Genomic DNA, 72,089 nt, shown 5'->3' on the forward strand with positions numbered 1-72,089 from the left:
TTGACTGACTGAGTGTCTACGTGTAGTTCAGAGCAGGCTATCTCCGCAGGTCACCAACACGGTTCACCTGAGATAAAAGCTAGTGCTGGTGATCAACTCCTACCGAACTTTGTCAAAAAGAGCGCGTATCCTCAACCATTGCGAGGTTATCCGGGGATCCAGGGAGTGTTCACAACATCTTCACTTATCTTTGGACTTGTGCTTTAGAAAAATAAGTGCGCGGTGGGGCACCTACAGCCAAACTTTGTTGCACTCCACACCAGGATCAAATGCGATTCAAATGCCGCAGGTTTTGCTAGTCTCAGTAAATACTTACTGTCAGAGTTTTTTTTTACATTATTTTTCCATTCGGCGTTATTTACCCTGTGTCAGTTCTTTCGCCCATCACCTCTCACCATTTCTTTTGTGCAGTACATGAATCGGAGTGCGAGTGGAGCCCCGAGCCAGCCCATGTTCTCCGATGTCATTGAGCAGATCTGATTATAGGGTGAGAGGAAAGATGTCCAAAGTGGATCAATACGAAGATGCCGACTGTGTGTGTTCCTACGGCATGAAAATCACTTGGGACATTAACGACCCCAAACTGCCTCAGGTAACCTTTGGGAAAGCTTCGCCCTGTAAAAGGACGGATTCAAATCTAGTATTTCTACACTGTAAGATGCATATTATCACCGGGTTATACATGTTAAAGTGCCTTCTTTTAATGTTCTTTAGCTCAATTTCAAAAGTTAAACTGGAACCGTTGAAATACAATGATTTATGCGGTGGGGAGAGAATCAGATTCGGTGTCAGTATATAAGCACGAGAAGCCCAGAGCCGGTTGCTTCAGACGGATAATCCTGTCCCGGAGTTTTAAAATCATTTGTTCGTGTTGCCGTTTACCGGCGAGTGGATATTTCAGTTCTCGAGTGAATACATTTGTCCTTTCCATCTGCTGCCAGGTTTTTATTTCAAATATTGTGCCGATTTTTTGAGTGTGTCAAAGGCAACAGTTTGAAAGTGATTGACTTGTGCTTATGGAGCATGTTTAATGTTTATAAATTGAGTTTCGCGCTTTGGCGAATTCGGCACTCTCACGCCAGTGGCCGGTTCCTATGAATTTACTAATTAAAATCAAATCGATTACAAACGTAATCATTTTAAAAAATGTCTCTAATTTGGGACTGGCTTTGAATGATCTTAATCGCTGTATTTGGATTTTAATCAAATCTGCTATGAATTTTACAGATCCGCTCAAAACGAACATGGGGCATGTAAATCTGTTTCAGTTTGACAATTTCGATTTATTTTAGAGACAGTTCACTGCGGATTTATAAATTTCTAAAATCTGGTCTAACACAGAATTCGGAGTAGACCAACCCATGTATGTTTTTTTTCATATGTTTCTTATCTGACAGCCTTGCATAATTAATCAATACTTTTGTGTGCAACTTTCAGGATGTGAAGCAGTTTGACTCGTTCCAGGAATGGACAGATGGCTATGTGCGATACATTTACTCTGCCGACGATAAAAATGCGCAGAGGCACCTGAGTGGCTGGGCTATGAGGAACACTAATAATCACAACTGCCAGATCCTGAAAAAGTCCTGCCTGGGAGTGCTGATCTGCGCCAGAAACTGCACCCTACCTAATGGCAGCAAAGTGCAGCTCAGACCGGCTATCTGTGACAAGGCTCGCCAAAAGCAGCAGAGTGAGTATCCCAGAGTCGGCAATGAACAGCATTGTATGTTGTTGGATTAATATCACTTTTCTTTACAGAGGAGCCTATATTTCTGTCTCAAATTGTGGTTTAAACGGATGAAGCAAGATTTATGTCAGGATGCAGGATGGGTGCTAGGATGTACTGCTCAAACTCTACGCTCACCAAAAAGAGCGGTATTGGAAGCAAAACAAAGGTTTTGGTGGGACGCGGGAGGCGCGAAGGGGATGGGAACTGGACATAACAAGAATGATGATAATACACCAGAAACACACAACTCTCTGCGTTTTGTTTAATGCATTCATAGGATGTGGGCTTCGCTGGTTAAGCCAGCATTTATTGCCCATCCCTAATTACCCTAATTGCGAAGCCGTAGGGTCTTCTGAGAAGGCTCTCAGTGCAAATTCTTAAATAATGTGTCCTATCTGTGCCTTAAAATTCTCTTTCCGGCGCATAGAGGAGTTATTTCTGTAGTTGGATTCCAGTGCTCTGTAATTTCAGGTGGTTTTTTTTTAAATTTTCCAATATCAATCCCTCTCACGGATTACAGTTGTCCTCAGGTCAGGACCACGGGTAAAAGTTATTGGCTTTTTTCCTTCTGGCCTAAGTTTCGGCCTAAGAAACGTTTATATAACAGTTAATATTATCCTCCCTTTCTACGTGTATTTCTGTGTGTAAATCTAACAAAATACGGAGTATGCCACAACCTTTCTAGGAACAATATTTAAAATTATAATCCGCCGTTTTCAACCCAATCTTGATTTTGTTTAAATTATTATCGCCACAATTAAATAATATGTTACAGCACGGAAAGGAATCTAAATGAACGCTGCTCGATCCCATGCCATTTACTATTTCTACTTTGCAAACAGCTATCCAATTCCATTTAATTCTAGTGATTTAATTACTTGTGATTAATTTAAGCTTGGTTCGTTACCCGAACCAGTTTCACTATTTATTCTATCACAACTCTTGATAACCTGGAAGAACTCTGCCAGTTTACACGTAATCTTTTCAGTTTCAGTAAAAGGAAGTCCTAATTTCTCAAGTCCCTTTTTCATAACTGTCACTCTCATCATTGAGAGTATAACAATATAGTAGAGCCAGAGATGCTAATGAAAAGTGGTTTGATAATTGCCAGGATGGCTAAAGAGGACAGGGATCCAAATTGCCTGACAAACATCGACAGCAATTTAATACTTAATGATAGTGACATTTTGTTCTAAGGATCCAGTGGTACTGCAGCTATTGTTATTTGTCGAGTGCAACTTGCAACTGGCTGATGCAGGTTATACTGTCCACCATATAGCTGCAGATTATTCTGGGAGCAAGGAATGTACTCTAGCAATGAACAATGTATGTTGTTGAATTAATATAATGCATATAATATATGCAGAATTCCAGGTCCTTGAAAGCTAGGTTTTAAAGTTAGGAGATTATTGATAAAAGCTAACATCAGAAATATTAAAAACTAAGTTTATGCAGTTCCAAGGACATCCAATGGACAAACTGGAGACTTCTATTATTTGGTTTTGCACTGAATCAGAGTTACATTGTATTCAATGTGAAATCAATGTCTGGGAAGGATCTTGCATCTTCTGGTTGTAGAGTGGTCAGAAGTCACACAAGAACTAGACACTTTACTGTCACTTTGTTTCTATGAGCATACAAAAACATTTTGCATTGATTCGAAAGTGGATGTTAAACTCTAAGCTTATTGAAATTTCCTACTGCAGCAAATATATAAAGACTTCTTTATATGAAAAAAAGGAATACAGTTGGTCAATTCACTGATCTTATGCTCTCAGAGGGGAGACACGTCAAAGTGGAATATCAATCAGAGTTAGGGCAATATCAGTAGCACTGATTCTCTGACCTGTAATCCTTTCAAGCATAGCTCCTTGCTGGGCATGTAGGATCAGTACATTTTTCATATTGCCTTGTCTCTCACGATTTGCAAAAAAAAACACTTGTGTAAAAAGTGTTTTCCTGTACTAGTAATTTGTTTAATTTTACAGTCACACAGTGGGGTTAAGTTCGATCAAACAGGACAGCCTGTTGACCTTTTGTCATTTCTGAAAATCTCCACCATCTTAGTTTTAAAAAGATTAAATAATTCATGCATCATTTGAAATACAAAAAAAAAACATTTTTTCTAAATAAAATGACAGGGATTAAAAAATTGTCCAGGAAGAAAGGAGTTGTAGAATGAATAGTACACAGAGGATATGCAGATATTATTATAAACAAAATCAGTGAAGCCCAAATGGTTTGTAGAATCTAGCATAACCCATCATGCCTGTACCAGCTCACTTAGTCCCATTCCCCTGCTCTTTTCCACACAATTTTACGTGTTCCCTTTTGAATATTGAACTATTTTATAAGCTATTATGGATTTATTTTCTCCCATGTTTCCTTCCATGTCCTATCAACCCCCTATATGAAATTAAATCTTCTTCTCTCATCCTCTCTCTTTGCACTTCTGATGATGATCTTAAACTCATATCCTCTAATTACTTTAATTGCCAACCAGTGGAAGTAGATTTTCTTGCTTTATTTCATCTAAACCTCTTATAGATTTGAATATATAAGAATCCCCAGAGATGTGTTGGAGCTGGGAATGCAATTTCAATCTGAATAATACATATAGTTGCCATTTATTCAGTTCTGGTTAATTTTATTCAATTTTATTTTCACAAATTGTGGGTGTTATGGTTTGCAGTAATGGATAAAAGGTCCTTCTGATTTTTAAAAATAGTTGTTGGGATATGGACGGCACCGGAAAGGTCACATTTATTGCCCGTGCTCAGTTGCTTTGAAAAGGTGCTGGCCCTTTGTCTTGAGCTGCTGCAGTGCTACCCGGATGGTGTTATGTGGATAGTAACACTTCAATACTGAAGAAATGGTAATATACATATATTCCAATTAGAGTGGAGCTGGTCGTGTTCTCATACCACTGTTGCTCTTGTCTTTCTTGGTCATAGAGATCATAGGATTTGGAAGTATAATTGAACAACCTTGATGAATTGCTACAGTGTATCCTGTCAACGGTGTGTTCTACTCTATGAGACACTGGCCTGTGGAATTGGTGATTATTGAGTCCAATAGTTGGACTCAAACAGATTGCTCTGTCCTAAATGGTTTTGAGCTTCTTGCATCTGGAGCATACACAGTGACTGGTGACTATTCCATCGCACTCTTGACATGTGCAAGGTAGACAGTGGAGAGGTGTTGAAGAGTCTGGAGATCGGTCAGTCATCACTGAGTAATCAACTTAAACCACACTCTTCTAGCCCTGATGTTTATTTGGCTGGTTAAATTAAAGATTCTGGTCTATGGTGACCCATCCAACAGGATATTGATGGTGGGGTCTTAGTGATGACAGTGCAGTTCAACATCAGGGAATGTGATTGAGCTTTTATTTGTTCTAGAAGATCATCACCTGGTACTTATATGGTGTAATTGTTACCTGCCATTTATGATTCTAGGTATGACTGAATGCTGCACAAGTGCTGCTGCAGGTTGGCATGGTTGGCTTCATTATCAGAACATTAAGATGAAGCTAAACATAATTTGTCAACAGACCCATGTCTGACTTTATGATGATTGGAAGGTCATTGATGAAGTAGCTAAATGTGGTTGGGCCAAGTATTCCTGAGGAGCTTTTACAGTGCCATCTGAGGCTCTGATGATTGGCTTCTGAGAAGTAAAGGTATGATTCCGACACTTGAAGGTTTCCCTTGATTGCCACTGACCCAGTTTTGTTGGCTTTCTTTTTGCCATAATTGGTTGAATGCTGCCTTGATTTTATTGTCACTCTGCCACTCACCTCTTCCTTGGCCAGTATGTTCTCAGTCCAACTGGGAAGGCAGCTTTGCTGGTTCTGGTGCTGGGGAATGAGGTGGACGAGGTGGAACAAGTGTCTATGTGGGAACACTTGGGTAAGAGTGATCGTCATTTCATAAGGTTAGGTTAGTAATGGAGAAGAGGAAGGAACAATCTAAAGCAGAACTTCTAAATTGGAAGAAGGCTCTAGCCAGAGTAAAATGGAACCAAAGGTTAGCAGGAAAAACTGTAACCGTGATCTTAAGGAGAAGATGTTTCAGATATATATTAGGTATATACCAACAGGGGTGAAAGGTAGTGGAACCAAAGGCAGGGATCCTCGGATGATGAGGGAAACAGAGAATATAATTGAAACAAATAAAGAAGGTGTATAATGCATGGATAAATTCTTCAAGCGAGAATCAAGGCAAATACAATAGGTTCAGAGGGGAAGTGAGGATGAAAATAAAACTGGCAAAGGCAGAATATGAGAATAGAATGGCAGTTAACATAAAAGGGAACCTAAGAATCTTCTACCAGCATTTAAATAGTAAGTGGGTAGTAAGAGGCAGGATGGTTCCTATTAGAGACAAAGAGGGTGATAAATGTTTAGGGGCATAGGCAAGCATCAAATACTAAATGAGTGTTTTGTATTAGGAAAGGTTGCCGATAAAATGTTGGTAGAAACATGGATGGTAGAGGTAATGGATAAAGTAAAATTGATAGGCAGGATATAATGGAAAGGCTGGCTATGTTTAGAGTGGATAATTTGGCTGCTCAGGATGGCTTTCATCCCAGGCTACTGAAGGAAGTGGTGGTGGAGATAACAGAAAAGCTTGCCATAATCTTCTAATTTTCCCTAGGTACAGGGATGGTGCCCAATAGAGTGGTAAATGTGACACCCTTATTCAAGAAAGAGTGTAAGGACATTCCTCATAACCACAAGCTTAACATCAGTGGCATGTAAGGTTTTAGAAACAATAATCAGAGAAAAACATCAACATGTACTTGGAGAGGTTTAAGTTAATTAAGGAGACCCAGCACAGATTTGTAAAAGACAGATTATGTTTGATTTATTTAATTGAATTTTTCTGTTGAATTAACAGCAAAGAATCATGAAAGGAATGCAGTTGATGCTGTCTATATGAATTTTAAGAAAGAATATGACAAAATAATGCAAAAGGCTGATTAACAAAATTAAAGCTCATGGAATATGAGGGTCAGTATCAGTTTGGATTAAAAAATTGACTTAAGGACAGAAATAGTGAGCTGTTAAGTGAGGAAAACCAGGGAAAGTGTAGGGCCCAATAGGGACCAAGGGGGCAATCTATGGGTGGAGCCAGAGGACATCGGTGGAGAGTTGAACAAATACTTCACATCCGTCTTCACCCAAGAGAATGAGGATGAAGGTATGAAACTCGGGGAGAGAGACTGCGAGGTTCTTGAGCAAATTGGTATAGGGAGTGGCAAGGTATTAGAGGTGTTGGCAGGCTTAAAAGTAGACAAATTCCAGGTCCGGATGATTTGTGTCCCAGACTGCTGAGGGAGGCAAGGGAGGAGATCGCAGGGGCTCCGACCCAAATTTTTAATTCCTCTCTGGCTACGGGTGAGGTACCAGACGACTGGAGAACCGCTAATGTGGTTCCGCTATTTAAGAAGGGTTGTAGAGATAAGCTAGAGAACTACAGGCCAGTGAGTTTCACTTCAGCAGTAGGGAAGCTATAGGAGAAAATTCTGAAGGAGAGAATCTATCTGCACTTGGAGAGGCAAGGTTTGATCAGGGATAGTCAGCATGGCTTTGTCAGAGGGAGGTCATGCCTAACAAATTTGATTGAATTTTTTGTGGAGGTGACCTGATGTGTAGATGATGGTAGTGCAGTTGATGTAGTTTATATGGATTTCAGCAAAGTCTTTGACAAGGTCCCACATGGGAGTCTTATAAAGAAGGCAAATGAACATGGGATACAGGGTAATTTGATAAAGTGGATTCAAAATTGGCTTAGTTGTAGGAGACAGAGGGTGATGACAGAAGGATGCTTTAGTGACTGGAAGCCAGTGTCCAGTGGCGTACCACTGGGATCTGTGCTCGATCCCCTATTATTTGTCATTTATATAAACGACATAGATGACTATGTGGGGGGGTAGGATTAATAAGTTTGCGGATGACACAAAGATTGGCTAGGTGTTTAATAGTAAGGTTGAGTGTCTTGAGCTATAGGAAGATATAGACAGGATGGTCAAATGGGCAGATAAGTGGCAGATGGAATTTAACCTTGAAAAGTGTGAGGTGATACACTTTGGAAGGAGTAATTTGACAAGTAAGTATTCAATGAACCGCATGACACTAGGAAGTTCTGAGGAACAAAGGGACATTGGGGTGTGTGTCCATAGATCTCTGAAGGTGGAGGGGCATGTTAGTGTGGTGGTGAAAAAGGCATATGGGATTTTATCAATCGAGGCATAGAGTACAAAAGTAGGAGGTCATGTTGGAGTTATATAGAACCTTGGTGAGGCCACATATGGAGTACTGTGTGCAGTTCTGGTCACCACATTATAGGAGAGGGTTCAGAGGAGATTCACCAGGACGTTGCCTGGGATGAAACATTTAAGTTATGAAGAGAGGTTGGATAGACTTGTGTTGTTTTCGTTGGAGCAGAGAAGACTGAGGGGTGACCTGATTGAGGTGTACAAGATTATGAAGGGCATGGACAGGGTGGATCAGGAGCAGCTGTTCCCTTTAGTTTGAATGATCAGTCACGAGGGGAGATAAGTTCAAGGTGAGGGGCATGAAGTTTAGGGGGTATGTGAGGAAAAACTTTTTTACCCAGAGGGTGGTGACGGTCTGGAATGCACTGCCTGGGAGGGTGGTGGAGGCAGGTTGCCTCAGACCCTTTAAGAAGTATCTGGATGAGCACTTGACACGTCATAACATTCAAGGCTAAGGGCCAAGTGCTGGTAAATGGGATTAGGTAGGTAGGTCAGGTGTTTCTCATGTGTCGGTGCAGACTCACTGGGCTGAACGGCCTCGTCTGCACTGTGTGATTCTGTGATTCTGTTGTTTTTCACTGGAGCATGGTAGACTGTCATGTTCCCCAAGGGTCAGTGTTAGCATCACTGATTTTTTTTGATATAAATGACTTGCATTGAAGATTCCAGAGTAAGATGTCAAAATTTACCAATGATACTTGCAGGTATAGCAAACAGTGAAGATGATGACCATCAGCTGCAACAGGACAAAGATAGCCTAGCAGAATAGGCAGACAATTGGGAGATGGAATTTAGTACGGAGAAGTGTGAGATGGAGCATTTTGGCAGAAAGAATAGTGAGAGGCAATGCAGACTTAATGGCACAGTTCTAAAAAGTGTGCAGGGATAGAGGAACCCGGGAGTTCATGTGCATAGACCTTTGAAGTTGGCAGGATATTTTGAGAGAACAGTTGGCAAAGGCTATAGGAATGAGTACAAAAGCAGGGAAGGTATACTGAATGTTTACAGAGCTTTGGTTAGACCACAACTAGAGTATTGTATGCATTTCTGGACACCATCATGTAAGTCTTTTGTTTTTTAGTACTATTTTCACTGAATTATTTGTTTAATCTGGGAGTTAAACTACGTTAAGTCATTTGTTTTGGAAACAACAGATTACAAGGTAATTTTCGTGAGTCACCCAGATATTATTAAAGTAGCTGGGGCTTTTCACAAAACCTACATTTTCATGAAATATTGCAGATAATAGTGATATCTGTGAACTGGAACATGTGTAGACTTTAATGTTGCATGAGTGAAATCTTATTACGTGTTACTACTGGCCTAGCTAGCAATGTCCACATCCCATGATCAAGTAAAAAAAAATTGCCATGCAACGCTATTGTTAAAATAGTGGACAAATTAAGTTCATAGAAACACAATACTAATAGGATTGCATAGCTCTGTTTCACTTATTTAACTGTGACTTATGATAACCATGGACAGAATTTTTTGGTCCTCTGCCAGTGGGTTTGAAGGCAGGGGTGCTTGTAAAATGCAGCACCTAGCCTGTCTGTTGCCTATCAGTCTGCCACCGACCTGTTTCTCATTTTACAGAGGGAGGTGGAGGTATTGGGCCTGCCCTTGGGCCTATTGAGTGCCAGAAAATAAGTGCCTCATCCCATACCCAACACTATTTTACCCACAGCAACAGATGCCAAGTGGGTACCCCACTGGACAGGCTGGTGTCAAGCAGAGGTGGTCCCCCGTGTCCATCATAGGCAAACCCTCCCAAGGTTATAGGCCACTTTAACCATCCCTCCGGCCTCTCAAGCCCAGCCCTCTAACCCCCTCACACCCCTCACTGGGGCCTGCCAGCCAGGCCCCAGAGATACACCAGAATTACCTTCAGTCCAACTTCCTTAAGCTCCTCTTTTTAAGGAATTGGCATTAGTCCCAGCAGTGACTGCCTCTCGAACCTGGCGCTGCTGGGAGCACAGAACTGCAACCTGTCCAACTGGCCAGCAACTCTCTAAGATAGGGCTTTCTCCCCAGATAAGGGTGGACTTTTCGCCCTTAGCCAGTTGACATCCTGCTGAGTGTTAAATGACTGCCGAGCAGCTAGTATCAGTGGGGATGCATTTCCCACTGACTCTTTGGGTGGCAGGACAGGAAATCCTGCCATCAAAAAACCCTGCCCATGTATATTTCATACACCTCTGCTTGACCTGAATTTTCTTTTCTTCTACTGCTGATCTTGATAACATAAGGAATCCAAAACCTGAAATATCCATACTGAAGAAGCACTTGCCTTATCATCACTTCCTTAAATAACACTAATCTACACTAATCCCAATTCCTTTTTCTTTTAAGAAAAACCTACATTTATATAGCACTTTTCATTACCTTGGGACACCTTGAAATATTTTACAATTTTTTTTAGTGTCATTATTGGCAAACATAGCAGTAGTCACTGATATTATGTTGCAAATTGGAAAGCAACTTCTGGAACCCTACCAGTTAAACACCAAATCTGGAACTTGCTGCCTGATTTACCTCTGCTCCTTCACAAGCTTCACTACACTTATACTTTTCCAGTTTGGAATTAAAATATATATGAAGAGTGTGAATTTTCTTTAATTACCCACTAGTTACCCATGAAACATGCCTTACAAACCTGGGGCACTCAGGTATAAGTAATTTTTCAGCAGTCTTTATTACTGCCAAGCACTCTTTCTGGCAATGAAAATGTAATTTTAAAAGATTATAGTCTCTCTTATTTATTGATGGAGATCTAAAAAGATTAAAACTGAAAATGCTGGAAAAACTCAGCAGGTCTGGTAGCATCTGTGGAGAGAGAATCAGAGTTAACATTTCAAATCCAATATGACTGTTCTTCGGAACTGAAGAGAGGTAGAAATGTGATGAGTTTTACGCTGCTGAGAAAGGGAAAAGTCAGGTGGAACAAAAGGGAAGGTCAAGGATAGGTTGGATGGCGGGAGAGAATAAATACCAAATATATCACGGAACAACAGGCAATGGGAGTGGTAATGGTTGTACTAAAGAAACAAAGCATAGATCCAGAGTAAGCATGCTAAAACAAGATACAGACTGGGACTTGGCAAAAGAATTCAAAATGGAGGACGGAGCTCATGGTCTGAAATTGTTGAACTCAATGTTGAGGCCAGAAGGCTATAAAGTGCCTAATCGGAAGATGAAGTGCTGTTCCTCCAGCTTGTGTTGGGCTTCACCTCAATGGAACATTGCAGCAGGCTGAGGACAGAAATGTAAGCATGTGAACTAAAATGGCAGGTGTCCGGAAGATCAGGACATGCTTGCAGACTGAGTGAAGGTGTTCCACAAAATGATCATCCAGTCTGCATTTGGTGTCCCAAACATAGAGGAGACTGAGTTGTGAACAATGAATATAGTAGACTAAATTGAAAGAAGTACAAGTAAATCGCTGCTTCACCTGGAAGGAATGTCTGGGGCCTTGGATGATAAGGCAAGAGGAGATAAAGGATAAAGGGCAGGTGTTACACCTCCTGTGATTGCATGGGAAGGTGCCATGAGAAGGGGATGAGATGTTAGGGTTGATAGAGGACCAGGGTGTCACAGAGGGAATAGCCCCTTTGGAATGCTAACAGAGGAGGAGAGGGGAAGATGTGTTTGGTGGTGGCATCGTTGCTGGAGGTGGCGGGAATGGTGGAAGATGGTACTTTGAATGTGGTGGCTGGTGGGGTGGTAGCTGAAGATAAGGGGAACTCTATCATAATTCTGGGAGGGAGGGGAAGGGGAGAGGGACAGATGTGCTGCACTGAAGTATCAGATCATCTGCTTAAATCGCTTGAGAGATACTTTAAGCCACCATCTTCTGATTCAGAGGTGAAGGTGCAATTACTGAGCCAAGACTGACATTTTTTCTGACCATTTTTCTGAAAGTTTTATCTTATTAGTTTCTTGATTCATCTTCACTCAGTCCCTGTGGTAATGCCTTTCATTCTCTAAAAGCACCTTGCATTAAAAAAAATCTTTCCAAATGCCTTCTGGAATTCTATATAAATAACATCCAGAGACAATCACCGTCCACGACTTTCTTCACCTCTTCAAAACATTCAATCAGATTCCTCAGGGATGGCCTACATCTTACAGGGTCATGCTGGACTGCCTGAAAGTTTTCAAGGTGTTAATTAACATTTAATTATTATCACAATGGGGGGCTGTTAGCTCAGTTGGCTGGACAGCTGGTTTATGGCACAAAGTGACATCAACAGCATGGGTTCAATTCCCATACCAGCTGAGGTCATCCATGAACCTCACCCCTTGCCTGAGGTGTGATGACTCCCAGGTTAAACTCACCACTAGTCATCTGTCTCTATTGTGAGAGCAAGCTATGGTCCTCTGGGACTATCCTTAATTAAAGACTGTAGTAATTTCCTGACAACCAATGTTAGCCAACTGATATACAATTACCTGGTTTTCCTTTCTCACCTTCCTTAAGTTGAGAAGTAACAAGCAATTTTCCAATCTAAAAGAACAGCTCCCAAATTAAGCACACTTTGGAAGATTATAGTTAGGACAACTTCAATGTTCTCACTTACTTCATTTAAAACCCAGGGATGGACACCATCTGCTTCTGGAGATCTGTCAATATTTAATGCCATTATTTTCTTCCTTTCTGTTACTTTGCCTATGTTAATTTTGATATATTCCTGTCCCTGATTCAATATTAGTTTCTAGCATGATGATCTCTTCTGCTACTGTAAATACTAGCACAAAGTAATTATTCAACATGTTCACTATTTCTTTATTTTCATTGACAATATCACCATTATCAAGGGTTCCACATTGATCCTGGCTAGTCTCTGTTAACTATTCATTGTAAAATGTTTTTGTGTTGATTTTGTTATCTATTGCATGTTAATTTTCATACTCTATTTTCATAGCTTTTACTAATTGTTCTGTCTCACGAGATCATAAGAAATAGGAGCAGGAGTAGGCCATTTAGCTCATTGCTGATCTGATTGAGGCCTTAACTCCACTTTCTTGCCTGTCCCCCATAAACTTGACTCCCTGTCGATCAAAAATCTATCTAGCTCAGCCTTGGATACATTCAATGACCCAGCCCCCACTGCTCTCTGTGGAAGATAATTCCAAAGATTAATCGCCCTCTGAGAGAAGAAATTCCTCCTCACCTCTGTCTTAAATGGGAGATCCTTATTTACAGACTGTGAACTCCTAATTCTAGATTCCCCAGTGAAAGGAAACATCCTGTAAGCACCCACCCTGTCAAGCACCCTCAGAATCTTATATGTTTCAATAATATCATAGAATTATAGAAGGTTTATGGCACAGAAAGAGGCCACTTGGCCCATCATGTATGCACCAGCTAAAAAACGAGCCACACAGCCTAATCCCACTTTCAAGCATTTGGTCCATAGCCCTGCAGTTACAGCACTTGAGGTACATATCCAGACACTTTTTAAATGAGTGTTTCTGCCTCTACAACACTTTCAGGCAGTGAGTTCCAGATCCCCACAGCCCTCTGGGTAAAAAAATATTTCCCCATCTCCCCTCTAATTCTTTTACCAATCACTTTAAATCCATGCCCCATAGTAATTGACCTCTCTGGTGTAAATAGACCCTTCACATCCACTCTATCCAGGCCCTTCACAATGCTGTACATCTCCATGAGATCCCTCCTCAGCCTTCTCTGTTCCAAGGAGAACCACCCCAGCCTAGCCAATCTCTCCTTGTAGCAGCAATTTTCCAGTCCAGGCAACATCCTCATAAATCTCCTCTATACCCTCTCTGGTGCTATTACAACCTTTCTGTAATGAGGTGGCAGAACTGCACACTGTACTCAAGTTGTGGTCTAGCTAATGTTTTACATCGTTCCAGTATAACATTACATTCTATGCCTCAGCTAATAAATACACCTTCTTAACCACCTTATCAACCTGCCCTGTTGCCTTCAGGGATTCACTCCTAGGTCTCTCACTTTCTGTGCTCCCATATATTGTGTATTTCTTTGCCAAATACATCACCTCTCACTTCTCTGGGTTGAATTTCGTTTGCCATTTTTCTGTCCGCAGATCAGTCTATTGACATTTTCAGATCACCTCTCTTTCTTCTAAACTCCAATGAGTATAGGACCTATCTGTTCAATGTTTCCTTATAAGGCAACCCCTTCAATGCAGGAATCAGCCTAGTGAAACTTCTCTGAACTGCTTCCATTGCAGGTTTATCATTCCTTAAGTGAGGAGACCAAAACTGTACACACTCTAGGTCCAGTACAGTTGGAGCAGGAGTTCCCTATTTCATATGCCATCCCCCCTAAGGCTAACATTAAGGACACCAAAATCCCTATGTACTGCAGAATTCTGCAGTCTCTCTCCATTTAAATAATATTCTGCTTTTCTATGGACAACCTCATTTTCCCACAATTATACACGATCTGCTGAATTTTTGTCCACTCACTTGACCTATTAATATCCCTTTTCAGACTCTTTGGCTGGGATTTCCTGGCCCTGCCCGTGGCGGGCATCATCACAGGCAGACGGGAAAATATGGAGAATGGCCTTGACTTTTGACCGCTCTTCAAATTTTCCTGTTCTGCCCATGATGATGCCTGCTGCTGATGGGGCAAGAAAAGCCCACTCTTTGTTTCCTCCTCACAACTTACAAAATAGGTAGGAAAGTATTATCAGTAAATCTAGCTACAATACAGTAAGTCCCTTTACCCAAGTGATTAATATAGATTGCAAATATTTGAGCCCCAGCATTGATCCCTGTGGTACACCACTAGTTGCAGTTTGCCGAACTGAAAGAAACCAATTTTATTCCAACTCTGTTTCCTGTTAGTTAGGCAATCCTCTATCCATGCTAATAGGTCACCCCAATACCATAAACTCATATCTTCTGCATTAAGCTTTTATGTGGCACCTTATTGAATGCCTTTTGGAAATCCAAATACAATACATCTACTGGTTCCCCTTTATCCACCCTGCTTATTACATCCACAAAGAGCTCTAATAAATTAGTCAAACGTAAATTTCCCTTTTGCAGAATTATGTTGACTCAGCCTGATTGTATTATGATTTCATAAATGTCTCGCTATTGCCTCTTTAATAATGTATTCTAGCATTTTTCAATGACAGATGTTAGATGAACTGGCCTAGCTTCCTGCTTTCCATGTGCCTCCTTTCTTGAACAGCGGTTTTATATTTGTGGCTTTACAATCGCTGGTACCCTTCCAGAAACTAGGGAATTTTGGAAGATTCAGTCAACCATGGCTAACAAAGGGAGTTGACGATTGCGTAAGATTAAAAGAAAAGGTTGCCAGAAATAGTTGTAAACCTGAGGATTGGGAGGATTTTAGAATACAGCAAAGGATGACCAAACAACTGATAAAGAAAGGGAGAATAGAATATGAATGTAAAACTAGCAAAAAATAGAGGGCAGAATTTTTACCTCAGGTGGGCATGGCAGGCGAGCCTGTGAGCGGCCACGAAGCTGACCACCACCCGCAACCAGGCCCCGATCGTGATTTCATGCTGGCCGGCCAGCATGAGAAGTGCACTCAGAGCCTCAGCGCTGCCAGGGTGGGGGCGGGAAGAGCGCGAGCGCTGAGGTGTGTGAGGGTGTGCTCAGTGAAAGCTCCCTGAAGGCACAGAGCTGCCTCAGGAAGCTGAAGATCTTTAACGTTAAAAATAAAGAATGGAGAAATAAGCAAAACATGTCCCCTCGTGTGACTCTGTCATATGAACAGGGACATGTTAAAAATTAGTTTTAAAAGTTATTTTTTTAAAATCACTGGTCAAAACCTCATCCCCCCGTGGATGAGGTTTCGCAAAAAATGCAAAGGCTGTTTGGCCCATTCGCCCACCTACCAACCGAACGTTTGGATGGGCAGTGAAAATACGATTTAATTAATTGATTAAGGGCCTTAAAAGGCCTTTTAATTGTCAGCTAGTGTGCTACCGCCTCTCGTGCACGGCCACCAAGCGAAAAATTACGAGAGTGCGCGATGATATTGGGACACTCACCCGACATTTGGGAAGGGTGCACGCCTGCCAGAAAGGGAAAAATTCTGCCCATAAAAACATACTGTTAAAGGTTCCAAATGTACATAGAAAGGAAATGTTTGGCTAAAACCAACGTAGGTCCACTGCAGGCAGAGTCAGGAGAATTTATAATAGAGAATGGAGAAACAGCAGAGAAACTAAATGATTAGCAGGTCTAACAGCACCTGCTGAGTTTTTCCAGCATTTTCTGTTTTTGTTTCAGATTTCCAGCAGCTGCAGTACTTTGCTTTTAACTAAATGATTACTTTGTGTCTATCTTTATTGTGAAAGATACAAGAAATCTCCCAGAATTAGAGATCCAAGGGACTACTCAGAACGAAAAAAAACAGTAAAACCTGGGAAATAAGAATACTGGTCTAAACTGGTCTTGGATACCTTAGAATGGAACACCAGTGAAAGCTGGGAAATAAGAGTACTGGTCCAAACTGTTTTTCCCTATTGGGTAGGGAGATGAGGAATTGAAGCAAATTCATATTAGTAAGAAGGTTGCATTGGAGAAATTAATGGGACTGAAGGTTAAGTCCCCGAGGGACCTGATATTCTACATCCCAGAGTGTTGAAAGAGGTAGCTATGGAGATAGCGGACACATTGGTGATCATCTTCCAAAATTCTATAGGGTAAGATTTTAGTTTGGCAACCTACAACTGCGATTTGGCTGGTCAATTAACAGAATCAGTCACCTGAACATATAGAGAAAGTTCTGTCCAAACATTTTTATTTTTTAAAATTTAATAACGGAAGCCTCATCTCACCCTTGGATGAGGTTTCATCAAAAATGCAAAGTCTGCCTTGCAGCTTTGCCTGTCCGCCAACCATAAGGTTGGACGGACCATGAAAAATTGGAGTCAATTGGAACTTTAATGGGCTTAGTTGCCCCCTTAATTGTCAGTGGGTGCAGTTCTGACTTTCGTGTGCACCCGCTGACCAAAATATTGCGTGAACGTGGGGTGATGTCAGGACGCTTGCCGATGTCATCACGCCCTATTTTACGCTCGAGCAGGTCAGGCGCGCGCCAGCACACTGAGCTAAAAATTCTTCCCATAGATTCTGGAATGGTAGCTGCAGATTGGAAGGTAGCAGCTATCACCCCACAATGGAGGGGGAGAGAAAACAAGAGACTATGGACCTATTAGCCTGACATCAGTAGCAGGGAAGATGCTGGAATCTATTCTAAAGGATGTGATAAATGGACACTTCGATAATGATAATCTAATTGAGCATAGTCAACATGGATTTATGAATGGGAAATCATGTTTGACGAACTTGTTGCAGTTTTCTGAGGGTGTTGGGGATGTAGTACACTTGGATTTTCAGAAGGCTTTTGATATAGTCCCCCAAAGGAGATTGGTTAGCAAAATCAAAGCACATGGAATAGGAGGTAATATACTGGCATGGAGTAAGGGTTGGTTAACAGGCAGAAAACAGAGAGTAGGAATAAACAGGTCATTCTCGCATTGGCAAGCGGTGACTAGTGGGGTAGAGAGGCAGTGGCAGACATTTAAGAATTTTTTCCTAACTCTCAACAAAGATAAATTCATTAAGAAAGGAAGACTCTATGAGAAAGATACCCTTCCATGGCTAAACTAAGGAAGTTAAGGATGGTATCAAGAAAAGACACAGGATGCTGCGAAGATTAGTGGTAGGCCAAAAGATTGGGAAAATTTTAAAACCAAGAAAGGATGATGAAAAAAAGGGAAAAATTGGAGTATGAGAGAAAACTAACATGAAATATAAAAACAGTCACTTATAAAAGTTTCCACAAAGATATAAAAAGGATAAGAGTAGTTACAGTGAGCGCAAGTCCCATAGAGGGTGAGAATGGGGAATTAATGATGGGAAACAAGGAAATTGCAGAGACTTTGAATTAGTATTTTGTATCTGTCTTCACAGTGGAAGATCTAAGCTCTTGGTTGCACTGCACTCGGTCTCAACAAGTACCTTCATGTGACTTACTTTGTACATGTGCTACATTTCCTGCATTTATACTAGCTCAGATTCCAGTGAGATGAGTCAGCCACTGCTGGCTGTGGAACCTGTTGTAACTTACTAGCTATCCTGCAGGTGCCTCTAGGCAGGGACTTTGTTTATCACTAACTTGCCTCTTTAACTGTCCATGCTGATTTTTTTTGGCAAGTAGAGCCCTTGCTCCTTGGAGGTTTCAACTTATTCTATATCATGTTAAATTATTTTTTTGAACATCTCTCACTGGACTGCTGTCATTTTACCATTGAAAGATGTGCCGAGTTTACTGAGGAGGACTGAAACAAATTACAGAAGGACATAGATAAACTTGCAGAATGGGCAAATAATTGGCAAATGAGGTTCAACACAGTTAATTGTGGCATAGTACATTTTAGTAGGAGGAATAGGAAGGTCACTTGTTATTTGTAAGGTACAAGTCTTGGTGAAATAGAGGAACAAAGGGATCTCAGAGTACAAATACATCAATCACTAAAAGCTGTATCACAAGTTAGAAAGGCCACAAAAAAAGCAAATCAAGCACTAAGGCCCGGATTTTCCATGTCTGGTGTTGAGCGTGTTTGGTGGCATGAGCAGACAATATGGCGACAAGGGCCAAATTCAGTTTCACGACATTGTGAAACCAGTCTGCAATCATCCGCTCAGCCTCATCAGATGTCAGAACCTCATTGTAATACATCAGCATATCATTATAAGGCCGGCTGGCCAGGCTCATCCCCCCAACCCCCAGCTGGATTGTCTGCCCAAGTTGGCAGGAAAACACGCTGGTGCAGAATATGTCTTGACATCTGTGATGTGCTAAAGTTGGGACTTGCCGCCCGGGCCTTGCTCACATTGTGGACATGCAAGGAGCAGAAGATGCTGGAGCCCAATAGCAGTGGGATCCAGGAAGAGTGTCCATGACATGCTGAGTGGATTCTCATGGACATAGCTCTGCTGTGAAGCAGCTCACGGAAGTTGGAAAGTCACCATTGATACAACGGATGATGATTCCTCATGATGGTGGCAGAGGAAGGTCTAGGATCAACTGGAAGATGAAGGGATGTCAGGGGGTTAGGTTGGGAGGGAGGGAATGAAGGTGTTGGTGGGTGAATGAAGGTGTTGGGGATGAGGTTGAGGGGGGAATAACAGTGTCAGGTGGGTCAGGTTGGGAGGGAGGAGGGAGTACAGGGGAGGAAGGGGTAATGGGGGAGAAGATAGCAATTGGGGAGGTAGGTGAAAGTGGGTGGAAGATGCAAGGGAAAGAGTTCAGAGGTGTGAAGGAGTGCGGAGAGGGGAAGGAATCTGGGTGGAGGAGGGAGTGCGGAGGGGGAGGGAGTAATGGTGGAGGAAGGAGTTATGAACGGGGAAGGAGTAAAGCTGGAGGAAGAAGTGAGGGTGTCTGAGGGAGTCAGGAAGGGGGAAGGAGTAAGGCTGGAGGAAGAAATGAGGCTGGAGGAAGGAGTCGTGGGGGGTGGTGGGAAGGACTAAAGGTGACTGAAGAAGTAAGCCTGCCTGAAGGAATCAGGAAGGGAGGGGAGAATAAGCGGGGTGGCGGTGGGTGGTGGGGCGGTGGCTGTGGTGGGATGGGGAGCTCGGGAGGGTTGGGAGGACTAAGCGGAGGGAAGGAGTTCCGGGGGGGAAGGGGTCTGAACGGGGGGATGTCCAGGTGAATGTGCAAGGGAGGGGTCTGATGGGTCCATGACTGTCTCCCGGGAAGTGAACTGAGGGTGAGCGTGGTATGAGGGAATGGGGAGAATGACCTAGGGCAGAGTGAGGCAGTAGGATGGGAGGGTGAGGGTTCGATGGTAATGGTGGAAGGGACGGCGAGGGTGGTTGGTGGGTGCTCAGACGGTAACACGGGCCCTGGAGGTGGGAAACAGGAGGTTGGGAGGTTAATGTTGGGTGGGGTTTTCGGGAAGGAAGGGAATGTGCACGTTCACCTGGACATCCTGGAAAGAAAAGGGTTGTGGCTGGTAGGACACAGAGGGGAGGTGAAAGGTGATGCCGGAGAGGTCAACTATGATGGAAGAAAGGAAATGGATCACTGGGGGAGGAGAAAAGACGGGGGAGCACACGAAAAAATGAATGCAGACCAAGCTGTTCTAATTGAAAGTGGAACCACAGTTGTGTGTGCTCAGGTGCTACATGGGAGTGTGATCAGTGGGTGGGTGGAGATGCAGGTCAGCTCAGATGGACAACTGAAAAAGAACCCCAGCAGGCAGCATTCAAAATGCTCAGGATGTTAAGGTGAGTACGACACATGAAGGATCCACATGTGTGGGAGAGTGCTTGTACGAAACTCCGAAGGCCCTGTCTCTCTCTCTCACACACACACACACACACACACACATTTCTCCCTCCAGAATCACTCATTGGCCAGCCGCTCCCTCTGCGATGACAGAGGACGAGGTTGAGGGGGTCACAGGCAAAGGGGACTCAGAGGGCGAGGACTGCCTCTGAGATTCCTGAGTAGATGACTCAGGGGTGTCTAGTGTTGTTTCTTTTCCCTTCAGGTGCGCTGGGGCCTCAGCCTGACACCTTGAAGGGAAGGAACACCTGAGGTGTCCTGTTTCCCCCTTGTGTTGCTACTTCAGGAACTCGCCCATGGCCCCCGCGATGGTATGTAGGTCTGCACACATCTCCACGTTCTGCTGGACCAGGGTCTCCATGGCATCTATTATCCTCCCCATGGAGACCTCCATACACGCACATGTGGGCACAACTTCATCAGAGAGCAGGCAGACGTAGTCTTCTGACTCACGTGCCACTCTGTTGAGGGCTTCCAACAGCTCTGCGTGATGTTCCCCCACCTTCTGCTGACTCTCCATGATGAGTTGGAAGGCCAAATCTGGAGGTTCATCATCTGACTCGGATCTCATAGATGTCTCTTTCCCAGCAGCTCTCTGATTGCCAGCGAGCTTGGCTGAACCTGCCTCCTCCTGCTACAGACATGTGTCTGTGCGGTGACCACCAGATTATGAACCTGAGCCTGCTCTAGACCTAGGTTCCACTGCGGTGTGTGTCTCTGTGCTGGTGCAGGGTTAAGCGCTACAACAGGTCTTCCAGGATGCTTATTTTCAACTCTTCAATGGAAGGGGTATCCTCTTGGTTGGAGGTGAGGACATGGATGGAGCTAAGGGACTGGCTGGCTGAGGGTTGCTTGGCAGAGCTCCTTGAGAACTGAAGTAATGCATGTAAGCAGAGTCAAAAGCAGGAGAGAGAGCACTCACATTAGCGTTGAGAGAGGGATCCTTACGAGGCTGTTCGCCGCCAACCTCACTGTCACCGTCGGCACGGTCCACAGCCTCACCAGTCAGCGCGATGGTACACTCCTCAAAGTGAGTGAGGGGCCTAATGTGGATCACTCCACCCTCCATCTGGGACCTCTCCCTGCTGATGTGAGCAGGCCTCTCCTGCATGAAAACAGATGAGGAGAGTGTGAGCAAGACACATGGCACTGTGTGGAATGTTTGTGTGGTGAGCGGAGCCATGGACAGGATGAGAATGAGAGCCCAAGAGGATATGAGCCTGATGGAGATGTGAGGGTGTGTGTGAGAGTTGTGGCCTTGTCCTTTAAGGTCTGCGATCCCTGTGGATGTGCGGGTTTGTGAGTGTGTGAGTTGAGAGTGATGAGAAGAGTGAATTATCTTGGTGGAATGGATGAGACCATTCATTCTGTAGCAGCACTGGGTAGCTGCCCTCTTTTGCAGGGCATTGGCACTGACCACCGCCTCCCAAGCTAGTGAGGTTGCTGCCCATGCTGCAGCCAGTGCAGAGGTAGAGGACATCACAGTGAGCCTCCACTGCGTCCAAAGGGCTCTCGAGGGACGTATCATTGAGCCTGGGAGCTGCAGTCTTTTTGCCTTTGTAGCAGTTGTGAGCTGGAATTACTGAAAGTTGTGTGTGTGGATGGACTTTAAATATAGTGCCTGGCATGATGAAGCCTGGTGATGGCCTGGTGGGCAAATGAGAGCCTGCCCACCATGGAAACGGCATGTTTCTTGGGAATGCATAATTGTTTTACCCTCCCACTGCCGCACTTAGTGCAAAGCTGGGACAATTCCGCTCTAGGTTTTATTTCTAGAGAGATCGAATTGAAAAGTAGAGAAATGTAGGGAAAAGTAAGTTCAATATGCTGAACCTGTAGAGATCCTTGGTTAGACAACACAATGTACGGTGTGCAGCTTTGGTCGCCACATTACAGAAAGGATATAGAGGCACTGGAGAGGCGTTCAGAAAAGGTTTACACAGATGATATAGGAAATGGAACTTGCTAACATAGGGAATGGTTGAAGTGAATACCGTAGATATTGGCATATAAATTGACCTTTGAAGCTTTAAAGAATCCCTGCAAAAATGAGAGTTGGCCTGTAATCCAAGAATAAATGTGAAATGCCAATGTGTGGGTGGTCGTCATTTTGAAATGATATCAGCGTCCGATGAAAAGAGTGGGCATAACTTAAACTCTCGTGCATCTTTGCAACACAGCCCACATGGCCTGTTAAATCCCTTGTGCCTGGTTATAAAGTTCCATTAAGTAAAACACGTATTTATGGGGTGAAAAATTGAGGCTGCAAAGGTGGGGGGTAGTGTTGACTTATATCCCGAGTATATGCAAAAAAATGATTTTTGGGCTGGAAAAATTGGGTCATTTATATGTTGGACCAAGTTATTTGTTGCAATTTGTGGTAGCATTTAAGGGGAAGCTAGACAAGCATTCTGAAGGAGAGAATCTATCACCACTTGGAGAGGCAAGGTTTGACCAGGGATAGTCAGCATGGCTTTGTTAGAGGGAGGTCATGCCTAACAAATTTGATTGAATTTTTTGTGGAGGTGACCTGGTGTGTAGATGAGGGTAGTGTAGTTGATGTAGTTTATATGGATTTCAGCAAAGCCTTTGACAAGGTCCCACATGGGAGTCTTATAAAGAAGGCAAATGCACATGGGATACAGGGTAATTTGATAAAGTGGATTCAAAATTGGCTTAGTTGTAGGAGACAGAGGGTGATGACAGAAGGATGCTTTAGTGACTGGAAGCCAGTGTCCAGTGGTGTACCACTGGGATCTGTGCTCGATCCCCTATTATTTGTCATTTATATAAACGACATAGATGACTATGTGGGGGCTAGGATTAATAAGTTTGCGGATGACACAAAGATTGGCTAGGTGTTTAATAGTAAGGTTGAGTGTCTTGAGCTATAGGAAGATATAGACGGGATGGTCAAATGGGCAGATAAGTGGCAGATGGAATTTAACCCTGAAAAGTGTGAGGTGATACACTTTGGAAGGAGTAATTTGACAAGTAAGTATTCAATGAACCGCATGACACTAGGAAGTTCTGAGGAACAAAGGGACCTTGGGGTGTGTGTCCATAGATCTCTGAAGGTGGAGGGGCATGTTAATGTGGTGGTGAAAAAGGCATATGGGACACTTGCCTTTATTAATCCAGGCATTGGTTACAAAAGTAGGGAGGTCATGTTGGAGTTGTATAGAACCTTGGTGAGGCCACAGTTAGAGTACTGTTTGCAGTTCTGGTTGCCACATTATAGGAAGGATGTGATTGCACTGAAGTGGGTGCAGAGGAGATTCACCAGGATGTTGCCTGGGATGAATCATTTAAGTTATGAAGAGCGGTTGGATAGACTTGGGTTGTTTTCATTGGAGCAGAGAAGGCTGACGGGCGACCTGATTGAGTGTGGATAGGGAGCAGCTATTCCCCTTAGTTGAAGGGTCAGTCACGAGGGGACATAAGTTCAAGGAGGTTTAGGGGGGATGTTAGGAAAAGCTTTTTTACCCAGAGAGTGGTGACAGTCTGGAATGCGCTGCCTGGGAGGGTGGTGGAGGCGGGTTGCCTCACATCCTTTAAAAAGTATCTGGATGAGCACTTGGCACGTCATAACATTCAAGGCCAAGTGCTGGCAAATGGGATTAGGTAGATAGGTCAGGTGTTTCTTATGTTTCGGTGTCGACTCGATGGGCCGGAGGGCTTCTTCTGCACTGTGAGTTCCCGTGATTTGAGGGAAAAGAAAGTAGTTGGTTATAATGGTAGATTTAGATGAGAAAAGATGGGAGGAGACTCGAATGGAGCATAAACATTGGCATGAACTGGTTGGGCCAAGTGGTCTGTTTCTGTGCTGTATGTCCTATGTAAAAAAAACTGTGGATAGTCTCTGTTGCATCGCATTGAAGTCACCCTTACCTAAATCTGGAATCTTTGTAGCTGTTTTGCAATTCTCCATTTCAAACATCTACATGGCATGCTCCCATTTTGTTTCTAGGACATATTGCTGCAGAAAACTATCCTTGGCATATTCAAGAAATTCATTATCTTTTTGACATGTGGTAGTCTGCTTGTTCCAATTTACAGAAAAGTTAAAATCCCCCAATAAAATCACTGTCTTTGTTACTTGAATACTTGCTTTACCACTTCACAGTTACTACCACAGGTCCTTTGCACAAGACCCAATACAGTCATAAATCTTTTCTACTTCTTAATTCTATCCATCAGTGAGGGACCCTAGGTCACAGGTGCGTGAGGGCGGGATGGGGGTCACAGAAGAGTGGTGAGGGGGGTCGGCAGTTCTTAGCAGGCTCCCTATTATCAATGCTGATTCCCTTGATCAGACACTGAGTCCCTTTTGAACACATTGAACCCTCTTTGCCCCTGGAGTCCACAAGCAAACTTGACACTGTTTGCTTTTCAGGCTTCCTGCCCAGCAACTGCCCAACTGCCCAGCCCACCAGTGGCACCGGGATTAGGCACTTAAGTGGCCCTCAATTGGCAGCAGACCAAGAAAGCCATCCACAAGCCTTCCCACACCAGACTTAATTGGAGCAGGAGCAGGAAGATGGAAGGGTCCTCACCTGGCACCCTCCCAGAGTTAACTACCCCCGCTGCCTTCAAACGTGCCTTGGGGAGGGCATTAAATTCCGCCCTGTCAGTGCATTTGTCTGTAGCAGTTTGATGTAGCTGAGTGTTTTGTCGGTGCATTTCAGGGGCATTTAAGAGTCAACAATATTTCTGTGGCTGGAGTCTGGAGTCACATGTAGACCAAACGAGGTAAGAATGGCAGATTTCATCCTCTGAAGGGCATGAACCAGATGGATTTTTATTGAGAATCCAATAGTTTAATGGTCATGAATGAGGCTATCATTTTATTCTAGATTTATTCATTATTTGAATTTAAATTCCCTCAGCTCCAGCTGAGGTAGGAGTTGAACTCATGTGCCTCAGGGAGATTATGAAGCGCTCACTTGCGCGCATGCGTGAAGTTCATGCTCGGCCCGCTAACCTTCCTCCCCCTCTGCACAGGTAGCACTTAATTGGCCTGCCAGTGTGAAATCGCGATGCAGTGCTGATCACGGCGGTGGTCAGCTTCCTAACTGCCACCGCCCACCCCCGCCAAGCTCACCCGCCAAGAGCAAAATTCTGCCCCAGCGTATCATAAGTCCGACCGCTGGAATCATCTCCCTTTACTGGATCGTCCGCCCATGTCGATCTGATTGCACGCTGACGTATTTCACAACAGCATTGTTATGATTAATGTAGTTGGTAAAGCTGAGTTATTTAAAAATTGGGCAGCCATGCAGCGCACTTTTCTCTGGCCATCCAAGTGGTGGCCAGCACTCTCTTGGAAGGCCTTCAGACTTATCCAAGAGAGGTTCTTAGTACATTCATGCTAACCCACATGTCTTTCTCTTCCATCCTGCAAAAGGAGTACATCAGGATCATAGAGCTTGGTGAAATAGCTGTATGCCTCATGGCGTGCAGAGAGTGAGAATGACGGAGAAGAGAGTGACTGAGGCGCCTGTCTGCACAGAGGGAGGAGCAGCAACCTCTGGAAGAAGGGGCGGCTGGCGTTCCTGCACACGCCGCTGAAGAGCCAGTGAGCCATTGCTGGTTGGCGCTAGATCCAGGGTCTATAGACACCATCTTTCATTCCTGCAGATGACCAAGAACCAGTGTCGCCGAAAACTGTGCATGTCCAGGGAACTGGTCAGTCACATCTGCCACCTGCTGCAGGATTTGTTGCCACAGGGATATGGAAGGCATCCACTGCCAGTGGGTGTGAAAGTGACTGTGGCACTCAATTTCTATGTCAGAAGCTCCTTTCAGGACTCCACAGGTGACCTCTGTGGGATATCACAAACCTCCACCCAAAAATGCATCCGTGAGGTCATGGACACTGCCTTCGAGAGAACACACAACTTTGTGCATTTTGCCCAGGACCAGGATAGCCAGGATGCAAGAGCTATTGGATCCACCCAGATCTCGGGTTTCCCCACTGGTGCAGGGTGCAATTAACTGCACCCACATGGCACTCAGATCACCAGCGCAAAACGGGACCAACTATGTCAACTGCAAGGGCTTCCATCACTGAATGTGCAGCTAGTATGCGACCACCACAAACATATCCTGCAGTGTGTGCACGGTTCCCAGAGAGTGTGTGCACGACACCTATATTCTCAGTCAGTCACAAATCCCTGATGGCTTCCAGGGTCCACAGAGGCTGCAGGGCTGGCTCCGTGAGGTCAAGGGCTACCCGCAGAGGCCGTGGCTGATGACATCTCTCCAAAGGCCTAAGACTGCAGCAGAGTGGCAGTATAATGAGGCTCATGCTGCAACTTGCAACATGGTGGAGCAGACCAACGAAATGCTGAAGATGTGGTTCCAGTGCCTGGACTGGTCTGGTGGAGCACTGCAATACAGTCCACAAAGTGTGTCATGCATCGTCATTGCCTGCTGCACCCTTTACAACCAGGCACTGCAACGGGGAGAGGAGCTGGCTGAAGAGGAGATGCAGGAGCTGGGAGTCTCCCGTGATGAGAAGGACATCGACCATGATGAGGGTGAGGAGGTCCTCAAAGGTGACAATGACGCACTGGCCAGAAGTGGCAGACATGCTCAGGAGGCCCTGACAGCTGCTAGATTTGTGGAGGATGATGACAACACACAGTGAGGAGATGCCATAGATCCTCACATTGCATCCGTGAATGTTTGGCTTCAGTCTGGCTTATGGCAGCGCACATACCCTCTATGAGAATGCTCCTGTCATGGAGATGCAGTGGAGGCCCTATCAGTCACTCTATTACAGGAGGATGATGCCAACATGCAGTGAAGACATTCTATTGATCTTCACATAGCCTCTGAGAATGTCTGAAGGCAGCTCACTTGTGCTCTGTGATCAGGGTCATATCATAGAGATGCAGCCATGAAACTTTAAAAGCATCTGATCCTTTGTCCACCTTCAGCCCCTGAGCCCTTCAGGAGCACAGAGTCACTGGTTACAGATGCTGAAGAGATGGGGGCCAGCCCCACCTTAAAAATGCTGAGAGCACACAGAGAATGATGGAACTCTGTGATGCCTGCCCATGACATTCTGGCAGCAATGACAAGCATCGGCGAGGTGCAGGCATCACTGATGTGTCCAGTGAGTGTGAGGCTGGACCATCACTTTGGTCTGAATGCTGCACAGAGCACCGGAAAGAGGCCCTCGACCGAGACACTTGCCTTTATCTTGTGCAGAAAGGTTTCTGAGTGACATGAACAAGGAGCCATAGGCAGGGGTACATTCTTGGGAGTTTAATGGCAACAGTGAATGTTACAAGTGATTAACATCCGTGCCCAGCCTGTGTACCTACATTTTCTTAACCTTCCTAACCCTATGCCTTAGTGCTTACTGGACATCCACAGTGGAGGTGGAGGCAGCCTGCTGACTGCTACACCCTGTCTGTGACGGGCATCCTCTGGAGGGCCGAGACCTGCTTTTGGGGACCTGCTGTGTGGCAGTGACACCCTCCTTGAGCTGTGAAGCTGGAGCTGCGGGGGTCACAGGAAGAGGGGATTTGGTTGGGCTGGACACTCCTGGAGTCAACGGGGTGGATGGTCCCAGGTTCTGCACCTGCTGATCCTCCTCCCCATGGGTGCCCGAGGGCCCCTGGCTGACTCCTTGAGGGGAACGGGTAGCTGGAGTGAGATCAAGCTGCGCTGCACTCCTCTCGTGTACACACTGTTGGAGACCTGGGAAGTCCCTGCCACTGCCTGCTGTGGATCAGAAAGTATGATGTGCTCACCAGATTGAGATCCTGTGGCTATTCTAAAGCTAGGTCCCAACCAGGTGTGTGTCTCTGCACTGGTGGAGGGTGTGGGTGAGCGCTGTGATGGAACTTCAAGGAGGGTGCTTCCAGATTCCTCTTCTGAGGTTTCTTCGGGACTTGATTGGAGGCCCTGGGTCATGGAGTCTGTTGGCTGTTTGGCAGATGTGCCTTCGAAAGCAAGGAGAAATACTTAGTGCATGGCTGTGGCCTGTGAAAGAGGGCACATCACTCACAGCATTGTTGTCTGATGGATGTTGCATTACTGGATCCTCATCTGGTAGAGCACCGCTGTACTCACCGTCAACACAGGACCGGTGCAGATCATCGCCAGCCAGCTGGATGGCTCTGTTTTCAAAGTCCGTGAGGACCTTGATTTCAGGCATTCCTCCACTGGTAAGTCTTCCTTTTGTTGTGTGCCAGCTGGTCCTGCATAAATAGAGATGGAAAGAGTGTAAGCAGGATGCCTGCCAGGCCAGATGATTGTGCCTGGCATATGTGGGTGTTGAATGGTCCCATGGATGGGATGAGGACAATGAAGGTGTGTGTGAGAGAGTGAATGGTGATGTCCCTTGAACCGACAGTGAGTGAGGGCCCTGTGGATGTGTACTGGGTTTGTGAGTCTGAGAGTTGAGAGCGATGAGAAGAGTGACGTACCCTGGTGGAACAGAGGAGATCATTTATCCTCTTGCAGCACTGGGTGGCTGTCCTCTTTTGCTGGGTGTTGGCACTGACTATTGCTGCCATTGCCTCCCAAGCTGGATTAGTGAAGTTGCTACCCATGCTGCAGCCAGAGTAGGGGCAGAGGACATCCCGGCGAGCCTCCACTGCGTCCAAATTATGCTTGAGGGGTGTGCATCATTGAACTAGGGGCCAGCAGTCTTTTTGCCTTTCAGGGCTGTGTCTTCTTTGCAACAGTCGTGGGCAAGAAGGACTGAGAGGTATGCACGTGGCTGCACTTCAAATATGGCGCCCGGTGTGTTGAAGCGAAAAGATGATGGCGTGGTGGGCAAATGAGAGCCCGTCCACCATGGAATTGGCGTGTTTCCCAGAGATGCATAATTAATACGGTGGGTTTAGGATGATACTGCACGAAAATCCACCGATGCAGATGCAAATCTGGGACAATTCCGTCCTACGATTCTACAGAATTGTTTTTAAAGAGTCACATTTTTAAAGAAAATCTTCAACATTGATTAACATTTGAAGAAATGAGCCTTCACATTTGCAAAAGTTATTTTCAGTGGCAGATTGGCTATTTGCCAGTAAAAAAAAACTTACCCTGCCATTGACAAGCTTTAACCCTTTTTACTTAGTTTTGTGAATGCCAGTACTGTAACTTCCTGCAATGTCAGGTGCTTATGTGGTGAGTCTCTCAGTGAGGTACTGGTGTAGTGAAGTTTCTCGAGGAGCAGGGCAACCTGAAGCAACTTCCTGATGTTCATAACAAAAACAGAATTACCTGGAAAAACTCAGCAGGTCTGGCAGCATCGGCGGAGAAGAAAAGAGTTGACGTTTCGAGTCCTCATGACCCTTCGACAGAACTGTCGAAGGGTCATGAGGACTCGAAACGTCAACTCTTTTCTTCTCCGCCGATGCTGCCAGACCTGCTGAGTTTTTCCAGGTAATTCTGTTTTTGTTTTGGATTTCCAGCATCCGCAGTTTTTTTGTTTTTATTCCTGATGTTCATGTTTAGCTGCGTGTGTACAGTCACTTGCTTTACAATTTGCATTTTAACAACAGTGAGCACTGATAGCCTCGTTGTTATTTTTACTGTAAAATCCATAGCGTTGCTTTTGCATTGGGAGCAGATGTTGGGAATTTAGGCATAGTCCTGATGAACATATTCTACAACAAGTGAGCAAAAGAGAAAAATTTACCTCCGTGTTTGGACACAGGTGCAGAGCAGCCCCCTTGGATATGACCACCAATGTGATTATCAATTTTTCCCTAACATTACAAAGATTCCAATCTGACTTTCTGGTAAACCACCTAAACACTGGAGTTATAATACAGCAATACAAATGGTCAGTAATGTAAGATTGACTTTAGTGCACTCACCAAGGCTCCTTCGACAGCACCTTCCAAATCCGTGACCTCTACCACCTATAAAGACAAGGGCAACAGGTGCATGGGAACACCACCACTTGCAAGTTCCCCTCCATGCTACAACACCATCCTGACTTGGAAATATATCACTGTCGCTGGGTCAAAATCCTGGAGCTCCCTCCCCAACAGCACTGTGGGTGTAACTATACCACATGGACTGCAGTGGTCAAGAAGGCAGCTCATCATCACCTTCTCGAGGGCCATTAGTGATAGACCCTATGGGACACCCACATCCCGTCAAAAGAATAATAAAAATACTGGAAGCCAGATTGAGACCTACTTCCTGAGTTATACTGGCATTGATATCTTGCCATCGCTCTATTCATGTGAAGTACTTTCAGATATGTATCAACTTCACTTTAATGAACATAAGCAACATTCAGTAACAATTTCATAACAATTAGTACACTCTACTGAGAGATCAGACTGTCCAGTGAAATAACTGGAGTTCAAAGATGGCTTTGCATGACATCCCATATGACTTCATAGGCAATTAATTATTTTTGAAGTGTAGTTACTATTGTCATTTTGGAAAATGCAGCTGTAAATTTGTGCACAGCAAATTTCCATTGAGCTAAAGGATCAGATAATCTGTTTTTGGAGTGTTGTTCAAGAATAAAGTTTAGTCATGATGCACAGGAACATGACATTTGATATGGTATTTAACATGCTGTATTTGAATATTAATGACACGTTTGAAGTAATTCTAATTTTATTTTGGTGCAGAAGTGATATCACAACAGTGTGCACATTCACTGTTTTATCTTTCTCTTTATTCTATTTCGGGGGAAGTAATGGGGTAATCTTGGAAAGTCAGCCTCTAGTGAAAAGCCTCACCCAGCAAGAATGGATAACAGGAGTCCAAGGCACAAGTTTCAATCCTTGACACATGCTACCGTGGGCGAGGCTCTCAACTGGGACCACTAAGTTGGAAAATTGAAAAAATACTAAGTAGATATTGGGCCCATCTTGTTTCCCATTCTTGTATTATAAAATCCTAATATATAAGATTTATCTTTTGCAGAAAGAGTGTGTCCGAACTGTAACTCAGCATTGGAACTGATATCCTGTCGAGGTCACAGTGGCTATCCGGTCACAAACTTTTGGAGACTTGATACCAAAGCCATATTTTTCCAGGTAAATTATATTTGGACACAAAGGTGTTCAATGAAATAAAAATGTTAAACATATTCTTTAAATGACAATCTATCATGATATTGCTCAATCTGTCCTCTATGCCATACTTTGCCCAGATTTTGCATTGAGACTAACAGCGTGTCTAACAATGCTCACTATTATTATGGAATAAATTTGAGAGCATTTTCCAGAGCCTGTACATGGACAGTTAAATGCAGACATCAGGAAGTGCTGTCAAAATTACCCTGCTGCACTATGACATTACCTTGCCAAGGGAAGCAGAATTCAAATCTCTTTAAGAGTGTGAAGTGCTGTACTCCTCCACTAGATACTCATTAAACACACCCAATAAAGTTGTGGCTTGTGCATTTAGGTGTGAGTGTAATTTTAAAGGTGTGATAAATCACAGTTACTGTCAAACATCCTACCTGGCCCTGGAAATTTAATTCTACAATTGTGTACTCTCATTCCTTCAGAATTTTATTACCATTGTATTCAAGATTTTAAATGTTTTTTCACTTTTTCTTTCTCTATTTTCTCTCTCTCAATCTCACCTTTCCTTTCCTTTTATTTGCTGTACATAATTTTGCAATGAATGGGTATAGAATTAGAAGGGTAAAGCAGAGGAATATGTAGCTAAGGAGATGATGCTTTAGGTTTTGGAGGGAAAGCTTTAGATTCCTGGGACATTGAGACTAGTTCTGGTGAAGGAGAACTATACAGGCCTGGCAGGCTACACCTCAACAGATCCAGGACCAATGTCATAACAAAAATAGAAAATACTGGAAAAACTCAGCAGGTCTAATAGCATCTGCAGAGACAAGAAAAACTGAGGGTCTGTATGACCCTTCTTCAGAGCTTCTAGGACCAATGTCATCTCATGGTAATTTGCTAATAGTACTGGGGAGGGTTTAAATTAACTTGGCAGGGGAATGGGAACCAGAATGGAACATTAGAAAGGAGAAACAATGTGTGCCAAAGATTGGGAGTCAGATAGCACTAGAGTAAGAAATAGTATGGTATTAAGTGGGGTCAGGCTAAGAGCGAATGCATTAAGGTCTCAATTAGGTTTACAGCAAACGCATGTAAACACACAAATCATGGTAAATAAGATTGGTGATCTTCAGGTGCAGATAGTGACATGGGAATATGAGATGACAGAGACCTAGTTCAAACTACAGGCATGATTAGTTACTAAATATTCCTGGATGCTAGGTAAACAGGAATCATGGAGAATGAAATGATTGGTGGGGGGAGGGGGTGGGTGGTGGTGGCATGGGGCTGGCAATTTTGACTAAGGAGGTTATTAAAGTACTGGAGAAAGAGGATGTCCTGGGGGATCAAGGGCATAATTTGGTTATAAGTATATTCTATAGGCCAACAACTTGTGGAGATGATATAGAGGAGCAAACTTGCCTGGAAATTACAAGGAGGTACAAAAACTGTGGAGTAATGGTAATGGGGAGCTTTAATTATTCTAATATAGAATGGGATAGTAATTGTTTAATGGCAAAGGGGGTGAAGAGTTTCTGAAGTGTGCTCAGGCGAATTTTTTTCTGATCAGTATGTTTCCAGTCCAATGAGCATGGAGACATAGCTGGATTTGGATTTGGTTCTGGGAAACTGATGAGTCAAGTGGATCAGGTGTCAATGGGGAACATTTAGGAAACAGTGATCATAATATCAAAAAGTTTAGATAAGTTATGGAAAAAGATAAGCAGCAATCTAGAGTAAAAGTAGTTAATTGGAGAATGGCCAACTTAATTTGGGTGAGAACAGATCTGGCCCAGGTAAATTGGAACCAAAGATTGGCAAGTAGAACCGTAACAGAAAAATTGGACTGCTTTTAAACAGGAGATTGTTTGGATACATTCAAGGTATATTCTCTTGAGAGGAAAGAAGTAAGGCTGCCAAAGCCACAGCTCCCTGTAAGGGCAAAGAGATAGAGTGTAAAATGAAGCAGGAAAAGAGGCATACATAGATGCCAGGCTAATAATACAAGTGAGAACCGGGCTGAATTTGGAAAGCTCAGAGGGGAATTAAAAAAAGAAATACAAGTAAAGAGAAATTACAAGAAGAGACTGGCATCTGACGTAAATAGAAATCTAAAAGTCTTCCAAAGGCATATAAATAGCAGATAAGAGGGGGTGTGGGGAATATTAGGGCATGGCTGAGGCAATAAATGAATATTTTGCATCTGTCTTTACCAAGGAAGAAGATGCTGTCAAAGTGATAGTGAATGAGTTGGCAGTTGAGATACTGGATGGATTAAAAATTGAAGAAGAAAAGGTACTGGAAAGGCTGGCTGTACTTAAAGTTGATAAGTCACTAGGACTGGACGGAATTCATCTGAAGATGCTGATGGAAGTAAGGGCAGAAACTGAGGATTGGCCATAATCCTCTAATCTCGTTTAGATAAGGGCTGGAGAATTTCAAATGTTATACCCTCGTTCAAGATGTGAATGAGGATAAACCCAGGAACTACAATCCAGTCAGTTTAACCACAGTAGTGGGAAAGCTTTCAGAAACAATGGGCAGAATAGTCCAGTCCCACAAGCAGCAGGAAGCCTGGTGGGCAGGGGAACCTAATTTAGTGTGAGGCCAAAAATCGGGATGAACTTTAAGAAGTTTTGTTCTCGAGATTTTAAAGGCAAGTTAAAAGTGGGTCAAGCTTCCCAATGAACAATGTCGGGAAGCTCTTTTTCATGCGTTAGCATCTCATGCATGCTCATTAAAAGGCCACCTCAAAAGAATTAAGCTCTCCCGCCAAATTAAGTTCCCCACTAGCAAGGAACTAAAACGTTCACTTTTACATTTGTGTATAAGTGATTTGCACCTGGTGAGCTTCACTTCATCCACAACTTTGAGGTGAGTTGATAAGTCACTAGGACTGGACTGAATTCATCCGAAGATGCTGATGGAAGTAAGGGCAGAAATTGAGGATTGGCTATAATCCTTTAATCTCATTTAGATAAGGGCTGGAGAATTTCAAATGTTATACTCTTGATCAAGATGTGAATGAGGATAAACCCAGGAACTACAAGCCAGTCAGTTTAACCACAGTAGTGGGAAAGCTTTCAGAAACAATGGGCAGAATAGTCCAGTCCCACAAGCAGCAGGCCTTCTTGGAGACCACTCACAACTTTTCTCATATCAGCAGGACAAGCATTATGAAGGCTAGACGTGGGAGGCAGGCAAAGGGTGGAAGCGGGATAGGCTGTAAGGGTACAGAGGACATGGGAGTCAAGCTAAGGGTGGAAGTGGAGGAGACTTAGAGACCCAGGTCCAGCATGATGCACAGTGGCTGCTGGATAGAGAGTCAGGGGACAAAGGTGAGTATAGTGGCCATTACCAAGGAGAAGGTGCTGGAAAAACTGAAAGGTCTGAAGGTGGATAAATCACCTGGACCAGATGGATTACACCCCAGAATTCTGAAGGAGATAGCTGAAGAGATAGTGGAGGCATTAGTGGTGATCTTTCAGGAATCACTGGAGTCAGGGAGGGTCCCAGAGGACTGGAAAATCGATAATGTGACCCCCATGTTTAAGAAGGGAGTGAGGAAAAAGACAGGAAATTTTGGCCGATTAGCCTGACCTCGGTCATTGGTAAGATTTTAGAGTCCATTATTAAGAGATTTCAGAATACTTGGAAGTGCATGGTAAAATAGGACAAAGTCAGCATGGTTTCATCAAGGGGAGGTCATGCCTGACAAATCTGTTAGAATTCTTTGAGGAGGTGACGAGTAGGTTAGTCAAAGGAGAGCCAATGGATGTTAGTTACTTGGACTTCCAGAAGGCCTTTGACAAGGTGCCACACAGGAGGCTGCTCAGTTAGATAAGAGCCCATGGTGTTAGAGGCAAGGTACTAGCATGGATAGAAGGTTGGCTGTCTGGCAGGAGGCAGAGAGTGGGGATAAGGGGGTCCTTCTCAGGATGGCAGCCGGTGACTAGTGGAGTTCCGCAGGGGTCAGTGTTGGGACCACAACTTTTCACTTTATATTAATGATCTAGATGAAGGAACTGAGGGCATTCTGGCTAAGTTTGCAGATGATACAAAGAAAGGTGGAGGGACAGGTAGTATTGAGGAGGCGGGGAAGCTGCAGAAGGATTTGGACAGGTTAGGAGAATGGGCAAAGAAGTGGCTAGATGGAACACAATGTGGTCATGCACTTTGGTAGGAAGAATAGAGGCATAGACTATTTTCTAAATGGGGAGAGGATTTAGAAATCTGGAGTGCAAAGGGACTTAGGAGTCCTAGTCCAGGATTCTCTTAAGGTTAACTTGCAGGTTGAGTCGGTAGTTAGGAAGGCAAATGCAATGTTGGCATTTATTTCAAGAGGACTAGAATATAAAAGCAGCGATGTGCTTTATAAGGCTCTGGTCAGACCACATTTAGAATATTGTGAACAATTTTGGGCCCCTTATCTCAGGAAGGATGTTCTGGCCCTGGAGAGGGTGCAGAGGAGGTTCACGAGAACGATCCCAGGAATGAAAGGCTTAACATATGAGGAACGTTTGAGGACTCTGGGTCTATACTCAATGGACTTTAGAAGGATGAGGGGAGATCTGATTGCAACTTACAGAATACTGAAAGACCTGGATAGAGTGGAAGTAGGGAAGAAGTTTCCATTAGTAGGAGAGACTAGGACCCGAGGGCACAGCCTCAGAGTAAAGGGAAGACATTTTAGAACAGAGATGAGGAGAAACTTCTTTAGCCAGAGAGTGGTGAATCTATGGAATTCATTGCCACAGAGGGCTGTGGAGGCCAGGTCATCTAAAACCGAGATAGATAGGTTCTTGATTGATAAGGGGATTGAAGGTTACAGTGAAAAGGCAGGAGAATGGGATTGAGAAACTTATCAGCCATGATTGAATGGCGGAGCAAACTCGATGGGCCAAATGGCCTAATTTCTGCTCCTATGTCTTATGGTCTTATAATCTTATATGTGCTTGGACCTGCAGTCTGTCAATCTAGCCATGGGTGCAGTGCAGGTGCCCCTTCTCCTTCTGCCTGGGGGAGATGGAGAAGGCAGTGAGGGAATGCTAGATTGCAGTGACGGATGGAGGAAGCGGCTTTCATGTTGGGTCTAGAGAACCTGTGACTGGGTGGAGGTGGTGGGGGGCAGGGGAGTTGTTTATGGGCAAGGATGGTGGGAGAGAGATGGTTCTCAAAGGACATTCCAGATCTTTAAATGGCATGAGCATTAAAGCAACTAGCAGCAAGATGGAATCCAGGAAACTTCCAAAGAGCACAAGTGAACATATATTTACAAGTGCCAAATCTATATACAATGATTGTAACCCTGTACCACCTGTGTGCCTTCAGTCCTTCTTAATCTTTTGTTGCCTACCACAACTAAGGCAGACCCAATATCCGCAGCTGAGTTGGAGGCAGCCTGCCGACTGTTATGCCCTGTTGACTATAATGACTTTGGTGGCCGCCCTCTGATGGCTGGAGGCCTGGATGGCTCTGGCCTGCAAAGGGTCTCCTGCTCAGGTGCAAGAGACACACTCCTTGGCCTGGCCTGCTGGAGGTGATGGGGTCACTGGCAGATGGGAGGTGGAGCAGTAGTGTCCTGTGGTGAAGCTCCCTGGGTGCCTGGCTGGCTCTGTTCCTCCCTGTGGGTACCCAATGGCACCACTGAGGAGGAGGGGCACCTGCTCTGCACCCACAGCTAAAGATACGTAATGCAGGTCTGAGCGCATATCCGATAGCCTCTGTGCATTCTGCTTGACCTGGGTCCCTAAGGCAACCACCGCCCTTTCCATGGAAGCAGACAAGTACTCACAGGCTGGAGCCATGACATCAGACAGACGTGGATGGACGCCTTCAGCCTTCGGTCCAGTCTGTGCTTGGCCTTTGGCAACTCTGCCCGATGTTCCCCTGCCTATCTGTGCATTTCCATCAGGTCTCAGCTCCATCAGGCCCAGGCCAGAGGCTCCCCATCTGCATGGAGTTGAACAGGAGGCTGGTTTCCAGCAGTCCTCCGAGTGTCAGAGACCTTGGCCATCACTTCCTCTGCCAGCTGTAGACACTGTTTCAGTGATGTGCTCAGCAAATTGTGAACCTACTCGAGAACGAGGGCCCACCGAGGTGAATATATCTGCGCTGGTGGAGATTGCAGGTGAACACCATGACAGTGCATTCTCTGAGGATTCTGAAGCATTCTTCTCAGAGGTGGGTTGGAGATGGGGCTGTGACTGGTCTCTCTTGGTGACCTCCCCCAGTACCTGGAATGGAGAAAAGAAAGAATTAGTGATTGACTAAGTAGGCTTCTTTCTTAAATCAATGTCTCACCCTATGGGTGCAGCTGACAACTGCAGGCTGGATGCATCCTCACTGGCTTCCTGCTTCTTCTTGGCTAGCTCGGCTACCATCTCCTCATACAGGGTGACGACTTGAATGTCCGGAAATCCACCTCTGGTCTGGGAGCGCTCATGTTTTTTGCAGCCTTTCTTTTCCTGCAGAAAGACAGAAGGATTTATTGTCATCCCAATGGTTGCATGAGTAGTTCAGCAGCATGCATGCCTATGGCAGCTGCAGACCCCACCCCAGAAAGTGATTAAGAAGCAAAATGTCCTGCAACTGATAGAAGATTGAGAGCATGAAGTGGCTGTCACACATTCAGTGCAGATGTCCCACCTGCTGGTGAGTGCTGCAATCCAAACTCCTATTTGACATTGCTGTGCACTCGCACACTTAAGACTGCCTGTTATGAGTGTTAATTTGCAGTAAGAGTAACTCACCCTGGTGGAGTGCAGCAGATCATTCATCCTCTTCCTGCACTGTTGGCCATTTCTGTGCTGGGCCCTAAGAGTGCTAACCTCCACTTTGACTTCTGTCCAGGTCGCCATGGTCAGATGGGGGGACCTCCTGCTGCTATTCCGGGTAGACAGCCTTTCTTGGATGCATGGGAGCAGAGCCTCAGGGAGTCTTTTCTGAACCATGGGGCTGCATACTGTTTTCTTCTCTGTGACATCCTCCTTCAGTGTTAGAATAACTGTTAGACTGAAGCTCCTGGCCTGCCATGAGTGAATGGCAATCAGGGTGCCCTTTAAATATGGTGCACAGACTTTTGACCTCCTAAGGCGGGGTTAGTGACTCCCTGCCTGCCCCCGCCACAAGATTTACCATGCTCTGCACGGATGCATAGGCAATGAGCTGAACAGTACAAGATAGTGTGTGGTCAGCCATCCAGCCCTCCAGCGGGAATCATTCCTACCTCCATGCCCAGCACCGAACTTAGAGTCCAGAACAAAGATTCCGGCCAATAATTTAAGACAAAATTAATAATCATGTGGACAAGTGCAGATTAATTAAGGAAAGGTAGCATGAATTGTTAAAGGCAAAAGTAAAATACTTTGGATAGTGGAAATCTGAAATCAAAACAGTAAATGCTGGAAATACTCAGCAGGTCTTGGCAGCACTTGTGGAGAGAGAAACAGAGTTAATGGGCTATAACTTCTGATGGAGTGGCAACTGAGTTGGATTGCCACTCCCCTCGAAAGTTCTTACTTGAAAATCCAGCTGATCCTATTTTGGCCGGCCTTCTGACACAGGCCAGGTAAAATCTGGGCAATGCAGTGCGTCCCCAGGGACTAGCATCGAGGACTGTAAATTTGAAGGTAAGTAAGCCATGCCCCTTTTTTTACAGCGCTAGCTGTAATCAAAACAGTAAAGGAGAATTACACATGTGCATTGAAAGTAAAAAAAGGAAGCAAGAAGGAAACAGTAAGCAGAACAATACAATGGGACTGAACTTCCATGGAGTGGTACCAGCCGCTGCAAGTCAGGGAAGTTTAAAGGTCCAGCCACTATCAAGCTAGGGAGAAGGTAAAAACAAAAAAACTGCGGATGCTGGAAATCCAAAACAAAAACAGAATTACCTGGAAAAACTCAGCAGGTCTGGCAGCATCGGTGGAGAAGAAAAGAGTTGACGTTTCGAGTCCTCATGACCCTTCGACAGAACTTGAGTTTGAGTCCAAGAAAGAGTTGAAATATAAGCTGGTTTAAGGTGTGTGTGTGGGGGGCGGAGAGATAGAGAGAGAGAGGTGGAGGGGGTGGGGTGTGGTTGTAGGGACAAACAAGCAGTGATAGAAGCAGATCATCAAAAGATGTCAACGACAATAGTACAATAGAACACATAGGTGTTAAAGTTAAAGTTGGTGATATTATCTAAACGAATGTGCTAATTAAGAATGGATGGTAGGGCACTCAAGGTATAGCTCTAGTGGGTTTTTTTTTTATAGGGAGAAGGTAGGTTTGTAAGTGGTTAGAATTTGGAGAGGGGGTGGGAGGGGTGTGGTGGTCGGGCAGAAAGGGCAAGCAACCTTTGGATTTTTTAGCAAACCTTGGGCAGGATGAGGTTCCCAACAGCAATTAAAAATTAAATAAAAATTTTTAAATTTCATTTATAACACGACCCTGCTCATGTGACAGAGTCAGCTCCCTGAGACAGAGTCACATGAGGGGACATATTTTTAACATTGCTAAGTTTTTTATTTCTGATTTTTTAAATCTTCAGCTCCCTGAGGCAGCTCTGTGCCTCAAGGAACTTTCATTGTGTGCATTTGTGCGCATGTGCGAACATCTACACTTGCCCTCCTCCCGCACCCACCCCAGCAGCGTTTCACTCTGGCTGTCTATTAGCTGGCCCGCCAGTGTGAAATCGATATCAGGGCCTGATCGCGGGCGGTGGTCGGTTTCATGGCTGCTCCCAGGCCCGCCTGCCGCCCCTGCCCGACGAGGTAAAAATCCTGCCCCTATGATAGTTGTAACTGATTCTAAAGTTTTCTCAATGAATTTGCAGTACAACACAAGACAATCAGCAAATGACATTAGACAAAAGGCAGTTTATGGAATTGCAATTTTATTTCCAGTAATCAATTGTAAAAGCCACAATCTAAATTTATTATTAAGCCCCGCTGTACATTTTTTAACTAAATAACTATTCCATAATTTCTATTTTTTTAAATTGTTATTTGGGACAAGGACTTCATTGACAAGGCCAGCATTTATTGCCCATCTTTGGTTGTCCTTGAGAAGGTGGTGGTGTCCTTCTTGAATTGCTCCATATGTGGTGCTGTTCCTACAATCTTGTTAGGTAGGGAGTTCCAGGATATTGAGCGAGTGACGATGAAAAAATATCAAATCAAGATGCTGTACGATTTGGAGGGACTTGGAGATGATAGTGTTCCTATGCACCTGCACCCTTCTCCATCTAGGCAGTAGAGGTCATGGTTTTGCGAGATGTTATAGCAAGTTGCTATAGTGCAAGGATATTAAACACTGTAACTGCAATCCACTTGTGGTGGAGAGAGTGGATATTTAAGGTGGTGGACATGTTACCGATCAAGTGGACTGCCAGCAAAGTGGAGAGTATTTCGTCACATTCCTTACTTGTGTTTTTTAGATAGTGGAGAGGATTTAGAGAGTCAGGGAATGAGCTACTTACCACAGAATACCTACCCTCTGACCTACTCTAATATGCATGCCACTCATCAACAAAACATTTATCAACACAGCTCAGGCTACTCATGGATGCATAAATTGTTCATTATCAGAGGAATTACAAAAGAATCCAAACATTGTGTAATCATCAACAAACAGCCAGACTTCTGATACTACAATGGAAGAAAGGTCACTGATGAAGCAGCTGAAGATGTCCTTCAAATGCTGCCCTGAAGAACTCAAGCAGCCATGTCCTGGGGATGAGATGATTCTCCAACAACCATGACCATCGTCCTTTGTACATGACTCTAGCCACTGGAGAACTTTGGGCAGTGGAGAGTTCCGTTGGTTTCTGCTTTATCAGGGCTCCTTAGTGCTACACTCAGTCGAAAGCTGGCTTGATGTCAAGAGTCACTATTCTCATCTTATCTCTGGATTTCATCTGTCGGGCAGAATTTTACGTCCCCTGGACGGATGTGTGCTGACCTGATTGGGAGTAAAATAGTGCACGATGACATCGTGCGAGCGTCCCGGTGTCGTCACCCACTCGCGCGATACTTCGGTCGGCAGGTGTGCACAAGAGTCGGCAGCGCACCCGCTCACAATTAAGAGGCCTGTTAAGGCCTTTAAGCAAGTAATTAATTTGTATTTTTTGCTTCCCGTCCAACCTTATGGTTGGCAGGCAGGCGAATAGGCCAGGTGGCCTTTGCACTATTTAGGAAACATCATCCATGGGCAGGGTGAGGTTTCCAACAGCAATGAAATAAAAAATTTTAAACATCATTTCTAATATGTCCCTGTTCATGTGATTGAGTCACATGTGGTGAAATGTTTATATAATTTGTAAAATTTTTATTTTTGTATTTAAAAATCTTCAGCTCCCTGAGGCAGCTCTGTACCTTCAGGGAGCTTTCATTGTGTGCTCCTCCCACCCCCACCCCAGCAGCGCTGAGCATTTCAGCGTGCCTTTCACACTGGCTGCCTGTTAATTGGCCAGCCAGTGTGAAATCACGGTCAGGGCCTAATCACAGGCAGCGGTCCATTTCGTGGCCGTTCCCGGGCCCGCCCACTGTACCCGCCCAACGAAGGGAAAATCCTGCTCCTTGTGTTCATGTTTGGACAACAACAACAACTTGTATTTAGATAGTACCTTTATCATGATAAAACATCCTATGGTGCTTCACAAGTGTGTTATAAATCAAAATTTGACACATCATATGGCTAATCAAAAGCTGGTCAATGAGGGTAGTTGCACAGAAGCATCTTAATAGAGGAAAGAGAGATAGAAAGTTAGGAAAGTTTGGAGAGGGAATTCGAGAGGTTAGGTCCTTGACAGCCAAAGGCATGGCCACCAAAGATGGAATGACTAAAATCGAGGATGCTCTAGAGGCCAGAATTAGAGGAGTGCAGATATCTTGAAGGGTTGGAGGAGATTACAGAGATAGTGTGGGGGGGGGTGGGGGGGGGGGGGGGGGGTGGTTACAGGGAGTGTGGGCGAGGCCACGGGAGGATTTCAAAACAAGGATGAAAATTTTAAAATTGAGACGTTGCTTACTGAGGAACCAACGTAGGTCAGTGAGCAGCAAATACAGAGGTAATAGGTGGATGGGCCTTAGTGACAATTAGGACAGCAGAGCTTTGGATAACTTCAAGACAGAGGTGGTATTAAGATCTATGAGTGTTTGACATGTTGTCAACTCCTTCTATAATGTTAGTTTGCTGATGATAGGCTATAGGATGATAATCAACAAGGGTTGTCCTGATTTTTGTTGGCAGGACACACCTGGGCAATTTTCCACATTATCAGGTAGATGGCAATGCTACTCAGTGATTTAAGAAGGCTCACCATCACTATCTCTGAGCAATTTAGGCATGGGCAACAGATGGTAAGACTTACAAAATGCATTTTCATTCATACAAATATTTACCAAATCTCATGGAACACATTTCTAAATAGATCTAAAGGCAAACAATAATCTATCTGAAATGTAACATGTCAATCAACATGCCTGAAAGAATAGACTGGATAGATTAACTAGTACAAACACAAAGGATCAAAACTTTCCAACTATTTTATGGTGAGAGTCAATATTTCTTAACTTCAACACACAGGACTCCAGTTAACCTTGTACTCCCTAGATTAAAATAATTCATAAGATTCCCTTTAGCCTTGTCAGGCACAATGAAGTTCAGATCTTGAAAATTCCACGGAACTATTTGAGGTGACAGAAGTGCAAAGAGACAGGACTTTCTTCTGCTACTTTGACATGCCACTGAAGCTCTGTCGAATCGATGTGTAAGTGCACCTGTAGCAGTGCATTTACCATATTTTTTGTTATTTTCTTTGGTGCCTTATTGTGTGCTCATCAAAGGATGGGCAATAAATGCTGGCCTTGCCAGTGATGCCCACTCCCCATGAATGAATTAAAAAAATGAATTCCCCAGCATTAGGAAATTGATCAGTTCAGGGACCAAGTTAAGCATCAGTCAGTCCTAAATCAGGAATAGCTTGGATTCCCTCTACTCTACCTCAATTGTATTTTAACCCCAACCCCACTAGAGCACCAGTTGAATTCATTCCCATTTCCAATACCAAACATCCTCTAGTTTAAGTGAGATTCCCTGAATAGGCTCAGTTTTTGTGTCATCATCTGATGTACTGAGGCTGTTGATAGCCAGTTTTGTGTCATATAAATAACAATCAAAAATACTGCAGCTTCTAGAAATTCAACCCAAAAACAGAAAATGCTGTAAACTCTCAAATGAAGAGTTGACATCTGTGGAAAGGAGAGACAAGCAAAGATTTCAGGTTAACTCTTCATTAGATCTCAAAGCTAGTGATGAAAAACTTGATATCTTAACTTATCTGTTTTCTCCACAGACATGGATCGACCTACTAAGTATCTCCAACATTTTTGGGTCTTGTTTCATTTTTACACATATCATAGGCACGAAGATGGTTGGGAGTATAATGAGAAAGTATTACACAAAGAAAATCCCATAACTGTCATTGTGTCACACAGAGAACAATGGGAGAGCACATGATTAAGAAAAAGGCCTAATGTTATGTAGATTGTAAAATTGTTGAATGTAATATTATTATGCAATAGGAACAAGTAGAAAAACATTACATTTTATGCCGTTTCTCCTAGCCTCAGCTTTGCTCACTAGTAGGGAAATCATAGTCATGGGTTGGAATTCAATGTGGCACTTGGGAAAAAGATAGGAGACAGGAGTCAGAATTTTCCCATCCCACCCATGGCAGGTTTCGTGACAGGTGGGAGCGGAGAAACCAGTGGCAGGGTAAAAATTGGAAATCCGCTGGTGTAAAAACAGTTTGCAATTATCCCGATGGTGGATTATTGGCGCATCAGTGGTGTAAATGCAATTTGCATTCATTAACATGTCATGAATGCTCGTTAAAACAGCTGCTCGCTGGAATCTTGTCAGGCCTTCCAATCTTTCCAATTATGTCAGCCTCAAACCTATTTGAAAAGGGGTGGCATGCACAAGTTGGATCTCAGTTTGCTGTAACTTTGAGGTGAGTGGAACATGCATAGCCTACCTGCCATAACGCTGCGCCGGTCTTGTAGTGATGAATGCCATTCTGATGGATTGTAGGGCTGGTCTGCTCCTGCTCTTTGCTACATTGTCCCGGGGAACACCACTGCGCTGTGGTACTCATGCTGGCCTCCACTTTCAGAAACACTTCAGCTGTGAGGCGAGGGTGGGGTTGACGAACATGAGAGGGGCAATAGGGAGGGAGGGCTGTGGAATGGCAGTCAGGGGGAATGGCGAACATGAGGGGGGCCTTTCTGGGGTCACCCTCTAACCTCTTATTGCCACAGGAATGAACAGGAATCTGCTTAGAAAGAAAGGAGGAAGACCTCTTTGCGATAAAAGCCATTTAAAGCCAATGGCATCATTAGCATTATTAAAGGGCTACTCAGAACTCAGTGGCTTTACATCACAGTTGCTGTATCTCAAGAGTAACACATAGGAATGTAGAATTTGGGAATGCAGGCAACAGTGCAGGAGAGACAGCTGTATCATTTATGGCATTCCATTAATGAAGGTCTGTTGCGTGTTCGCCAGATGTGACACTCCTAATGGGCCAATGGGCATCCACTCATTGACCATGAGCAACTGACTGGTCATTAATATGTCACATCAGAGATTGGAGCACAGAGCAAGGTTGGGTCACTCATCTCAATTAAACTTTAGCATCCCACGCAGGGCTCAAGATCTGCAATGCCATCTTGTTCACCTCAATGTGTGTACTAGTGTCTCAGGGACAAGGCAGCATCAGCCAACATGAAAGTAGGGCAGGGAAAATTATGGACCCTTACAGTTTCCAAATGTGTCATCCTGTGAGCTTCACTTCCTTGCCACTTAAATCATTAATGTCTTCAATGTTTCAGAGAGAAAGCAAAAGCAGATATGGATCCAGAGTTCAATGGAGGCCCTAATTCAATGGAGGAGGCAAAGGAGGGAGAGGTGACTCCACGCACAGCTCCAGCAGGAAGGACATGGTCAAGCAGAGCCACAACACGAACAGGAGGATCAGGAGGAGAGACCCAGACAATGGGGTTGACTTGCCAGACCTAGGGTCTATCGTCCAAGAGTCTTCTATTTACAAATGAGTGAAGAGGCAAAGCCGTGCGTGTCTGCGCTTGTCCATAGCTCTGGTACATCACATATGCCACATTTTTCGTGAAGACCTGATGCTATGTGGAGTTAGAGGGTATCCCCTGCCAGTGGCTTTGAAGGTGACCACTGCGCTCAATTTCTTTGCCCCTGGTTCTTTCCAAGGATCAACAGGGAACCTGTGTGGCATCTCTAAGTCCACAACACATCGATGCATAAAGGAGGGTCACAGATGCCCTTTACAGGAAGGCCCATCATTATGTCAGGTTTGCTCTGGACGAAGACAGCCAGACTGCGAGATTCACTGACTTCGCCACCATCTCAGGCTTCCCAAGAGTGCAGGGTGCAATAGGCTGCACCCATGTGGCTATACGGGCTCCAAGGCAGCAGCTGCTAATGTTTATAAACCACAAGCACTATCACTCCATCAACATACAACTGGTGCGTGATTGCCTGAAGCATATACTGCATGTTTGTGCAGGTACCCTGGGAGTTGCTATAACTCCTACATCCTGAGTCACTCCCAGGTGCCTGGATTTTTGAGGAGCCAATATGTCTACAGGAATGGCTGCTTGGGGATAAGAGGTACCCACTGAAACGCAGGCTGACTACACCAGTGCGTCGCCCTCAGAATCTGAGGATCTGGAGGCCTGGGAACTTCAGAAAGCTGCTGAGGGTCAGTATGAGCGCGATTACGCCATGGAGGAAGGAAGATATGGGGTCGTGCCTGTGATACGTTAATCGCTGTGTTCCAGGAATAGTAAAGTGAGGGAATATGGCCACATTTCTTCTAGCCCTCAATGCCATTTTCTTTCATCTGAGGGGATATCCAACCACTTGCAGCGAGAATGAGTCCCGCATTCACAGTTGCGCATTCTGGCCTCATGAATCGCCAGGCCATGATCTTTGCTTTGGTCCTTGGGGCCCTATCAGTGAGTTCTCACTGGGAACTGAGAGTCCGCTTAAGAACAAAATTGATGCAAGAGAAGAGTTTGAAGCCTTTGTTGCCATCTAATGATGGAAACACTGCTGCGACTGAGATGTGGACATGCCCAGGGATCTCCTTCTCCCGTGCATGTTTTTTCTTCTGCCACTACCACTGAGGAGACACAAATGCCGTTAGATTATCAATGTTGATGAGCTGCCTTTGCTCAATGGGAAGAAGGCTTAGAAACACTAACATCAAACATTTCCAATCAAGATTTAAACACATCTCACTGACATCACACAAGGGGTGCGGAGGCTAGTTCAACTGAGGTTGACATCACAGGAATGTGCATCTTACAGTGGGATACTACCACTGAGTGGGAGGAAGGCTAAACCTTGAAATAAGAGGACTCCAAAGTACAAAATCACAATGCCTTCAGTTGCCAAGAATATTCACATAACCATCAAATGTATTCACAGAAATGCAATTTCTTTACATGTCTAGCACACCTGTCACCCAAAAGCGACATCAATTTTTCTTAACTTTCCTAAATCTAGCACTATATCTGGGTACAGACCCGACATCTGCAGAAGATGTGCAGGCAGCCTGCTGATTGCTATGTCCTGATATCTGTGATGACCTTAGCGGACATCCTCAGGTGGCCTGGGGCCTGGAGAGCACTGGCCTGATAAAGGTCACCTGCTGAGAGGCAGAAGCGCCCTTGGCAGCCTGAGAAGCTGATATAGATTGAGTTACAGACAAAGGGGGCTGTGAGTGGCTGCACAGCCTTGGTGTGTCCTGAGAGGAAGCCCCCAGGGTATCCGGTTGCCGCTCATCCTCCCTGTGGGTGCCCGGGCACCCCACCCTGACTCCTCATCCCCATGTCACCTACATCTTGATGGTGCCATGGAGTGCAGGATCGAGCACAAATCCAGTAAGACCTGCTGCACCAAGGTCTCCAAGGTGATAGCCAACCTTCCCAAGGTGACCTTGAGGCGCTCACATGTCGGAACCACAACATCAGACATGCGTGACTCCTCCATTGTTCGCTCTAGTCTGCTGAGTGACTGTCGAATCTCTGTCTGATGTTCTGCTGCCTGTTGTTGCATCTCCAGCATTGATTTGGCGGCCACTTCCAGAGGCTCATCATCTGACTTGGACTGAGCGGATGGCTGGTCACCAGCAGCCCTCCGAGTGCCGGAGACCTGGGCTGTCACTACCTCCAACTGCTGCAGGGACTTGTCAGTGAGGTGTTCCCCAGAAAGTGAGCCTGAGCCTAATCTACAGCTGTGCCGCCACCCCCACAACCCCCACGTGTGTGATCTGAACTGGTGGAGGGTGTGTGTGAGCACTGTGATGTCCTTTTGGGGCTTCATCTTTGGATGTAGTCTGGGGGTTCACACTGGTGGTGCTGGTCTGTCTATGGGGCCTCGATCTCCAGGCCTGCTGCAAGTTTCCAGTGAAGCTCAATGCAAACTGGAAGAACAGCACCTCATCTTCCGACTAGGCACTTTATAGCCTTCCGGACTTAACATTGAGTTCAACAACTTCAGACCATGAAGTCTCTCCTCCATCTTCGCCCCCTTTTTAAATCCCCTTTCTTGTACATTCATTTTTATTTTTCATCCACTTAATTTTTAAAAAATTTTTGTTCATTTATCCATGGTTCTATCCACTTTTTAATCCCATGTCTCGGTGAGGGAACAAGTGTTGATAAGTGTCCCCTGCTAATAGTTGTGTGAGATCCCTGAAGAGAGTAGCCGTTTGAGTGCATGATGCCATGATGAGAGTTTGATACTGGAGCGAGTTGAAGGATGACTTAGCCTGGCGGAGTAGATAAGATCATTCATCCTCTTCCTGCACTGGGTGGCACCTCAGACATGGATGCCAGTCATGGTGACCTGCTCCGCAACGGTCTCCCAGGCCAGGGAGGTGAGGCTGCAGTGCTTCCTGCAGCCATCTCTGGGATAGAGCACTTGCCTGTGTGCCTGCACCCCTCTGATCAAGGCCTGGAGGGCCTGGTGGGTGAAGAGGGGTGCTGCCTTCTTCTTGAGGCTCTCAGCCTTCTTCTTCTGGATGCAAGACATCTCTGGTGGGCTGGAGAGAGATTGTGTGTTGGATTGGCCTTTAAATATGATGCCTGGGCCTTTGAACCTGCCAGATGATGACAGACAGATGAATCAGCTCCCAACTGCTAGGTAATTCAGATTGATATGCACCTTTGCATAATTAATGACCCACCTAGCACGAAATCGGACACGAAATCCCTCATTCTAGCCAGCGGGATAGGTGCCGCCAAAACAACTTGCCATCGTACTTAGTCTCTTTAATGAAAAATTTGGCCCAGCAACTGGGGAAGGGGCTTGCCAGAAAATTGGCCAATGAACAATTGCTTAGGGCCTCTTCCCACTGCTATTGGTATTCTCCCACTCTGTGGACCATAGAAAACTGCCCCAGAAGCAAGGGCCAAACCATGAGACACCCTGTCCTGCCACACTAACCACATCTCTTCTCTCTCCAGTGTCTGCATGACTAGCCTCTGCGACCCCAGCCCTACTTACCTTGGTCCCAGGGAAAATTCCAAGATGCTGTTCTGGACCGGGTGCAGTTCCAGCAGTGACCATCATTCCCAGTGGCACGGCTGGGACTGGAGAGCAGCCAACTCTCCAACTAACCAACAGCACTTGGAAGCAGGTTTTCGTCCTTCAAGTAGACAGGAGCTCTGATGCCAGTTCATTGCCTGATTGCCACAGAATTGAGTAGAGGCTTTGGAAAACAGCTGAGGTGGGGTTGCCCCTGGCTTTCCGGTCCGCCATCGGGGCCGACGCCATCCCAACAAAACTCAGCCCGTAGAGTCATTATTGCACAGAAGGAGGCCATTTGATCCATCAAACTGGCTCTCTAGAACAATCCAATCAGTCCCATTCCTCTGCTCTGACCCTATTGCAGTAATCACTGACACTCTTTCCATATTTTTTTCCAATGGATGGAAAAATCACAGGAATCATGCATGTGGTTTCCTGTCCATACAAGAAGCATACATTTGAAAATGTAACTAGTATAGTTTCATACATTGTAATTGGTTTGAATTGGGCTCTTAGATGTATGTGACATTCCATTTTTATTTTATTGAGATCAAATAATGATCATAAATGTCATTATTTACAGATTCTCCAAGTACAATCATGTGAAACTATGAAGTATGTTTCGGTCACCCTAATAATATTTTATAAACATAAATTGTTTCTCTTTAATGTATTGACTTTTGTACTGTTGGTCAGGGGCTATGTAAAGGCCATATTGTTCAACTTTTACATGTTAAATACACAGGCTAAAGGAGTACATGATCATCCAAGACCAGAGAGTAAATCAGAAACAGAGGCAAGAAGAAGTGCTGTTAAGAGACGAATGTCCTCCCCACATTTTGTACATAAAAAGAGGCATATGGAATCGGAGGTAGGGGACACATCAGAAGACATTTGTTTCATAATTTGGTATCAATGTTGCAACAGGATGGTATATTCCACTAGTTACTCAGTTGGATGGTAATGCTGTGCAGCAGCACTTGTTGGACGGTCTTTCCACCTCCCAAACCACCCTCACCCCTAAACTAAGTAATTACTTCAAAAAATTAGAATCTGTATGGTAGGGAAATGCTAACATGGAATGGCTAGGCTGAATGGTTGTTTCTGTAATATAATGTCTCTGTATTTTGAATGATACAAGATTTAATTGGGATTTTTAAATTGAAACCCTATTTATAATGAGGCAGCAGAGTTTCCTTCTGGGTCTCCAGTCTCTGAGGTTTCAACTGAACTTCTGCAGAGCTTCTACAGTGACATGTTTTTGATTAGGTAAAACTATTTTTTTAAAATTGATGTGACTTTGACTATAATTGATAAGCCTAGTTTCATTTGTAAGTTTATTTTAACAATAAGGAATTGAAAAACTGATTTTTAGAGTTCTTTGTTGCATGAATATATATTTGTTTGATCTTTTTCATTTAGACATAAGTGTGATATAGTTTTCATTCATATGGACACAGCATGGAAATATTCTATGTAACTATTTCTGCATGCATTTTTACTACATGTTTGTGTTTTGTGGATGTAAGGGTAGTGGAAGGGTTCTGGGGGGTGGTTGTATGGGTTATGTAGTAGGGGACGTCGGTGGGGGCTGATTATTTGGGCTTTACACCAGGTATAATTGGGGTTGTGCAGAGGGTCTGGAGGAGCCCAAAATGTTCTTGATGCTCAGAGTCGCTAAGATTCTTAAACCAGCTCTTCCCATTACAATAAAATAGAGTTGAGCAACACAATGATTATTAGTTATCAGTTTGTTACTCATCTATTGAAATTGTTCTTCGCTGAGCATTATTAAACTGACGTAAAATGCAGGTCAAAGCAATGGACTATTTATTACCCCTGCCAGTGGAGGGTGTCCTTCTGGGCACCTTTCTCTCATAAATGGCAAAACAGTGCAACTTAAAATAAAATTTTCAGCAAAATCTATGCTGAATATATTTACCACCAAACTCCCCTATTATTGAACTGATTCCAATTCCAAGTATGAACTAAGTCCTGTCTGGTCATTTTTGTTCCCTCCAGTAGGAAATTGATGTGCTTTTCTCTAGAAGTTTTCACTAATAAGGCTTCATCAAGCAATTTTTCTGTGAAAAAATATGATTGATTTCACTACTCTTTTTATGAGGATAAAAGTTTGGAAGTAACTTAGAACAAAAAATATATGATGATTTCAACATATCCTGTTGTTTGCTGTCATTAGTTTTAATTCCTGCCTTTACCACTATAGTTAAACAGCAGAAAATATCTCCCAAATTGTGCAACACATGCTGCTAGTAGTGAAATGTCATAAGACTGACTCTGGAGTGAGGGAAACTAAAACAAATCTTTGTTCCACCAGGAAACTGGCAACATTTTATATTTAATCAAATTTACTTCTAGAACATTTCTTCGGAGAGAAGTTTCTGAATTTTGTACAGAGAAACAAATATTATGTTGGTAAATGACAGCATTACAAGCAATCTCTTAACAAAAGGATAAAGCACAACATTTTCTATTTGTCTCGCACTGTTTATTATAGTTAATATTTTTCTTGTTTGCTTTTCTTCAGGCAAGTAGATACCATGACAGTGGTGGTCCCTTCAGCAGCCTCCACCACATGCCTTGTATGGAAGCTCCTGACAGATTTGGCATAATAGCAGAATCAAACTTCCCTATTCCATCACATCATTACTCACCCTTTCAAAATGCAGAACCTTTCAAGCCTGCTTATGATCCCAGCGGCAATTTTGTGGAAACAGCCTCCCCACTTCAGAAGGTCCCCAACCCAAGGATCTATGTACCTCGAGGCTCCTGTGGCTATGATTTTACTATGCCTGGCTACATGGGGTCCAACTCTTATTCAGCTCTTTATAAAGATTCTAGTAATATACAATCTGAAACTGACTCAGGAAAGATGTGTATGCAACTTAATGGATCCCAGCATAGTATGGGCAATCTGAATGTCCATGACCGGAACTTTGATGGGCCAAGCAAACATCACGGTTGGAAGCAGATATTAAAAGGAGGATATGGAGACAGGAATGAGTGTGGCCATATCACACCCAATTCGAGTCATTACTACAATGGAGAATACCCCTGCAGATTAGGTGGCACTGGGTCCACTCCTCCAGCTCTGCAGACTATCATAACCACAACTACTAAAGTTTCCTATCAAACTTATAAACCTGTGACTAAGTTTGGTGACAATATTTGTGATGCCAAAAATCTTGCAAACTGTAATCACTTGGCAGACACCATATCTCCTACCATTTACCCTGAGGCAAAGTTCCAGGAAGATAATGGCATGATCAAATCAGCCACAGCCTATCAACAGGAAGTGCCCTCTAAAACAGAACGGGCTGAAGGATTGGAGAGCTACAGATATGGAAGTTATTCCACAAACTCCTACACTGACCGATTAGCTCATCCCTTCAGATATGATACTGGAGAATACTGAAAATGAACTGACCAAAATTTTCATCTTGGCTCTCTTCTCCTTCATCCTTCTGAGCTTAGATGTCACCCAAAGACCATGCTTATGATGCTCCTTTGGAATTTCAATGCACTCAAGATTTGGTTTGCAAGTGACAGAGTGTTATTGAATGTTCCAGAATGCTAAACAGAAAACTTTGTTTGTATCAAAAAGGTATTATAATGTTAGCATCATTTTTAATTAGAATGTGCTTTATCTCTGATGCTTAAAAACCTGTAATTTAATTTGGGACCTTCAGGATAAACTCCAAGATCTTTCTTAAAAAAGCCCAGTGAAAATAGGAAAAGCCTGAACTGAACTGAACTTTTCCAGAATCTATGTTCCAATTCTTCAAGAGCTTCCTTTAGCTCATAGCCAACCTGAAACATGTTTATTTCAGATATAAAACTGCAATTCAAACCACCGAGACTTACCTAGATTAAAGATGAGCATTATTTTGTCTCCTGTATATTTCTATGCTTAAAGTTCATAATCAATAACCTTGTCATTACAAAAGTTTTTCATATGTCCATAGTTGAATGCTTGGTATAAGATATGATTAAATAAACATATTAGACTTGATGTTAAACACGTACAACCTAAAAGATGGTCTGGATATGAGTTGGGATGCTGCTGCAACATTTGTCCTTTTATTTAGTTCCTCAAGAGGTGACTGCTAGAGATCTATAGTGGGGCTTTGCTCATTCAGACTGGGCTCTGTGCAACTGAAGTGCTGTCCAGGTGCTCCAAACATATTATGAATTAACCAGTCAATTATCAAAAAAGTTGCAGGCCAAAATGAGCCAAGCATTGGGGTATGTTTGGAGCTTTGGATGCATCAAGACCTTTATGTCAAATTTGTTTTAGACTCACGAAGAAGAATTTTACGTCCCCCTAGTGGATTTGTAGGCTGGGGGGTGGCCATAAACTTCTGTGGACAGTCTTGCAACTGGGCTCTCCCCCACTGTGACCTCTCTGGAAATTTACAGTGAGATAGGTGAGGCCCAGGCCCTGCCCCTCCCACCACCACCTTTGCTCCAATTGAGGCCCTTAAGTAGCAAATTAATGACAACTTAAGGGGCTGTTTCCCACCCAGCCTCAATTTTCAGGCTGGCAGGAGGAATTCAAGGGCAAGGGGGAAAGCCAGAAAAATAATCCTGCTCAGAGACCTCAGGTAAGATGAGGGGGAGGGAGGGCCCTCCATCAACAGCCTCCTTTTAACATTGGGTGACCCCTAAAAAGGTCTGGCCACTGTGGGTGATTCTTCCTGCCCCCCACCAGCCTCTCCACCTCTCCCCTAGCCTACTCTGCCCACCCCGAGGTCTCACCTCCACTCCCCACTCTTACCTGGTTCTGGGCAGAATCTGGAGACTGCTTGCAGACCCAGTCCAATTCACTGCAGCTTCTTGCACTGCTGGAACTAGAGACCTACTGACCAATCAGATTAGGCGGTAGCTCTCTGAGGTGGGATTTTCTCCTGTGTGAGGGGCAAAGGACCTGCCTCCAGCCAATTAATGCTCCTTGGAATGTCAAATGGCTGCGGGGCAGTGAGTACTTGGCCATGGGGTTGGAGATTGAGTCCTAGGAAGCAAAATATGTTTTTTTTTGTATCTTGTATTAGAATCAAAAGATGCAGTGAGGTGTGAATTCGCCAGGTACTGAGGGATGCTGAAACAAAAATAAAAATTGCTGGAAAAACTCAGCAGGTCTGACAGCATCTGCGGAGAGGAACACAGTTAACGTTTTGAGTCTGTATGACTCTTCAACACAACTGAGGAAATACAGAAATAAGGTGAAATATAAGCTGGTTGAGGGGGATGGTTGGAGGGCCAGTGATAGGTGGAGGCAAAGAAGAGATTGCCAAAGATGTCATAGACAAAAGGACAAAGAGGTGTTGACGGTGGTGATATTATCTAAGGAATGTGCTAATGCTGACATTAAGGGTAGAAAGCAGGATGAGCAGGGTACAGATAGCCCTAGTCGGGGTGGGGTGGGGGGAAGGGATCGAAATAGGCTAAAAGGTGGAGATGAAACAATGGATGGAAATACATTTAAAAATAATTGAAATAGGTGAGAAAAGAAAAATATATTGAAAAATATAAATTATTGGAAAAAGGGGGATCGAAAAGGGGGTGGGGATGGAGGAGAGAGTTCATGATCTAAAGTTGTTGAACTCAATGTTAAGCCCGGCAGGCTGTAAATCACCTAATTGGAAGATGAGGTGCTGTTCCTCCAGTTTGCGTTGAGCTTCACTGGAACATTGCAGCAGGCCAAGGATGGACATGTGGGCATGAGAGCAGGGTGGGGTGTTGAAATGGCAAGCGACAGGGAGGCCTGGGTCATGCTTGCGGACAGACCGAAGGTGTTCCACAAAGCGGTCACCCAGTCTGCGTTTGGTCTCTCCAATGTAGAGGAAACCGCATTGGGAACAGTGAATGCAGTAGACTAAATTGAAGGAAGTGCAAGTGAAATGCTGCTTCACTTGAAAGGAGTGTTTGGGCCCTTGGACGGTGGGGAGGATACTGATCCCACTTGATGTCAGCAACAACCCTCACTTAGAGATGCATCATTTTCACACCTATATTTGGGTCCTGAGTAGAATTGCCAAGTTAGTGAACATTGTACATGAGAAATGGGGTTAAGATCATAAAACAGATGTTGGAATCTTTTACTCCATTACTCAGGGCTGAATTCAAAACCAGACATCAGAGGTAAAAGAATTTACAGATGTTCCAAGGGCCTTCACAGCCAAGGAAGTAATTTTGAATTGTAGATCACATAGTTTTGAAGGCAAACACAGCAGCCAATTTGTGTACAGCAAGTTCCCACAAAGAGTGGTGAGATATGACCCATTAATCTGTTTTGATGGTGTTGAGGTAAGAAAGTTGGTCAGGGTGCACAGCCATGCAGCAATTGGGAATGTGCCATGCTGGGGACAAACAGACTGTGCAGAAGCAGTGAGTTCCTTTGGCCATGCAGCAATCGTAAAAGGACCGTACAGGACAACAAACAGCCTCACACAGTGAAGGGGAATTATATGGGACATTGGTCAGGATATTGACAAAATTCCTGATTCTTCTTCTTCAAAAAGTGCAGACAGGACCTTAGTTTAATTTCTCACCCAAAAATGTCCACCTCCAACAATGTAAAGTCCTCTCAAGCACTGGAGGAGGAATTTGAACCATAATCTCCCAACTCAGAAACAAATGTGTTACCTTAGGATGAGTTGACAGAACCATCCAGTTGCCTGATAGGTCACTTTATAGTAACAGGAAAGGATTTGCATTTATATAATGCCTTTCACAAACTTCAGATACCTCAAACCTGTTTAAGTGTAGTCACTGTTCTAATGGAGGGCAACAGGGCAGCCAATTTGCACACAGTAAGGTGCCACAAACAATAATGAGGTACATGACCAAATAATAGAGTGATGCTGGATGAGGAATACATATTGGCCAGGACAATAGAATATGACATTACTGAGGTGGCATTGTGTATAGTGTATTTACTACAACACCTAAACAGTATAGATAAGGGCAGAAATTTGCAAAGGAGCACTGCTGGAATAAGGGAATGAGCAAACTGTGAGCTAGGAACTGTGGAGAGGTAAAGAATCGAAATCACCAAAATCTAGTTGATAGGTACAACAAAAAGTAATCAGAAAGGCAAATGGAATACTAACCCTTATCTCAAGAGGGTTAGAATACAAATGAGTGGAAGTATGTTCCAGCTGTACAAAGCACTGGTTAAACCCCATCTGAAACACCAGTTCTGGGCACAGCATCTTATGAAGGATATTTGGGCCTTGGAGGGGTGCAGCGAAGATAACCAGAACTTTTTTTTTAAATCGAATGTGGGCAAGACCAATATTTGTTGCCCATCCCTAACCTCCTGAACTGCTGCAGTCCACCTGGTACAGGTACACCTACAGTGCTATTGTACCGAGGCTAAAAAGATAAAATTATGAGGGTAGATTGCATAGATTAAGCTTGTAGTAAAAGATTAAGGGTTGATCTAATTGAGGTGCTTAAGGTGAATAAAAAATTTGATAGATCAATAAATTATTGGGAGAGTCCAAAACAAGGGGCATAACTTTAGAAGTAGAGCTAGACTGTGGTGTCAGGAAATACTTCTTCACACAAAAAGTGTGGAAATTTCGAACTCTGTCCTTCAAAAGGCTGTTGAGGTTAGGTCAATTGAAGATTTCAAAACTGAGATTGTTATATTTTGGCAAACATCTTAAAAGTTAAGGAACCAAGTAAGGTAGATGGAGTTAAGATACAGATCAGCCATGATATAATTGAATGACAGAACAGACTCATGAGATTGAATTGTCCACTTGTGTTCCTATGTTCCGGGTATTCCAGCTGTTCAAATAACACCGTGGTATTTTTTATATTGCCTAAAAGGACCGACAGGATCTTGGTTTAACATCCTATCTGATAGGTAACACTTTTGACAGTGTGGCAGTCTTTTAGTACTGCACTGGAGTGTCAGTCTAGATTTTGTCCTCAATTCTCTAGAATGGAGCTTGAAACAATAACTTCTGACTCAGGTGAGAGAACTACCAACTGAGCTGTGGTTGGCACACACACCATTTAATTTAAACAATAAGACCATAAGACCATAAGACATAGGAGCAGAAATTAGGCCATTCGGCCCATCAAGTCTGCTCCGCCATTCAATCATGGCTGATAAGTTTCTCAACCCCATTCTCCTGTAACCTTTGATCCACTTATCAGTCAAGAACCTATCTACCTCGGTCTTAAATACATTCAATGACCTGGCCTCCACTGCCGTGTGTGGCAATGAATTCCATAGATTCACCACTCTCTGGTTAAAGAAGTTTCTCCTCATCTCTGTTCTAAAAGGTCTTCCCTTTACTCTGAGGCTGTGCCCTCGGGTCCTAGTCTCTCCTACTAATGGAAACATCTTCCCCACGTCCATTCTATCCAGGCCTTTCAGTATTCTTTAAGTTTCAATCAGATCCCCCCTCATCCTTCTAAACTCCATCGAGTATAGCCCCAGAGCCCTCAAACGTTCCTCATATATTAAACCTTTCATCCCTGGGATCATTCTCGTGAACCTCCTCTGGACCCTCTCCAAGACCAGCACATCCTCCCTGAGATACGGGGCCCAAAATTGCTCACAATATTCTAAATGTGGTCTGATAGCCATTTCCTACTTACCTGTAAAACATATATAGCAGAAATTTAGCCCCTTCTTGGGATGAACTTCAGGTGTATGTACAGTGGAGGAACTAGACATTATGACAGATTCCATTTCTGTTAGGTTCTGTTGCGGCGATGCAGCGAAACAGGATCATGCCATTTAGTCCCACAAGGGTTGGAGTGGGTAGCAATTTTGATTAGAGAAGCAATTACAGCTGTAAGAAGGGATAATATGTTAGAAGGATCATCAACTGAGGCCATATGGATTGAGTTCAGGAACAAAAAAGGGGTAGTCCCACTATTGGCAATATACTATAGACCCCTAAAAATACAGAGAGAGATGGAAGAGCAAATGTGTGGGCAAACCTCTCAGATGTGCAAATACAATAGGGCAGGATTGGTAGGGGATTTTAACTATTCCAGTATTAACTGGGATAGTTTTAGTGTGAAAGGAATGGAGGGAACAGAATTCTTGAGGTGCATTCAGGAGAACCTTTTTGGCCAGTATGTAGCAATTGCAACAAAAGAGGGTGCAGTTCTGGATTTGGTTTTAGGAAATGAAGGTGAACAGGTGGAAGGAGTGGCAGTGGGAGGGCATTTTGGTGGCAGTGATCATAATTCAGTTAGTTTTAATATAATTATGGAAAAGGACAAAGCTACATTAGGAGTTAAAGTACTAAATTGGAGAAAGGCCAATTTCACTAAGTTGAGGGGTGTTTAGCAAAAGTGGACTGGAAACAGCTCCTTGAAAGTAAATGAGTGTCAGAGCAATGAAAAGCATTCAAAGGGGGATTCAAAGAGTTCAGAGTAAAGACATTCCCAAAAAGGAAAAGGGTGGATTGGCCAAATCTAGAGTCCCATGGATGTCAAAAAGTTTACAGGGTAAGATAAAGCAGAAAAAGAAATCTTATGTCTGACACCGAGAACTCAATACTACAGAAAGCTGAGAGTAGTGTAGAAAGTTGAGGGGTCAAATCAGAAGGAAATTAGGAAAACAAAGCGAGGGCATCAAAGAATATTGGGAAGCAAAATCAAGGTGAATCCAAAGATGCTTTATCAATACATTAAGAGTAAGAGGATAACTAAGGAAAAGGTAGGGCCCATAAAATACCGAAAGGGTAACATGCAGAGAATGTTAGTATGGTTCTTAATGAATACTTTGCATCTGTCTTCACAAATTAGACATGCAGACATCGTAGTTAAGGAGGAGTATGAAGTATTGGGTGTGATAAACATGGGAAAGAGGAAGTATTAAGGGGATTAGTATCCTTAAAAGTGGATATCACCAGGGCCAGATGAAATGTACCCCAGGCAGTTAAAATAAGTCAGGGAAGAAATTGCGGAGGGTCTGACCGTCATTTTTCAATCCCCAGATGATTGGAAGTCTGATAGCATTGTACCTTTATTTAAAAAGGGAGCGACAGATAGACTGAATAATTGCAGGCCAATCAGTCTGACCCTAGTAGTGGGAAAATGATTGGATAGTTTTAGTGTGAAAGGAATGGAGGGTACAACATTCTTGACGTGCAGGACAGGGTCAATAAGGTGGTTAAGAAGGTATTTGGAATTCATTCATTTATTAGCTGAGGCATAGAATATAAGAGCAGGGAGGTTTTGCTGGAACTACATAAAACATTAGCTTGGCCACAAATTGAGTAGTGTGTGCTGTTCTGGCCACCTCATTACAGAAAGGGTGTAATTGCATTTGAAGGGGTACAGAGGAGATTTACAAGGATGTTGCCAGGATTGAAAAATTGTAGCTATGAGGAAAGATTGGGTAGGCAGGGGATATTCTCCTTGGAACTGAGGTGGCCGAGGGGAGATTTGATTGAGATGTACAAAATTGTGAGGAGCCTGGATAAAGTGGATGGGAAGAGCCTATTTACTTTAACAGAAAGGTCAGCAACTAGGGGGCATGGATTTAAAGTGATTGGTAGAAAGATTAGAGGAGAGATGAGGAAAAGTTTTTCCATCCAGAGGGTTGTGGGGGTCTGGAACTCACTGCCTGAAAGGGTAGTAGAGGTAGAAATCCTCAACTCATTTAAAAGGTGTCTTGATATGCACCTGAAAGTACGTAACCTGCAGGGCTATAGACCATTGAATCACAAGGTTGTTATGGCGAAGAAGGCCATTTGGCCCATTATGTCAAATGAGCAACTCACTTAGTTCTATTATAGCACCTTCTCCCCATAACCCTCCACATACTATCTTTTCAAATAAAAGCCTAATTCCCTTTTGAATACTTCAATTGAACCTGCCTCCACCACACTCTCAGGCAGAGCATTCCAATCTCTCATCACTTGTTGCATGAAAAAGTTTTTCCTCATATCACCATTGCTTCTTTTACTAATTACTTTAAATCTGTGTCCTCTCATTCTCAATCCTTTCAAGAGTGGAAACAGTTTCTCCCTTTCGACTCTGTCCAGACCCCTCATGATTTTGAATATCTCTGTCAAATCTCCTCACAGCCTTCTTTTCTCCAAGGAAAACAGTCCTAACTTCTAATTTATCTTCATAACTGATGTTCCTCATGCTAGGAACCATTCTCATGAATCTTTTCTGCACTGTTTCCAATGAATTAACATCCTTCTTAAAGTGTGGCACCCAGAACTGGATGCAATACTCAAGCTGAGGCCGAACTAGTGACTTATACAAGTTCAACATAACCTCCTTGCTCTTGTACTCTATGCCTCAATTAGTAAAACCCAGGATACTGTATGCTTTAATAAATGTTCTCTAGCCTGTCCTGCCATCTTCAATGACATGCACATGTACACCTAGGTCTCTCTGTTCCTGTACTCCCATTAGAGTTGTACTCCCTATTTTACATTATTTTACATGTTCTTTCTACCAAAATGAATCAATTCACATTTCTCTGTATTGAACTTCATCTGCCAACTGTCCGCTCATTCCACCAACTTGTCTATGTCCTTTTGAAGTTCTAAGCTATCCTCCTCACAGTTCACAATGCTTCAGAGCTTCCAAATGCTGGTAAATGGGATAAGGCTGGGTGGCTCATTTTTTGGGTGGCGCAGACACGATGAGCCAAGTGGCCTCTTTCTGTGCCTTAAGCTTTCTATGATTCTAAGCCTGCTCCCCTAATCAATTGCATTATGGCTAATCTCCGTGATCTAACAGAATCCATCAATCTCAGTCTTAAAAGCTCAAATTGTCCCAGCAGCAACAACCTTGCCAGGCATACACCTCCATATTTCTACTACCCTTTGTGCGAAAAGGTGCTTCCTGATTTCACTCCTGAATGGCTTGGTTCTATTTTTAAAATGATGACTAGAATTTTACCCCTCCCAAGAGTTGGCAGGCGGGGGTATAAAATTGGCCACCATGGTGGTGGCACCATTCCTGTCACTTCCCCATCTCCTCTGGGATTTTACCTGTGATGGTGGAGGCATAGGGTGCCTGCTCACCCCTGGGGCATTTAAGGCCCTTAAGTAGCCAATTAATGGCCACTTAAGGGCCTCATCCTCCTGCCACTGATGGGATTTTACCTGCAATGGGTGTTGTCGGCACCATATGGCAGGGCTGCATTTTCATTCCCCTGCCGTGACAAACTCAATCCCCATGCCGCTTGCCAGGGCCTGCCAACCTGGCCCCAGTAAAACCTCAGACTTAGCTTTAAGTTTCGGGTCCATGGCGTCTCTTCTTCAAGGCCTACCTAAGGTCTCAGCTAGGACTGGTGAGCTTCCGTCCATTTAATTCATCAGCAACTTTTGGAGGTGGGAATTCCTCCCAGGCCAATTAACTGCCTGATGACTGGGGTGATCTGGCCAAGCAGTTGAGGGGCAAAGGTACCGCCTCCACATAAAATTCTGGCAGATGTTTCCTGTTCTTGATTTCCCCTCCACAGGAAATAGTTTCTCCATATCTACCCTATTGAATCCTTTTGACATTTTAAATGCCACGATCAATTGGCCCTCAATCTTCAATACCTAAGAGAATATAAACCATGTTTGTGCAGATTTTCCTTAATTCTCTAAACTGTTATCATTCTGGTGAATCTGGACTGCACCCCTTCCAAGACCAATATATCCTTTCTGAGGTGCAGTGTCCAAAACTGAACACAATATTCCAGATGGGGTCTGTACAACTAAAGTGTAACTTCTCCCCTTTGTATTCCGGCCCCTTTGAAGTAAATCCAGTGTTTGATTAACTTTTTTAATTGTGCTTTGTATCTGTCTACCTGCTTTTAATCACTTATGTACTTGGACCAGCAAATATTTTTACTCCTTTGCAGTTTATTCCCAGTTTCTCATCATTTATAAAATACTCTGATTTATCTTTCTCAGATCCAAAGTGGATGGTCTTATGTTTGTCCACTTTGAGCTCCATTTGCCATAGTTTTCCCACCTAAGTAATTTGTCTATGTCGCTTTGTAACTTCCTGCTCCCATTTGCATGACTTACTGTTTCTCCTAACTTAGTGTCGTCTGCAAACTTGGATATGCAAATCTCCATTATGCCATCCAAGTCACAAATAAATATAATGAAAAATTAATGACTTAGAACATATCTCTGAGAATACCACTTGCCTTTCATAGAACATCCATTTATCCCACTTTCTGCTGTCTACCACCTGACCGATTTTGTAACCCAAAACAAAAGACTACTTCTAATTCATAGAGTAATAGAATCTTAGAGGTCTACAGCACAGAAAAAGGCCCTTTGGCCCATCGAGCCTGCGCCAGTCAAACAAGTACCTAACTATTCTAATCCCATTTTCCAGCACTAAGCCCATAGCCTTGTATGCCATGGCATCGCAAGTCCACATCCAAATACTTCTTAAATATTATGAGGATCTCTGCCTCTGCCACCCTTTCAGGCAGTGAGTTCCAAATTCCAACCACCCTCTGGGTGAAAGAGTTCTTCCTCACATCCCCTCTACACCTCCTGCCCCTTAACTTAAATCTATGCCCCCTGGTTATTGACCCCTCCACCAAGGGGAAAAGTTTCTTCCTGTCTACCTGAGCTAGGTGGGAGGGTGAGCTGTGAGGAGGATGCAGAGATGCATCAGTGTGATTTGGACAAGCTGAGCGAGTGGGCAAATGCATGGCAGATGCGGTATAATGTGGATAAATGTGAGGTTATCCACTTTGGTAGCAAATACAGGAAAGCAGATTATTATCTGAATGGCTATTAATTGAGAGAGGGGAATGTGCAACGAGACCTGGGTGTTCTCGTACACCTGTCGCTGAAGGTAAGCATGCAGGTGCAGCAGGCGGTAAAGAGGCAAATGGTATGTTGGCCTTCATAGCGAGAGGATTCGAGAACAGGAGCAGGAAAGTCTTGCTGCAATTGTACAGGGCCTTGGTGAGACCACATCTGGAATATTGTGTGCAGTTTTGGTCTCCTTATCTGAGGAAGGATGGTCTTGCTAAAGAGGCAGTGCAGTGAAGGTTTACCCTGCTCAATCCTGGGATGGAGGGACTGACATATGAGAAGGGATTGAGTCGGTTAGGATTATATTTGCTGGAGTTCATAAGAATGAGGGGGAATCTCATAGAAACCTATAAAATTCTAACAGGACTAGACAGGGTAGATGCAGGAAGGATGTTGCCGATACTGGGGGAGTCCAGAACCAGGGGTCACAGACTGAGGATATGGGGTAGACCATTTAGGACTGCGATGAGGAGAAATTTATTCACCCAGAGTGTAGTGAGCCTATGGAATTCACTACCACAGAAAGTAGTTGAGGCCAAAACATTGTATGTTTTCAAGAAGGAGTTAGACATAGCTCTTGGGGTGAAAGGGATCAAAGGATATAGGGACAAAGTGGGAGCAGGCTATTGAGTTGGATGATCAGCCACGATCATAATGAATGGTGGAGCAGGCTTGAAGGGCTGAATGGCCTACTCCTGCTCCTATTTTCTATGTTTCTGTTTCTATATCTAACCTATCTATGCCCCTCATAATTTTATACACCTCGATCATGTCCCCTCAATCTCCTCTGCTCCAGGGAAAATAACCCCAGTCTATCAATCTCTCCTCATAACTAAAACTTTCCAGCCCAGGCAACACCATGGTAAATCTCCTCTGCACTCTCCCTAATGCAATCACATCCTTCCTATAATGCAGATTCCAGAACTGCATGCAATACTCTAGCTGTGGCCCAACCAGCGTTTTATACGCATAACTTCCCTACTCTTATATTCTATGCCTCAGTTAACAACAGAAAGTATTCCATATGGCTTCTTAACCGCTGTACCAACCTTCAGGAATCTTTGGCATGCATGTTAAGTTCCCTGTGTTCCTCTATACTTCTCAGTGTCTGAACATTTATTGTGTATTCACTTGCTTTGTTAATCCTCCCCAAATGCATTATCTCACACTGCACTGGATTGAATTTCATTTGCCATTTTTCTGCCCACTTGACTATTGATATCTTCCTGCAGTCTACAACTTTCTTCCTCACTATCAACCACATGGTTCTACCCCACACCTCTCTTGAACACTCCATGCTGCATGTCCAACATCAAGCACAGGATTAGCAGAAATTTTCTGAAATTAAATATTGGAAAGAATAAACTATTTTCTTCAACCACTACCAAAAACTACATTCCTTAGCCACCAACTTTAAGCCTCTCCTTGACCACTGTCTGTAGCTGACAAGGCTGTTCGTAACCTTGCTGTCCTTTTGATCTGAGCTGAACTTTTGACCTCATCATGCCCTGTCACTTTCACCTCTGTAATAATACTCTTCATAGCCTCTTGCCAGCCCATGACCTTTGAAATCGAGATGGGCAGAATACAATTTTCATCTGAAGTAAAAATAGAAAGTGCCAGAAAACTCATCAGGTTTAGAACCATCTGTGGAGCGAGAACGAGAATTAACATTTCGTGTCCAATATAACCCTTCTTCAGAACACAGGGTTCTGTCTCCACAGATGCTGCCAGACCTGTTGAGTTTTTCCAGCACTTAATGTTTTTATTTCACAACTCTAGCATCCACAGTATTTGGCTTTTATACAATTTTCACCTACCCATCTCATTCAACTGATTGTTGCATTAAGCGAGCAGCTCCAGTTCTCTCCAATGCTGCTCTCTAGGTGCTCCATTGGTCTCCATATTGCCTGCAGTCTCTGTATACAGCAGTCGAGCCTAGTAGTGTTGCTTGGTGATCATGTGATCCAGGTAACCTGTTCCTCTTGAAGGCTCTCTACCCATTGAAATCATGGTGGATAGAAAATTGTTTTGAAGCTGTGAAAGGATATCACAGCAGACAAGGGAGAGGGCTCCTGGGTTTACTGACACCTCACTGGATACTCTGGTTACCCAGGTGGATTCCAGGAGAAAAGCAATGTTCCCTTGGGCGGGAATAAAGCCCTCGAAAGATAGCCTGAACAGGGAATAGAAGTATGTCACCTGGGAGGTGGATGGCGCCATGGAATTAAGTACAATAGCCTCACACTGGTGGTCAAGGTTAATAGGAACGTAGGAAGAGGAGAAGGCCATTAAATCTATCAAACCTGTTCCGCCATTCAATACGATCACGGTTGATCGAACACTTCGATGTCCTTTATCCACACCATCCCCATAACCCTTTACATTATTGTTAATCAGAAATCTATCAATCTCTACTTTAAACACACTGAATGACTGAGCTTCCACAGTCCTCTGGGGTGGAGAATTCCAAAGATTCACAACCCCCTGAGTAAAGAAATTTAAAGAAATCTCATTTCGGTCCTAAATGGCTTCCCCTTATTTTGAAATTGTGTCGCCTGGTCCTAGACTTCCCAACCTGTATCTACCCTGTCTACTCCCTAGGTTTCAATGAGATCACCTCTCATTCTCCGAAATTCTAGAGACTACAGACATTATTGCCCAATGTCTCTTCATAAGACAGTCCTGCCATCCCTGGAACAAGTCTGGTGAACCTTTGTTGCACTCCCTCTATGGCAATAATATTCTTTCTGAGGTAATACTGCACACAATACTCCAGGTGCAGTTTAACCAAACTTCTATACAATTGCAGCAAGACTTCACTAATCCTGTACTCAAATCCTCTTGCAATAAAGGCTAACATTCCATTAGCCTTCCTAACAGCTTGTTGCACCTGCATGTTAGCTTTCAGTGAGTTATGGGCAAGGACACCAAGGTCCCTTTGTACATCTACACTTTCTAATCTCTTACCATTTAGGAAATACTCTGCACATCTGTTCCTTCTACCAGAGTAGAGAACCTCACATTTTTCCGCGTTACATTCCATGTTCCATATCTGCCATGTCCTTGCCCACTCACTGAGTCTGTCCAAACCCTCCTGCAGCCACCTTACATCTTCCTCACAACACACATTCCCAACTAGCTTTGTATCATCCACGAACTTGAAAATATTACATTTGATCCCCACAAATCATTGGTGTATATTGTGAACAGCTGGGGCCCAAGTACTGATCCTTGTGGAACCCCACTAATCACAGCCTGACAATTCAAGAATGACCCGTTTATTCCTACTTTATGTTTCCTGCCTGTTAGCCAATCCTTAATCCATGCCAAACGTTGCTTCTTATCCCATGTGCTTTTATTTTGCTAATCAACCTCCTTGGGGGACTTTATCAAAGGCCTTCTGAAAATACAAATACACAAAGTCCATTAACTCTCCTTTATCAATACTGTTAGTAACATCCTCAGAAAACTCCAACAAGTTCATCAAACATGATTTCCTATTTGCAAATCCATGCTGACTATGCCCAATCAGGTCATGATTATCCAATAATCTATTTATCATATCTTTTATTATAGATTCTAGCATTCTCCCTACAACTGATGTCAGGCTAATAGGTCTGTAGTTCCTTGTTTTCTCTCTCCCTCCCTTCTTAAATAGTGGGGTAATATTTGCTACCTTCCAATAGAACCATAAAACCATAGAAATGTTACAGCACAGAAGGAGGCCCATCTTGTCCATGCCAGCCCAAGGATACCCAGGTGCCCTTTCTAATCCCACCTTCCTGTACCGGCAGCTTACAGCACTTTAGGTGTAGATCCAGGTACTTTTTAAAAGAGTTTAAAGTTTCTGCCTCTACCACCAAATTGGGCAGCGAATTCCGGACACCCATTACCCTCTGCATAAAAAAGTTCTTCCTCATGTCCTCCCTACACCTTCTGCCACTCATCTTGAATCTATGACCTCTACCACGCGGAGGCTGAGCGTCAACTCGCAGACACTTCCTCCTACCTCTCCCTGGACCATGACCCCACCACTGAACATCAAGCCATTGTTTCCAGGACTGTCACTGACCTCATCTCCTCTGGGGATCTCCCTCCCACAGCTTCCAACCTGATAGTTGCCCAACCTCGGACGGCCCGCTTCTATCTCCTACCCAAAATCCACAAACAGAACTGCCCCGGTAGACCGATCGTCTCAGCTTGCTCCTGCCCCACAGAACTCATTTCTCGTTATCTTGACTCCCTTCTCTCTCCCCTTGTCCAGTCCCTTCCCACCTACATCCGTGATTCCTCTGACACCTTACGTCACATCAACAATTTCCAGTTCCCTGGCCCCTACCGCTTCCTCTTCACCATGGACGTCCAATCCCTCTACACCTCCATCCCCCACCAGGATGGTCTGAGGGCCCTTAGCTTCTTCCTCGAACAGAGGCCCGAACAATCCCCATCCACCACTACTCTCCTCCGTCTGGCTGAACTTGTTCTCACGCTGAACAATTTCTCCTTCAACTCCTCTCACTTCCTCCAAATAAAAGGTGTGGCTATGGGTACCCGCATGGGCCCCAGCTATGCCTGTCTCTTTATGGGGTATGTGGAACATTCCTTGTTGCAGTCCTACTCCGGCCCCCTTCCACAACTCTTTCTCCGGTACATCGATGATTATTTCGGTGCTGCTTCATGCTCTCGTCAGGACTTGGAAAAATTTATTAATTTTGCTTCCAATCTCCACCCCTCCATCATTTTCACGTGGTCCATCTCTGACACTTCCCTTCCCTTCCTTGACCTCTCTGTCTCAATCTCTGGTGATAGACTGTCCACCAATATCCATTACAAACCCACCGACACCCACAGCTATCTCGACTACAGCTCCTCACACCCCACTTCCTGTAAGGACTCCATCCCATTCTCTCAGTTCCTTCGCCTCCGTCGCATCTGTTCCGATGATGCTACATTCAAAAACAGTTCCTCTGACATGTCCTCCTTCTTCCTTAACCGAGGTTTTCCACCCACGGTCGTTGACAGGGCCCTCAACCGTGTCCGGCCCATCTCCCGCGCATCCGCCCTCACTCCTTCTCCTCCCTCCCAGAAACATGATAGGGTCCCCCTTGTCCTCACTTATCACCCCACCAGCCTCCGCATTCAAAGGATCATCCTCCGCCATTTCCGCCAACTCCAGCATGATGCCACTACCAAACACATCTTCCCTTCACCCCCCTTATCGGCATTCCGTAGGGATCGCTCCCTCCGGGACACCCTGGTCCACTCCTCCATCACCCCCTACTCCTCAACCCCCTCCTATGGCACAACCCCTTGCCCACGCAAAAGATGCAACACCTGCCCCTTCACTTCCTCTCTCCTCACCGTCCAAGGACCCAAACACTCCTTTCAAGTGAAGCAGCATTTCACTTGCATTTCCCCCAACTTAGTCTACTGCATTCGTTGCTCCCAATGTGGTCTCCTCTACATTGGAGAGACCAAACGTAAACTGGGCGACCGCTTTGCAGAACACCTGCGGTCTGTCCGCAAGAATGACCCAAACCTCCCTGTCGCTTGCCATTTTAACACTCCACCCTGCTCTCTTGCCCACATGTCTGTCCTTGGCTTGCTGCATTGTTCCAGTGAAGCCCAACGCAAACTGGAGGAACAACACCTCATCTTCCGACTAGGGACTTTACAGCCTTCCGGACTGAATATTGAATTCAACAACTTTAGGTCGTGAGTCCCCTCCCCCATCCCCACCCCCTTTCTGTTTCCCCCTTCTCTTTTTTTTTTTCCCAATAAATTATAAAGATTTTCCTTTTCCCACCTATTTCCATTATATAAAATAAAAAAAAAACCCACTAGAGCTATACCTTGAGTGCCCTACCATCCATTCTTAATTAGCACATTCGTTTAGATAATATCACCAACTTTATCTTTAACACCTATGTGTTCTATTGTACTATTGTTGTTGACATCTTTTGATGATCTGCTTCTATCACTGCTTGTTTGTCGCTACAACCACACCAACCCCCTCCACCTCTCTGTCTCTCTATCTCTCCGCCCCCCACACACACACCTTAAACCAGCTTATATTTCAGCTCTTTCCTGGACTCGAACTCAAGTTCTGTCGAAGGGTCATGAGGACTCGAAACGTCAACTCTTTTCTTCTCCGCCGATGCTGCCAGACCTGCTGAGTTTTTCCAGGTAATTCTGTTTTTGTTTTGGATTTCCAGCATCCGCAGTTTTTTTGTTTTTATTTTTGAATCTATGTTCCCTGGTTCTAGAATTCTCCATCAAGGGAAACAATTTTATCCTGTCCACTCTATCTATTCCCTTCATAATTTTGTACAATCTTCAGGAACCATTCCAGAATCTATAGAATTTTGGAAAATGATGACCAATGCATCCACTATCTCTATAGCAACCTCTTTCAACACTCTGGGATGCAGGATATCAGGTCCTGGGACTTATCAACTTTCAGTCCCATTAATTTCTCCAAACAGCCTTTTTAATATACTAATTTTCTTCAACTCCTCATTCTCCCTAGTCCCTTGGATATCTAAATCTGGGAGATTTCCTGTATCTTCCTCAGTGAAAACAGACACAAAGTAATCATTTAGCTTTTCTGCTATTTCTCTATTCTCCTGATTCTGCCTGTGATGGACCCACATTGGTTTTAGCCAAACGCTTCCTATTTAAAACCTATAGAAGCTTTTACAGTCTGTCTTTATGTTTTTTGCTAGATTGCATTCATATTCTATTCTCCCTTTCTTTACCAGTTTCTTGGTCTTCCTTTACTGCATTTTGAAAACCTCTCAATCCTCAGGTTTACTACTTTGGGCAACTTTATAAGCCTTTCCTTTTAATCTTTTACAATTCTTAACTTACTTTGTCAGCTATGGTTGACTAACTTTTTTGGGGTTTTTGCACCTTGAAGGAAAGTATAGGTGTTGTAAGCTATGTAATAGTTCTTTGAAGATTATCCATTCCCAAGTACAGTCCTACCTTTTAATACCTTTTCCCAATCTACTTCAGCCAATTTGACCCTCATGCCTTCATAATTTCCTTTATTCAACTTTAACACTTTTGCTTCAGAATGAACAACCTCACATTCAAACATAATGGGCAGAATTTTCTACCTGTCAGTTGGGCTGGGTGGGAGCAAGTGCAGGCAGGCACAGACCTGATCGGTGGCCTCCATCAGGTCCGCGCCGCCATTTTACATGGGCAGGCCAACTAAGGCCCGCCCAGCGTGAAGCGCATCCGGAAGCACTGTGCGCTCCCTGTGCGGGCGGAGAGGGGGGATTGCCTGAGTCGGGAGTGCACTCTTCCGCACTCATGTGCATGAAAGAGCGCAGAAATGTCCCTGAGGCACTTCTGTGTGATTAGTTTTAAGTCCAAAATGTTTAATAAAGTTGTGAGGAAATTTTTATGACATGTTCCCTCATGTGAAACTCTCATGTGAGCTGGGACATGTGCATTCATTTCAATAAAAATTTTTCCAAAATTTAAAATGAGTCATGAAACCTCATCCTGCCTGTGGATGAGGTTCCATAAAAAATGCGAAGGCTGTCTGGGCTCTTCACCTGCCCACCAACCTTAAGGTTGGACAGGCAGCTCCATTAATTATTTTAATTGAGAGTTAAATGGCCTTAATAGGCCTTTGACAGTTCGACGGGTACGCAGCCGACTTGGGTGCCCATCTGCTGAACTGAAAGTCTGAATGACGCACCATAATGTCGGGATGCATGCCCATCTCACCACGCATCATTTTACACCTTGGCGAGCAGGCCAAGCCCCTGCTCGCCAAGCCGAAGATTCTGTCCAATGTAATATTCTATCATATTGTGATCACTCATCCCTAAAGGTTCTTTTACAACAAGATTATTAATTAGCCTTTTTTCATTATATAATACTAGATCTAAAACAGCCTGTCCTCTACTCGGCTCCTCAATAACATACTGCTCTTGAAGACCATCCCGAACACACTCCAGAATCTCATCTTCCACAGCATTAGTGCTCAATTGGTTTACCCAGCCTATATGCAGGTTGAAGTCACCAATGATTACTGTATTGCCCATGCTACATGTTTCTTTTATCTGATTAGTACCATACCCCACATTACCATTACTATTTGGCGGCCTGCAAAGAACTCCAACCAATGCCCGCTGTCCTTCGCTGTTTCTTCGCTCCACCCAAACAGATTCCACACATTGTTCTTCTAATCTGGGATCATCCCTTACTAATGCACTAATCCCATCCCTTATTATCACTGGAACTCCACCTCCTTTCCCTTCTTGTCTGTTCTTCCTAAGCGTTGAATATCCTTGAATATTCAGTTCCCAGTCTTGGTCACCATGCAGCCATGTTTCCATAATGGTGATTATACCATACCCATTTACCTCTATTTGTGCTTTTAGATCATTGAACTTATTGCAAATGCTGCGCACATTCATGTGGAGTGTCCTTAACTTTGTATTTGTGACATCATTCTGCATTTGAAGCATATTCAATGCTTTGCTTTGTTTCTCCTGCCTTTTTGTCTCAGTACTACTTCCTGTTACGAACTTCCTTCCAATTTGGGCCACCCCTCAGGTTCCCACCCCCCTGACAAGCTAGTTTAAACCCACTACAACAGCACGAACAAATCTCCCTGTGAGTATATCAGTCCCAGTCTTGTTAAGATGTAACCTGTCCAGCTTGTACAGGTCCCAAATGCCTCAGAAATCTGATGCCCTCCCTCCTACACCAATTCTCAAGCCATGTACTTAATTGATCAATCCTCTTATTGCTATGCTCACTGGCACATGGCATTGCAAGTAATCCTGAGATTATTGCTCTTGAGGTCCTGCTTTTTAATTTCCTTCCCAACTCCTTGAAATCTGCTTTTGGGACCTCATGCCTCTTCCTACCTATGTCGTTGATACCAGTGTGGATCATGACTTCAGGCTGATCCCCCTCCTCCCGAAGGATGTCTTGCAGCCATTCCGTGACATCCTTGACCCTGGGTCCAGGGAAGCAACACACCATCCTGGAGTCATCTTTATTGCCGCAGAAACACCTGTCTGATCCCCTGACTATGGAATCCCCGATCATTATTGCCCTTTCGTTCTTCTTCCTCCATGCCTGTACAGCTGAGCCATTCGTGATGCCACAGGCTTGGCTCTGGCTGCACTCCCTTGAGGAACCATCGCCCTTATCAGCATCCAAAATGGAAAACCGATTAGCAAGCAGGATAGACTCAGGGGACTCCTGCATTACCTGCCTGGTGCTCTCAGACTGCCTGGCAATCACCCATTCCATCTCTGGGTGTACGC

General features: G+C 44.1%; 1 protein-coding gene across 1 annotated transcript; it reads left to right on the plus strand.

Annotated features, from left to right (window-relative positions):
• The first annotated feature begins 499 nt into the window (after positions 1 to 499).
• On the plus strand, positions 500 to 52,427 carry gcm2 (glial cells missing transcription factor 2). The gene is made up of 5 exons (XM_041185066.1): positions 500 to 592; positions 1,438 to 1,690; positions 31,269 to 31,381; positions 49,737 to 49,862; positions 51,540 to 52,427. Exons 1-5 carry the CDS (start codon positions 500 to 502, stop codon positions 52,425 to 52,427), a joined length of 1,473 nt encoding a protein of 490 aa, XP_041041000.1.
• Positions 52,428 to 72,089: the final 19,662 nt, after the last annotated feature.

Source organism: Carcharodon carcharias, chromosome 3 (assembly GCF_017639515.1).
Source record: "Carcharodon carcharias isolate sCarCar2 chromosome 3, sCarCar2.pri, whole genome shotgun sequence".
Lineage (NCBI taxonomy): Eukaryota > Metazoa > Chordata > Chondrichthyes > Lamniformes > Lamnidae > Carcharodon > Carcharodon carcharias.

Coding starts and splice junctions, on each gene's coding strand:
- gcm2 (XM_041185066.1), top strand. CDS start 500: ATGTCCAAAGTGGATCAATACGAAGATGCCGACTGTGTGTGTTCCTAC. Junction 1,691..31,268: donor GGCTCGCCAAAAGCAGCAGA/GTGAGTATCCCA, acceptor TATCTTTTGCAG/AAAGAGTGTGTCCGAACTGT. Junction 49,863..51,539: donor AGAGGCATATGGAATCGGAG/GTAGGGGACACA, acceptor GCTTTTCTTCAG/GCAAGTAGATACCATGACAG.